The sequence below is a fragment of the Leopardus geoffroyi genome, chromosome A2 (assembly GCF_018350155.1).
Source record: "Leopardus geoffroyi isolate Oge1 chromosome A2, O.geoffroyi_Oge1_pat1.0, whole genome shotgun sequence".
Lineage (NCBI taxonomy): Eukaryota > Metazoa > Chordata > Mammalia > Carnivora > Felidae > Leopardus > Leopardus geoffroyi.
This window is the reverse complement of record NC_059331.1, coordinates 6,142,608-6,207,756: the sequence shown is the minus strand read 5'-3', so window position 1 is coordinate 6,207,756 and position 65,149 is coordinate 6,142,608. Positions and strand designations below refer to the sequence as shown.

Below are 65,149 nucleotides of genomic sequence, written 5' to 3'. Positions count from 1 at the left end.
GAGCCACCCAGGTGTTCCAATGGTCTGACTTTTTAAATAAGAAGCTCAGGGCTGCCTGAGTGGCTCGGTTGGTTAAGTGTCCGACTTTAGCTCAGGTCATGATCTCATGGTTTGTGAGTTCGAGCCCCATGTCGGGCTCTGGGCTGACAGCTCAGAGCCTGGAGCCCGCTTCATATTCTGTGTCTCCCTCTGTCTGCCCCTCTGCTGCTTGCACTGTTTTGTTTTGTCTTGAGATTTAAGTAGCCTCTACACTCAACATCCGGCTCGAACTCACATCCCCGAGATTAAGAGTCGCACGCTCCCTCCCCTCCCCCGTTCCCCTGACTGAGTCAGCCAGGCACCCCTTAACTTTTCTATAAAGGGCCAGTCTTCGTTGCTCCGTTCTGCTCTCGTAACTCAAAAGCAGTCAGACAACATGTAAGTCAGTGGGCATGGCTGTGCTCCAGTAGAACTTTATTTATGGACACATGGAGTTTTGAATTGCATATAATTTTCAGGAATTGTCAAATATTCTTCTTTTGATTTTTAAAAATCAATTAAAAGTTTATTGATTTTGAGAGAGAGAGAGAGAGAGAGAAAGAGAAAGAGACAGTGTGAAAGAGGGGGGGGTGGGCAGAAGGAGAGGAGAGAGAATCCCAAGCAGGCTCCACACTGTCAGCACAGAGCCCAGTGTGGGGCTCGGTCTCACAACCTGTGAGATCATGACCTGAGTCAAAATCAAGAGTCGGTCGCTTAATGGACTGAGCCACCCAGGCACCCCGGATTTTAAAAATTATGTTAAAATGTCGGGGGGCGCCTGGGTGGCTCAGTCGGTGAAGCGTCCGACTTCAGCCCAGGTCATGATCTCGTGGTTCGTGAGTTCCAGCCCCACGTGGGGCTCTCTGCTGTCAACACGGAGCCTGCTTCAGATCCTCTGTCCCCTTCTCTCTCTGCCACTCCCCTGCTCGCATGCGCACTCTCTCCCTCTCTCAAAAATAAACATAAAAAATAATTTAAAAAATAAAAATGATTTTAAAATGTCAAAACCATTCTTAGCTTGCAAGCCATGCAAAAAAAAGCATTGAGTCGTACTTTACCACCCCTGTTTTAGATATTTCCTATGTACTAAAGATGTTACACCCATTGTCAGTTACGTTGCAAATATTTTCATTTTCATTTATTATTTTAATAAATATTTTAGTAATGATAATAAATTATTTTTAATTTTTAATGTTTATTTTTAAGAGAGAGAAAGAGCATGAGCAGGTGAGGGGCAGAGAGAGAGAGAGGGAGACACAGAATCTGAAGCAGGCTCCAGGCTCTGAGCTGTCAGCACAGAGCCTGACGAGGGGCTCGAACTCATGGACCACGAGATCATGACCTGAGCCAAAGTCAGATGCTTAACTAACTGAGACTCCCAGGCGCCCTTATTTTGAGTTACTTTTTATATATGGTGTGAGGTAAGGATCTAGGTTTATTTATTTATATATATTTGCATATAGATGCATCGTTGTTTCCATACCATTTGTCAAAAAGACTGTCCTTTTCTCATTGAGTTACCTTGACAGCTTTATCAAAATCAATTGATTATATATGTGTGGGTCTATATTTTATGGGCTCTTTATTCCATTGATAGATATGTTTACCTTATACCTGTAACTTTATATCTTGATACCAGGTAACTTAAGTCCTACAATTTCATTCTTTTTCTTTTTTTTTTTTTTATTTTTTAAAAGTTTATTGGGGCGCCTGGGTGGCGCAGTCGGTTAAGCGTCCGACTTCAGCCAGGTCACGATCTTGCGGTCCGTGAGTTCGAGCCCCGCGTCGGGCTCTGGGCTGATGGCTCAGAGCCTGGAGCCTGTTTCCGATTCTGTGTCTCCCTCTCTCTCTGCCCCTCCCCCGTTCATGCTCTGTCTCTCTCTGTCCCAAAAATAAATAAACGTTGAAAAAAAAATTAAAAAAAAAAGTTTATTTATTTATTTTGAAAGAGAGAGAGAAAGAGAGAGAGCAGGGGAGGGGCAGAGAGAGAGAGAGAGAGGAAGAGAGAATCCTAAGCAGGCTCTGACTGTCAATGCAGAGCCCTAGTGGGGCTTGAACCCACAAACATGAGATCATGACCTGAGCTGAAGTCAACAGTCTGATGCTTAACCTAGGCGCCCCCTCATTTTTTTTCAAATTGCTTAGGCTGTTCTAGGTCTTTCACAATTCTGTAATTTTAGAATGAGCTCAGTAACCTCTACAAAAAACAAAAACAAAAACAAAACCTTACTGAAATTTTGATTGGGATTGCATTGAAACTATGGATTATTTTAGGAAGAAATAACACATTACCAGCGCTGAATTTTCTAATCCATGAATGTAGTGTATTTCTATGTTTATTTTGGCTTTCTTTGATTTCTCTGAATAATGCTTTCTAGTTTTCAACATAAAGGTCTATGTTAAATTTATCCCTAAGTATTTCATATTTAAAATTTTTTTAATGTTTATTTTTGAGAGAGAGAGAGAGAGAGAGAGAGCATGAGCAAGGGAGGGGCAGAGAGAGAGAGGGAGACACAGAATCGGAAGCAGGCTCCAAGCTGTAAGCACAGAGCCCAATGAGGGACTCAAACTCCCAAACTGTGAGATCATGACCTAAGCTGAAGTCAGATGCTTCACTGACTGAGCCACCCAAATGCCACTAAGTATTTCATGTTTTTGATGCTATTGAAAATAGTACTGATTTTTCAAATTTTCATCTTATTATCTATTTTAGTTTGTAGAGATGGAATTCATTTTTATATATTGACCTTGTATCCTATAACTTTGCTAAACTCACAGTAGGTCTATTCTTTATGATTTTGTCCATTCTTTATGATTTTCTATGTAGATCATTGTATTTTACTTGTTTTCTTTCTTTCTGTTTATGTAGATTATCACATTTAACTTTTCTTCCCAATCTGTGCTTTGTTATTTCTTTTCTTGTCTTATTACACTGGCTATGACCTCCAACACAATGTTGAATAGAAGCCATAAAAGATGACACCTTTGCCTTGTTTCCAGTCTTGGGGCAAATCACTATTAAATATATTGTTTTGGCTACAAGTTTTCATAGGTGCTTTTTAGCCCATAGAGGAAATCTCCTTTTATTCCTGGTTTGCTGAGAGGCATTTTCAATAGCAGGAATCCGTTTTGATTTTTGTCAAATAAGTTTTCTACATCTGTTAAGATGATGATTCTCATCTGATTTTTTCTTTTCTGATCTCTTGGTATGGCAAATTAGATTGATTTGATTTTCAAATGCTGAATCAACCTTCCATGCCTTAAATAAGCCACCATGTGATCATGATGTGTTTTCCTTTTTATAAGTTGCTGGACTCTATTTGCTAATATTTTGTTAAGGATTGTTTGTGTCAATAGTCATGAAAGATATTGGTCTGTGGTTTTCTTTTATTTTCTTTCTTTCTTTCTTTTTTCTAAGTAGGCTCCCCACCCAATGTGGAGCCCAATGAAGGGCTTGCGCTCACTACACTGAGATCAAGACCTGAGTTGAGGTCAGGAGTCAGATACTTAACTGACTGAGCCACTAGGCACCCCATTTTGTTGCTTTCTTTTCTTGTAATATCCTTATCTGGTTATGGTGCCAAGATAATACTACCCTTCTAGAATGAATTGGGAAATGCACCTTCCTATTTTCTGGAAGAACTTGTGTAGAATCAGTATTATGTCTTTTTTATATTTTTGTAGGATTCACCAATGAAGACATCTGGGCATGGAGTTTTCTTTGTGGGAAGGCTGGTTTTTTTTAAAGTTTATTTTGAGAGAGAGAGAGAAAGAACGTGAGCAGGGGAGGGGCAGAGAGAGGGAGAGAATTCCAACCAGGCTCTGCACCCTCAGTGAGGAGCCCGATGTAGGGCTTGATCTCACAAACCATGAGATCGTGACCTGAGCCGAAATCAAGAGCCAAATGCTTCACTGACTGAGCCACCCAGGCACCCCTTCTTTGTAGGAAGGTTTTTAATCATAAATTGTATTTATTTATTTATTTATTTACTTACTTAAAAATCACTCTTCTGACCATCTTTATTATTTTTATATTTAAAAATTTTTTTTGACATTTTAATTTATTTTTGAGAGACAGAGAGAGACAGAACATGAGCAGGGGAGGGGCAAAGAGAGAGGGAGACACAGAATCCGAAGCAGGCTCCAGTCTCCGAGCTGTCAGCACAGAGCCCAACATGGAGCTCGAACCCACAAACTGTAAGATCATGACCTGAGCCAAAGTCAGATGCTCAACCGACTGAGCCACCCAGGCGCCCCCCATCTTTATTATTTTTTAATTTTTATGTATTTATTTTTATGGGGAAGGGGCAGAGAGAGAGGGAGATAGAGAATCCCAAGCTCTGCACTGTCAGCGCAGAGCCCCAAGCAGGGCTGGAACTCAAGAACCATGAGATCACGAGCTGAGCCGGAACCAAGAGTTGGACGCTTAACCAAGTGAGCCGCCCAGGTGCCCTCCGAATTCCATTTTTAAACAGAGGACTATTTAGGTCATCCATTCCTTCCTAAGTAAGCATCTGCATTTCCAGGAATTTGTCTATGCCATGTAAGTTCTCTGATTTGTTGACATAAAATTGTTCATAAATTTCCCTCACTATCCTTGTAAATGTCCGAGGACCTATAGCAATCTCCCGTCTTTTATTCCACTATGTAAGTACTTTTCAAGCCTCTGTTTCTGTCACCTATCCTATCGTCCATTGGCCAAAATAAGTCACAGGGCTAAGCCCTGACTCAGTGTGGATGGGGATCCCCTGAATGGGTGGAGACAAGCAGATGTGAACAAATTGGGAGCCATAACTTCAACAGTCTGCCATATACAAACCTCCTTGCAGAAGGTTTCTGCCCCTAAGGAACAGATCTGTTCTTATGACTTGCTTGGCAACTTCGTGTGGCGAGTTTCATGCCCGCACGTTCAACAAGAGTGTTGAACATTCATTAAGACCACCTTGTCGTATGGTCTCCCTGTCTATAATCCAGGCTACGTCTCTCTCTCCCAGAGCGCTCACCACAACTGTAATTAAATAATTGTGTCTTTGGCTGTTCTGTGTCTTGTGTTCCCACAGGAACATAAGCTCCATGAGGACAGAGACGGCGTCTGTCTTCATCCAGGATGAATCCCCAGCTCCTGGCACATAGGAGATGGCTGTATTAATCCATGTATTTGAAATGGAAACCTATCATCTGCAAGTTACCCCGCACATTGGCAATTAGCTTCGTGTCTGGGATATGTCATTTGCTAGGGAGGTTAAGAAATGAGTCGGGGGGACAGTGACACAGACTCCACAAACAGGAGCTGAGGACCTACTGCGTGCATGATTCTCCCGGAAGAATAGATCTGGAGCCTCTAGTGCTGGAAGGGGCTGTTTTTCTCAGTAGCGAGCTCCCTTCCCACAGAAAGAATCAAAGCTAGGCTGCGGCAAAGGCACGCAAAGGGAGGCCTCCTGGAGGTGGAAGGATGGGGTTGTGGAGAAGAATAGCTCTGGGGAGCAGGTGGAGGGTGGTTGGAGACACAGAGGGGTTGCAGAGGGAAGATTTTAGACGAAGTTTCCACTGCCTCTCATCTTCCTTGACTCCCTCCCTTGTACCTCCCACACACATACCCTTGAATCTGCTTTCCTCAAGGTCGTTGCCGGACTCTCTGTTCCTGTATCTACTGTGAACCCCCCAGCAGGCCCCAAACACCGGGGAGCACTCCCACCTTCCAGAAACCCCCACCCTCTGTGTTTCCTCTCCCAGATTCTGTCCTCAGCCTGGGTCTTGTTTTCCACGGTGGTTCAATTTCTGCCTTCCACGCGGACATCCCAGGTCCTGGCCACGATGACTCTTGAGAGCTCCCGAGCCAAAGGGTCTTGGCAGACGGCGGCATCATGGGACCCCAAGTTTATACGTGACTTGTTTTTTCCCCAGTGTGTCCTTTTGCTGTGCCCTCAGGGTTGGCAAGGGCCGGTGGGGCGCAGCAACGAGTTAGGGGGTGCTACGCAAGCTTCATCCGCGTTGAGTCCTCACAGGCTTCACCAATGTCAGAGAAGCAGCCAGAGCCCCCCTTCTCCCAGAGCCACTTCTCCCTCTACCCTCCATCCCCTGCAATCACGTAGGTCTTCATGCTCTATACGTGCAAAGTGATGGCCTCGCTCTGCCCAAAGACCGTCTCCTACCAGAGGGAGGAAGAACAGAGACGAAGCGGACAGAAAATTTCTTCCCACCAACGATGTGCAAAACATAGAAGGCGTTCTAGAGATAATCTGTCTCCCTTGACCTACATCAATACAGACTGTGTGTGTGTGTGTGTGTGTGTGTGTGTGTGTATTATAGACGATTTTAAAAAACAGTTTTGGGGGGAGGGGGGCACCTGGGTGGCTCCGTCGATTAAGCGATCAACTCTTGATTTCGGCTCAGGTCACGATCTCATGGTTTGTGAGGTTGAACCCCGCATCAGGCTCCTTGCACTGACAGCGTGGAGCCTGCTCAGGACTCTCTCTCTCTCCCTCGCTCTCTGCCCCTCCCCCACTCGTGCTGTCTCTGTCTCTCCCTAACTAAAGAAATAAACATAAATGAATAAATGAATAAAGAAATAAATAAAAATTAAAATCATGTTTAAAAAAAAAACACACAGCTTGAAGTTCATGGCAAAATCGAGCAGAAAATATAGAGTTCCCAGAGAGCCCCTGCCATCACAGAAGCACAGCGTCTCCCACTATCGACATGAGCCTGCACTGAGGTACCGTCATCACCCAGCGTTCATAGTTTATGTCAGGGATCCCTCTTGGTGTCATACATTCTGTGGGTTTTGACAGATGTGTAATGACAGGTGATCACAATTATAGTCTCCTAGGGAGTATTTTCATTGCCCCGAAACTCCTCTGTGCTCCGGCTTTTCATCCCTCCCGCCCCCACCAACCCCTTGGCAATCACTGATTCACCTTTCCCAGAATGCCCTAGAGTTGGGATCAGACCCTCTGGAGCCTTCTCAGATCGGCTTCTTTCACTTAGAACCAAGCATGTAAGACTCTCCCATGGCTTTTTGTGGTGTGAAAGCGCATTCTTTTCAAGAGCTGAATGCTATTCCAGTGTCCCACTCGAGCGCAGTTTATGTATCCATGTACCCGCTGCGGGACATCTCGGAGCCTCCCAAGTCCCACTGCGTTTTTGTGCGAGAGGAGACGGGCGGGGAAGGAGCGCAGAAGTTCGTGAGCCTGTACACATCATGATGAGTGAGGCCCCATGTGCCTAACCAAATGCACAGTGTTCCCCGAGGGGCCACGTCAGAAAAGCAGCCAACGTGATGGTTGCAGGGGATGCAGGTGACGAGAGAGGTGGAGGGAGAAGGGGGCTCTGCTCCTCTGGCCTCGCCCCTCGGGGAGCACTGCGCATGGGATTAGGCCCGTGGGGCGTCCCTCATCACGATGTGTACCAGCCCGTGAACTTCCGCTCTCCTCCATGGCCCTCCGGGACCCGAAACTCCACCTGTCCAAGGCGAAACTCCTCACCCTCCCCTCCCTCGCCCAGCCTGGCCCCTCATCTCACGTTCCCATCTCAGCACATGACACCGCCATCTACCCAGTTGCGAAAGGCGACAGCAATCTGTGCATCTACCCCAAGCCCCTCCCTTCCCCTCTTCGCTTCCTGCCCCCATCGATCGGCAAGTCCCGTCACCTCTCTCTCCCAAACACATTCTGAATCTTTCCGTTCTCTCGGGGCCCAGAGCCACACCCTAGGATGGGCCTTCCGAACGAAGCTGCCACAAACCAGCCGGCATCAGCAGGGTTGTTTTGGAGATACCAGGCCCTTCATGGCAGACCTGGAACTCCCAAACACGCACGGGGCTTCCTGGACCACGTTTCCTGATTTGACTTGGTTGCCTGCGTACGTGCGTGCACGTGCGTGGTTTTCGATGGGAAAGTGATTTGACCTGCTGGGGCAATGTCTGGAGACATTGTTGCTTGTCACGGTGGGAGGGGGCTGCAAGTGACATCCAGTTGTGTAGAGGTCAGGGATGCTGCTGAACACCCTGCAATACACAGGCACCCCCCCCCCCGCCCCCCGCCAAGAATAATCTGTCCCCAAAGGTCAACAGCGGTGAGGGTGAGGAACCCTTGTCTAGAACCACTCAAAACCTGCCACAGACCAGGGCCGGTCCCGAGCTGCTGACCACCGTCCAGATGAGAAAGTATACAAAACAGCGAGTGTAGAGAAGCTTTATGGTAACTCGATCGAGTGATTTTGACCATTGGGCTCATGCTTTGCCTGTCTTTTAAATGTTTTAAAATCAGGCTTCAGAACAGGTTTAAGCAAAATTAAGAAAATAGCACAGTTTCCATAGACGCCCTTCTCCCAGAGCACGTGAGCGCGCACGCACGCGCACACACACGGTTTCCCTTTTTAGTAACATCTTAGACTAGTATGCGACACTTGTTACAATTAGTGAACGCATTTTGATACATTAGTATCAACTAAAGCACATGCTTTATCCAGATTTCTCCAGCCTTACCAGAATGTCCTTTTTGGGGGGTCCAGGATCCCACACGAGATTGAGTTGGCTCGCTTCCTTAGGCTCTTCCTGGCCGGGATGGTCTCTTGAGCTCTCCTCGTCTTTGACGACCTTGACAATCTTGAGGGGTATTGGTCAGGGATCCCAAAGGGTGCCTCTCTGTTGGAACTTTTCCGATCTTTTCCTCACGGTTAGGCTAGGGTTATGGGTTTGGAGAGGGAAGATCACAGAGGCAAAGTGCCATTTTCATTGCATTTTATCACGAGAGGACGTACTGTCCGCCTAATTATGACTGTTGATGGTGGCCTTGATCACCCAGCCAGCAGGTGACGTGGGTGTTTGTCACGAGGCTTCTCCACTGAAAACTTACTCTTTTCTCCTCTCTTTCCACAACATCCTTCTTGGAAAGACATCACGCTGTGCAGCTGGACCTCTTTTGGGGGGCGCAGCATGTTCATGAACAATTTGGGATTCTGCACATCAAGTTTGCCTCTTGTCCCTCAACCGTTAACGTATTTGATCATTTCTTTGCATCGGTGCGAACTCATGGATAATTTACTTTATTCTTGGGGTTATAAGCCAATGTTACATTAATTTCGTTACTCAGATCGCTCCAGCTGTGGCCACTAGGGGCTCTTTCTTTCAGTGGGGCTCCTACGGCCTCTGACATACCCAATCCTTCCAGGTTGTTCCTTGCTTTCTGGCACTATGCATGTGTTTTTCAACGTCATTTTTCTAGAAATTAATTTTCATTGCATTTTATGGATGGGGGGGGAGGCGACTCGTTCCTCACTGGAGAGAATTTGAGAAGCACTTCAAAGAAGCTTTCTCTGCACGTCCCCTGCGGTGACCTTCCCTGAGGAGGCCAGGCTTGCACCTGCCCCAGGGCTCTCGCATTTCTCTGAGCCTGGAATGCTTTTCCTACAACTGTTCCTTTTTTTTTTTTTTTTTTTTTTTTTTACTGTTTATTTATTTTTGAGGGTGGGGGAGGAGCAGAGAAAAAGGGAGACAGAGAATCCAAAGCAGGCTCTGCACTGACGGCAGAGAGCCTGATGCGAGGCTAGAACCCGGATCGGACGCTTAACAGACTAAGCCGCCCACCCACCACAACTCTTCCTTTTCATTCTTCCTGTCTCTGTCCATCTGTCCCACCCACAGAGTCGCCTCCCCCTCCCAAGCTGAGGCAGCCCTCACCCCAGCTGCCTTCAGCACTCGCACTCTTGCTTTGTTTTATTATCGTCCCAATATTTTTTCCCCTGCTGACGTCATCTCTTTGGCGTACTAACAATTGCTTCTAAATGCATGTGTCAGGGGGAGCCTGGGTGGCTCAGTCGACTTCGGTTCGGGTCATGATCTCAGTTTGTGAGTTCGAGCCCCGCGTCGGGCTCTGTGCTGACAGCTCAGAGCCTGGAGCCTGTTTCGGATTCTGTGTCTCCCTCTCTCTCTGCCCCCTCCCCTGCTTGCATTCTGCCCCTCTCTCTCTCTCTTAAAAATAAATAAACTTAGAAAATAATAAAATAAAATGTTTATTTATTTATTTATCTTGAGAGAGAGAGAGAGGAGAGAGAACATGAGTTGGGAAGGTGCAGAGAGAGAGGGAGAAAGAGAATTCCAAGCAGGCTACACTGTTAGCACAGAGCTTGACATGACTCTCAATCTAATGAACCTCAAGATCATGACCTGAGCCGAAATTAAGAGTCAGTCGCTCAACTGACTGAGCCACCCAGGCACCCCTGTATTTAAAAAAATTTTTTTTTCGACGTTTATTTATTTTTGGGACAGAGAGGGACAGAGCATGAACGGGGGAGGGGCAGAGAGAGAGGGAGACACAGAACCGGAAACAGGCTCCAGGCTCTGAGCCATCAGCCCAGAGCCCGACGCGGGGCTCGAACTCACGGACCGCGAGATCGTGACCTGGCTGAAGTCAGACGCTTAACCGACTGCGCCACCCAGGCGCCCCCCAAAAAATTTTTTTTAATCTTTATTTTTGAGAGAGAGAGAGAGACAGAGTGTGAGTGGGGGAGGGGCTCAGAGAGAGGGAGACACAGAATCCGAAACAGGCTCCAGGCTCTGAGCCGTCAGCCCAGAGCCCGACGCAGGGCTCGAACTCATCAGCCGTGAGATCATGACCTGAGCTGAAGTCAGACTCAACCGACTGAGCCCCCCAGGCGACCCTGGTTTTTTTTTTGTTTTTGTTTGTTTGTTTTTTAATGTTATTTCGAAAGACTTCAGAATTGTCTCCCTGAGATCCCTGGATGGGGGGAGTCCGAGAATACTCTCCCTCTACTGAGGCCAAACTTCAGAAAGGCCGCCACGGGACACTGTTGGGGGCGGGTAGACAAAATCAGTGGCCACACTTGAATCCCCATCACTATAGTTCACCGTGGACGAGAGGTGCTGACGGGAGATCCCAACCTTCCTCTGCTCGGAGGCCCCCCGGCCTCGGGCTTCATCCAACCCCATTTGAGGGTGACGAACGATTAGGGAAGGTGGGCCAGCCTCAGAACGGAAAGGCAGCATGGTGGTTCAGTGGGTGAATCCAGGTGCCTTAGGCTCAAAGCCTCCTTCATTCTCGTAGCTGTGTCATTTCGGGGCCCTCGGCCTCAATTTTTCTGTCGGCAAAATGGGTCTAATACTCGTTACGCTCGGGATGTTGTAAGAATTAAATGAGATCGTGCTGGGTATAAAATAGCCTCAAAAACTGTTACCTGTGGATACGATCCCCAAAGTGTACACATATCCAGAATTTTGCGGGTGAGTTTTGGGGGCTCCATGCACTTCCCCAAAACCTAGTTCTGGATTCCGACCTATGAACCTTCTAAGTCGTCCCCGCCTCCAGCTTCATAACCAGAGCCTGTCTGATGAGTTAGGAGGTGTGAGAACCAAAGGAAGCCCCAGGTGAGGGAGGAGGTGGCAGGCAAGGGCTTGGGGAGGGCCGGAGGGGGGTCTGAGGGGAGGAGGCCACCCGCTCACAGGGGAGCCAGTGTGTCTGGAGCTGCGTGGGCCCCAGGAACTGGCCCTCAGGGGCAGGTGGGACCTCGGTTCCAGCCGGCTGTGTGTGGGTGGGGCAGTCTAGCCCAGCCAGGAGTTCCAGTTGGCCCAGTGTGGGGGCTGGGCCTGAGGAGGCCCCTGGCGCCCAAGGGGGGGGGGCACCGTGCCCAGTTCCTACTCTGACACCAGCAGACTCCCCCAGGCCCTCCAGTCCAGGACAGGCGAGGGCCTGCGGGTTCCCTCCCGGGGCGGGAGCCTTGTGCATGTGTGTTTACAGAGCATCCCCAGGAGTGTGTCCCAGCTCGTGTTTGTCCTTAGGGTCCGCAGAGGTCATGAGAACCTTCCCAGAAAAGCAAACACGCATGTGAGCCAGCGGGACGTGCCACGCTCATGGGAGTGGCAGCCCGTGACGGTGTGCCCTTCCCTTCCCGGGCACCTCCCGATGCCAGGAGCCCCGGACCCCCCCGGCAGTGCCACCGATGGGGAGACCAAGGCCCGGTGGGGAAAGGACATGTCCAGGTCATTCAGGGGGCTTGGGACAGGAGCTGAGACACGTGCATCACGCGTATCAACACCTGCACGAAAACACGCGCACACTGGCCCCTTTGTGCGCCCACGCCCACTCCTGCACGGGCACATCCAGACAGGAGGGCCGACGCCTCAGCTCCCCTCCCTTGGGCACACCCACCCCCTCTCCAGTCACACGCTCTGGACCATGAGACCCATGCCTCAAACACACCTGTGCAATGTATGTTAAGGGGCCCCAGGAATTTCTACAAAGAATAGGCTTTGGGGACCATCTGAGCCTGAGAGGGGGGCTGTCTCAGGAAACTGACTCGCTATTGTGCTTTTTACAGAGTCAAGAGCCCCCCGATTGCTGTGTGTGTGTATAGGTGTGGGTGTTGAATGAAACTCCCTCTACAGTTGTGAATGCAGAAACTCACATTTACATTCCCTTACATGGGATTCACCCACCCAGCCTCACTTACATATGGCACTCAATTGCATCTAGGTACACACACATACCCTTCCACACTCACAGAGCCGTTCAAAACCCAACTTCTTGGGGCACCTGGGTGGCTCAGTCGGTTGAGCGTCTGACTTCAGCTCAGGTCACGATCTCGCGGTTCGTGGGTTCGAGCCCCGCGTCGGGCTCTGTGCTGACGGCTCGGAGCCTGGAGCCCGCTTCGGATTCTGTGTCTCTCCCTCTCTCTGCCCCTCCCACGCTCATGCTCTCTCAATAATAAATTTTAAAAAATGTGAAAAACCTAACTTATTGGGTGCGCATACCTACACGCACACTACAGTCTTCGATTTGCCACCAGGCGCACACGTACCTGCACGCCAAGAGGGAAGCTCAGATACTCAATTTACATTCAGAAAAGAGATACCCATGGACACTCTGGCACACTCATGCTTCCACACAGATCTGTGCAAACGTCCCAAACTTCAAATGTAAATACCAGCTTCACACAAAAACACGCAGAAAGTCATACATGTCGACACTCCTGTGAAAAGATAACATACAAACCCAGATACGTATGTGCACTTACTATACACACGTGATCACACCCGGTTATACACACCGCGGATATACAGGTCTGCAAAGACTTAACACACGATTCTATGTTCACAATTAGACACAGCTGAGAGGCACGTGGCAGTTGTGTTGACACAAAAACACAATGGGATACACGGCAATTTAAAAAATTGTTAAATATTTATTTATTTTTGAGAGAGAGAGAGAGAGAGAGAGCACGAGCAGGGGAGGGGCAGAGAGAGAAGGAGACACAGAATCCCAAGCAGGCTCCAGGCTCCGAGCTGTCGGCACAGAGCCCGACTCGGGGCTTGAACTCACAGACTGCGAGATCATGACCTGAGCCGAAGTCAGAGCTTAACCAACTGAGCCACCCAGGCGCCCTGACACAAGCAAATATTAAACAAATATCCACAAAAAGGGCCCAGACATTTGCAAGTGTCCCCAGTAACTGCCATTAGCCCCATTCATAGATATAAGTAAACACACTCCTGCATAAATGCACCTGCTCTCAAACAATTTCTCTCGCGTGCTCCTTCGTTGACACCGATCACATCCTTATACAAAACATCCTTAGATGCTCACAAACACGTACACTCGCAAATCCACTGACAAAACACAAATGCACACGCACACTCACCACCACTATACCCTGTGGACACCGACACCGACACCATACGATCCTTGCCCACACATGAAAGACACGGACGCCCACGCATACACACACAGGTGCTGTCACACGCCCACCCAGAGAGCACACGCAGACACCCTCAAATTCGCGCGTTCACCACCCGAATGCGTTCGGAGACGCACACACGGCTACAAACACACACGCTCTCTACGCTCCCAACTCGCCCTCGGACACAGGTGCAGCCACGCACCGACGCTCACGTTCACATCCAAGCGTACACGCTCGGGCCAGCACACACATCCGCAAACAGAGGGTCCCTCGTCCTCCCCAGCGCACGCGCGCACACGCACACGCACACGCACTCCTCCGCAGCCTCCCGCCAACACCGCAGTCCGGGCCCGCCCCACCCGCTGCAGGCGGCCAGGCGAAGCCGGAGTGGGGCGGGGAGGACCGGGTCGGGGTCTGGGCCGGGGGCGGGGCGCACCTGGGCTCCGCCCCGGGGCGGGGCCGACGCTGCGTCGCGAGCGCGAGCGGCCGCACCTGGCTCGGCGGCGGCGGCGGCGGCGGCGGCGGCGGCGGCGGCGGCGGCGGGCCCGGCCCGGGTGCGAGCGCGGCGCAGCCCAGCCCGAGCGAGCGCGGAGCCGGCTCCCGCAGCCCCGGCGCCGCCATGGTGGAGGCGGCGCCCCCCGGGCCCGGGCCGCTGAGGAGGACCTTCCTGGTGCCCGAGATCAAGTCGCTGGACCAGTACGATTTCTCGCGGGCCAAGGCGGCGGCCAGCCTGGCGTGGGTGCTGCGGGCCGCGTTCGGGGGCGCAGGTACCGGGCCGGGGGCGGCAGGGGCGGCAGGTGCGGGGGGCGGGGCGCCGGGCCGCGGAGGCCGGGGCCGTGGGAACAATAGCGCCGGCCGCCGGGTGTGTGGGGGGTGGGGGGGCCCGGGCTCGGGCCCCGCCGCGCCGGGCCTCCGGGCTTCCTGCTCGGCCGGGGCGGTGGACTTTGCCCGCCCGGCTGCGGGAGCGCGGTGGGGGTGGGGCCGGCGGCCCAGATCCGCGCCGGGACCCCGGCGTCCGGGAGCCCAGGTGAGCGGGGCGGGGTCTCCCGGGCGGGCCTTGCACGCCCTACCCCCCCCCCTTTACACATTCACATCACGCGCCCCCGAGGACCCCCCCCACCCCTACCGCCCCGCAGCCGAACCCACACCCCGCGTCAGCCCTCCCTGCGCTGCGGGCGGCGAGGGCAGCTCTGGGAGCCTCTTCTTTCGCCTCCATGGCCCCGGCCAGCGGCTGGCAGCTGTGACTTATTACCCCATTTTGCCTGGGAGCCCAGAAGGGAATTGGCTTGTCCGAGCTCGGCGGGGGTGGGGGCGCAGGTGTAAGGCCTTCTCCCACCCGGGGCAGAGCCCCCAGCCCTCCCCTAGGGCCACGTGTGTGGGGAAGTCAGGCCAACCCAAGGGGGAGGGTGCGGGTGGGTCCCCGGGATTCAAGGGCGCGTGTGGGCAAAGTCAGGGCCCTAGGGCAACCCCATCACCCAGGCCAGAGCTGGGAGCCAGGGCCTGCTGTGGGGCAGGCGGGGTTAATTAAGGTCTGGGCCTTCCCAGGCGTCCTAAGGGGGACGCCTGCTCTCCCACCCGCCTGGCCACTGGTCTTGGCACCTGCTGAGCACAGCCCATCCCCCCACCCCTTCAGTGGCCTTCCCAGATCAACCTGTTCTGGGTGTGGGGCTCGGGGACAGCTGCCCATCTCCTGGGTCCGCCCAAGCCTGTGTCTTTCTCCCAACACCCTCCCATGCAGGGTCCACTCTGGGGCCTGCCTTTCCCTGAGGATCTGCTTGAGGAAGAAAGGGGGCTGGTAGGCAGAGATCTGGGTCTGCCCCAGCCTCTCCCGTCCCGGGTTATGTGGCCTTGGTTAGAAGGCTCGACTTTGGGAATCAGAGTTGGGCTTAAGTCCCAGCTCCACCGGGTTATGGACAAATTATGTCAATTCTCTAAGCGGCTGTTTCCCCTGTGTGTAAGAAGGCATTTATGTTCACTCATTTATCCGTTTCGCAAATGTCTGTGGGGCACCCACTAAGTGCCAGGGCAGTGCTCGGGCGGCTGGGATCCCGGCACCTTCCTCACAAGGTTGCTGGACAGCAGACCTCAGATTGGTTCTGGCGCACAGTGCCTGGTAAACAGCTACTCGCTGTCACTGCTGCTGTGACCCGTTGTGGCACTGTTATTAATAACATTAATATTATCATGGAGCAGAAAATGCCGTCCCATTTCATAGAAAGGAAAGGGAGGTCTCCCGAGGAGATGCCCCGACTCACCCAGTCCTGTTCTCCCTGACCCAGCTCCCTGCACTGTGCGATCTCCTCCCCGAGGGTGAGGGTCAGGGTGAGGGTCACGTTCAGTCGGCCTCGTACCCACCTTTTCTAAGCAGAGGGGGCTGAGGAAGGTGGGACGCCTGGCCCAGAGGGGGAAGTGGGCCACAGAGCTCTGCTTGATTCACGAACTCTGGGACTTTTTACCGATGCCTGTTGGGTGCCAGGCTGGTGCCGGGACAGAGCGATGGGGGTGGAGTTGGGAAAATGGGGGATGGGACACGAAACCAGATCTCGGCTGCTTAGGGTGATAAGGTCTGTGTTGTAGAGGCGTGCAGTGGGGCTGGGGGAGGAAAGCCCCGAACTCTGCCGAGGAGGGGAGGGGAGGGAAGGGAAAGTTTGAACCTTGAGGGACGCATAGGAGTTTGCCAGGGGGAGGCCACGTGTGAAAAGGCCTGGGGGTTGGCCCATCAGGGAGTTCTCAGAGAAAAATGTGCGGGGCCCAGTGGTGGGGTGGGGGCCCAGGGAGGGGGGAGATGAGACAGGCTGGCGGGACAGGGGGCGTCTTGAACTGTGGCCGGGAGGTGGGGGGATGTGAGGGCGCTGGGGAGCTATGGACTGGGTTTGGGGACTGACAAAATGAGATCAGCTATGCAGTTGCCCCCTGGGGAATGGTGACTGGGTAGGGGGGGAGGTGGTTCTGGCAGCCTGGGGGCACAGGTGTAAGGAGGCTGGGCACGAGTGCCGGCAGGTGGCCTCTGTGGGACCGAAGCTCAGAGAGAAGAAAGGGTGCCATCTCTACCCAGTTTGGGAGACACCACCTAAGTCCCTTACGCCTGAACGTCACTCTGACCCATAGGGCAACTGGGTTCACGTCAGCTCGGATGTTTATTAGCGGTGTGATCCTGGGCGAGTTAGCTCTCTGGGCCTTGGTTTTCTCGTCTGTACAGTGGGGAGAAGAGTAGGCGTCGTGAGGATTACACGCGCGAACGCATACGAGGTGGCCGTGTATGTCAGAGGCGCCGTAGAGCTGTGTGGTCCGGTCTGGTGGCCGGTGTTCATCGTGATGTGCTATGAATGTAAACAACACGTAGTGGCTTCTGAAGACTTGATATAAAAAAAAGTGAAATAAGAATGTTTTTGTTTTTATGTCGATTGCTGAAATGATAGTATCAGATATATATTGTGTTCAATATATACTAAGGTAATTCTCCATTTCTTTTTTTTTTTTAGTTTATTTCTTTTTGAGAGAGAGAAAGTACGAGTTGGGGAGGGGCAGAGGGAGAGGGAGAGAATCCCAAGCAGGCCGTGTGCTGTTAGCACAGAGCCCGATGCAGGGCTCTTATCCACGAACTGTGAGATCATGATGACCTGAGCCGAAGTCGATCGCTTCATCGACGGAGCCACCCAGGTGCCCCCCGTTTCTACCTTTTTAATGTGGCTCCTAGAAAGTTTAAAACTACATGTGTGGGGTGGGGCGCCTGGGTGGCTCCGTCGGTTGAGCGTCTGACTTGGGCTCAGGTCATGATCTCGTGGCTCATGAGTTTGAGCATGAGTTTGAGTTGCTGACAGCTCGGAGCCCGGAGCCTGCTTCGGATTCTGTATCTCCCTCTCTCTCCGCCCCTCCCCTGCTCGTGCTCTGTTTCTCTCTCTCTCTTAAAAATGAATAAACATTAGAAAATAATTTGAAGCTACATATGCGGGTCAAATTGTATTTCTGTCGGCCAGCACTATCCGATGGTAAATGATCAATAAACATTTTTAGTAGAGAGCGGTGGCTCTGAACCCCGGGGGTGGTTTTGCCTTCCAGGAGACCTTTGATAGTATCTAGAGACCTTTTTGGTTGTCACTGCTTGGGAAGGAGGGTGTTACTGGCGTTCTGTGACTAGAGACCAGGGACTCTGCTGACCATCCTGAAGCACCGGACAGCTTACCCCGCCCCCTGTGAGACACAAAGAATTATCCACCCCCAAGTGCCGGCCGTGTTGCGGTATAGAGGTATAGAGGAAGCGCTTGATAAACATGAGCTGTTGGGTAGCCCTAGCTCACGTGTTTTCATCTCGAAGGCCCTGACAAGTCCTGCACGAAAGAAACTTGTTTAATTTTGCCAGTGGGAGCAGGAAATGAGCAGGGGCCCGGGAGACGGGGAACAGGGTGTGGGTTGGGGAGATGCCAGGAGAATGAAAGCAGAGGACCTTAGGTGTTGGAGGGGAAGGAGGGGGGAGGAGGGATGTTGACTTCTTACCTCCATTTCTCTCCGAGAGAGAAGGAGCAGGTTTGGAGCAAGGTCCCGAGCATCATGGGAGACGCCCAGAGGGCAGTGGGACACACGGCCTGGGCTGCAGCAGGTGGCAGTGCTCAGATGGCCACGGAAGCTATCACTGGGCGGGCGGGCTGGCAGGCAGGGGTGGGGGGGTGCACGTATCCACTTACAGGGCTGTTCCGACCGAGCTGTCAGGAACCTGGCATTGAAGGGGCATGAGGGGAAGAGGCCTGGCTTGAGTGGTGGGACAGAGAAAAAGATGGAAAGCGGGGAGATGCCGGGGGAGGAAGGTTTCCGGAACAAGGAGGTGCTGGGCAGAGCGCCCAGGCGAGATACAGTACAGCCCACAACCGTGCGTTGGAGGGCCGCTGCTGGCCTTGGGGAGGCTGGGAGCTGGGAGGGCAGGTTGGGGCGGGGGTCGGGTGGAAGGAGAGGTCTGTTCAGAGAGTGCACACAGCTATCCACAGGGGTGGAGCATTACGTGGGAAGGTCAAGTGTGACTTCAGGGGGCGGGGTGGAGTGAAGGCAAGGAAGCCTGGGTCCTTAGAGGTGAGGGCAGGGGGTCTCCGGGGAGCCTGGCTGTGAAGACAGGCGCGTGAGAAAGGCCTGGTGTGTTATGTGCCGATGTTTTTAAGCGGTAGAAATCTGCCCCCTCCCGTTATTTCAGACACGTAGAACCCCAGTAGACAAAGCAGCTGTTCTGGTTGGAATAAGAGTTAGGGCCTCCCTGAAAGACCCCCACGAGGGCAGGTCCCCTAGGCTGGCCTCAGTCACCTCCTCCTGGACCCTCCCAGAGAATCGTCCTGGTGACTTATTCTGGTCTTTCTGTTCCCCACCCATGGATCCTGCTTGGGGTTCCGTGCCCCCCCCACCCCCCCACATGGGGCTTCCTCAAGCCTCTCCCTGCCCTGCCCGTCTCATTCAACGTCTTCAGGGGGTTTGTGGCCGCCTCTGCAAGGTGATCTCACCTCTCTCCAGAGCCCCGGCCCCTCACGTTCCGCTTTTGCTTCCTCACCGCCTGTACCCCCACCTTCCCACTCACCTGATGGGCCCCTGGACGCCTCCTTGTCCCTCCCCTGCCTCCTCCCTTCAGTCGCCAGGTTCCGACCGTTCACCCCCCTCAGAAGGTCTGCAGTCAGGCCAGCTTTCCGGTTCCCTGGCCGGCCTGCCAGACCCCCGACTCCACAGTTCATCCCACCCCCGCTTCCAAGCTGATGGAGGGTGCGGGGGGGGGTGGGGGGGGGCTGCTAAAGGCCTGAGTTTGAATCCCAGTGCCGGCACTGGCCAGCTGTGTGGCCTTAGGCAGGTTGCTTTCGTTCTCTGTGCCTCAGTTTCTGGAGTTACCACTTGTGCCCTGGCTGCTGCTTCCTAGGCCTGCGGGGCACCCGGGGAGTTAGGTGGATTAAGGGATCTTGTCGTTGTTGTTCTCCTCGGAGGGCCTGCAAGACCACCACCCTCCCAACAAGCCCCTGCGCGGGTGGCCTCTCCCCTTCCAGAACTGCCCTTCCCCCACCCCCCAGGCACGGCCTGTCCCACCTCCTGGCCTTTGCCCCTCTGCCTGGAGCCCCTTCCTGTGGCGAGCTCCCGCACACCCGCGCCCGGGTCCCCCAGCCTCCCCGTCCCGTGCCGTCCTCCGACGCATGCCTGGGCCCTGACCCGCCGTCACCCCCCTCGCCCCGCAGAGCATGTGCCCTCGGAGCTGTGGGAGCCCTTCTACACCGACCAGTACGCACAGGAGCACGTGAAGCCCCCGGTGACACGGCTGCTGCTCTCGGCCGAGCTCTACTGCCGGGCCTGGCGCCAGGTGCTGCCGCAGCTCGAGACCCCCCCCAGTCCCTCCGCGCTGCTGGCCCTGCTGGCGCGGAGGGGCACGGTGCCCGCGCTGCCCGAGCGTCCCGTGCAGGAGGCCGACTTGAGGCACCAGCCTATCCTCATGGTAGGCCCCGCCCCGGTCCGTCAGGCCCCGCCCACCAGACGCGGCTCCTCCCCCAGGCTCCTCCCACCAGGCCTGGCTCCGCCCCAGAGACGCCACCCTGGTCCTTGAGGACGCGCTTGAGGACAGGGCCCACCAGGAGTGGTTCTTCCCGGACCCCTGTCCTGGCTCCTTCCCCGACGCCCCACCCACTAACCCTGGCTCATCCCCAAAGCCCCTCCTACTTCAGGCCCCTCCCCACACACCTCGAGGTTCTTCCTCTGGTTCTCCCTCAGAGGCGGCCAGGGGAACCCCCACCCCTCGCTGTGGTCTCACTCTTGAGCCCTTCCCTGCACAGGGAGCCCACCTAGCTGTCATTGACGCCCTCATGGTTGCCTTCGCCTTCGAGTGGACAAAGACACTGCCCGGTCCCTTGGCCCTGGCCAGCTTGGAGCACAAGCTCCTTTTCTGGGTGGACACGGTAGGTGGGGTCAGGCAGGCACGGGCTGGGGGCTGGCATTGCCCAGGGAGCACAGTGCTGACCTCTCCCTGCTCCCCAGACCATCCGGCGGTTGCAGGAGAAGACTGAGCAGGAAGCTGCCCAGAGAGCCTCTCCCGCGGCCCCTGCAGACGGGGTGGCCCCCGCACAGCCCTCGGTGAGACTAGGGCGACGGACGAATGGACGGACACGAGGACGGTCGGAGGGAGGGCTGGGTGGGAGGGGAAGGGCTGCACTGGGGGGGGCTGGAGGTGACTCTGTCTCTCTTTCTGCCGTCTCCCCTGTGCCTCTCCCGCTGCTCTCCCCTCTGCCTCTCTGGCATCAGTGCCCCACACGCTGGTACTGGAAGCTGGTTCCTGTAAGTGGGGCTGTTCCTCCGCCCCGTCTGCCTGCCTCGCTTGTCGCTTGGTCTGTCTTGTCTGTTCTGCCTGCCTGTCTGCTCCCTCTCCTACCTCCTCCTCCCAGCTGTGAGCAGAGGATATGGGACCCTGGCCCTAGGGGACAGAGGGAACCTCTCCGTAGACCAAGAGAAGAGAAGTGTGTTAAATGAGAAGGCAGATCACTCCCCAGTTACCTGACCGGGGAGGCGGGGGTGGGGGTGGGGGGGATGGGAGGGAATGAGCCTCTCCTCCCAGTAATCAAGAGGGCAGAGCTTCTGGGCTCGTTCATCTTTGCTGAGGCGGGAGACTTCCGGCACCCCTGAAGGGGGTCCCTAGCCCATCAGGCACGTGGATCCTGACCCCTTAGCCAAGAGGAAGGGCCCCAGACCCAGAAGAAGGTAGAAGAACCTTCCTAAGACTCCAGTTTCCCTGCGGACAAGCCCGGCTTGGGTGGGAGGGAGCGTCCATCCCTGAAACACAAAGGGCGAGTGGCCACTGCCAGTGGGGGCTTCGGGTGGACGGAGTCCCGCCTCTGCTCACTCTGGAGCCTCCCTCCTCCCACTCTGTGGCCTGGGTTGGGGGCTCCTCTCCTTCTGCCTCCCCCGCTTCCTCCGCAACCCCTCCCCGAGCTGGGGCCTGGGTCTTTTGTGGGGGGGGGGGGGAATGATTCCCTGCATGGGAGGCTGGCTGTGTGGGGTCCCTCCAGGCTGGGAGGAGCTGGGGTCCCCAAAGCCGGCCAGAGCGCAGTCAGGGAGCTGGACGGCCAGGGCTCGTGACAGGAGTCAGGGCTCTCTCTCCCCTCCCCTGGAGGTGTGCTTGGGGGCCCAGCAAGTCAGCGCCCCTCCCGCCCAGCTGACGGCTGCTCCTCTCCCCCCAGCACGCAATTGCCTTCTGTTTGAAGGAGTCGGGGAGCAAACCCCCCATGGTAATGTATCCCCCGCCCCGGGGTCCCAGGAGTCCTGCCCCAGCCCTCGCTGCTGGCCTGGCTGCTCGCAGACAGTTCCTTTGCCTCTTGCTGCTGCCCTTCCCCTGCTCCAGGCTGGCCCCACTCTGGCTCCGGGACCCCCAGCTTCACGCCCCCTCACGGCGGAAACCCCAGGCCTCCCCACCCAGCCTGCATGACCGCTGCCCCGGGGGCCGGCCTGACCTCTGACCTAACCCGGCTCCCACCCACAGATCCGATACCGCAAGGACCGAGCTGTGGCCCGACGCGCCCCCTGCTTTCCAACCGTGACCACCCTCCAGGATCTGGCGAGTGGGGCCGCGCTGGCCGCCACGATCCACTGCTATTGTCCCCAGCTCTTGCGACTCGAGGGTGAGTGAGTGGGCCTGGGCCGCACCTGTCCGTGGGAGCTCGACACCCAGGCATCTGCCCCAGAGTGCTGCGGTGATGAGGAGTGCAGCGTTCAGAACTGGCGGACCTGCGTTTGAACATTGCTTCCCCTCGTTAGCGGTGTGACCTTGCGCAAGTGTCTAAGCTTCTCTGTGCCTCATAGAATTCACGCCTGCCGCAGATATTTATAGAATGCAAGCTGTGTGCCAGACCCCGTTTTAGGTGCCGGAGACCCAGGGTGCACGATACGGTCATGCTCCTGACCTCAGGCAGCTCGCATCCTGGTTGGGAGAGAAAGACAATAACTTCATCCAGAAAAACATTCTGGACTAACGTTAGGTGCCCTGAGGGAGGGCGAGGCAGTTAGGAGAAGCTTTCTGACTTGAGTTCCTGGGGAACGAGTTCTCCCGGCAGCTGGGAATAGTTGCAGAGGCCGGGGCTATCCGCTTTGTAAAGGGCACCTGGCCTGAGGCCCGGCCCGTAGGAGAGCCTCTGTGCGTGTAGCCTGCTGGGCCCTCGCTTCCCCAGGGCCCCGTCCTCCTCCGCATAGAGCTGGGGACCCAGGTATCCTGTCCCCACAGAGGTGTGCCTCAAGGACCCCATGTCTGTGGCGGACAGCCTCTACAACCTCCAGCTGGTACAGGATTTCTGTGCCTCCCGCCTTCCTCGTGGCTGCCCACTGTCCCTCGAGGACCTGCTGTATGTCCCGCCGCCCCTCAAGGTAAGGCCGTCTCGAGGCCTCGTGGGCCGAGGCTGGCGTCCGGGGCCGTGGGTCCCAGTGGCTGACCCCGCCTTCTGCCTCCAGATCAACCTGGTGGTGCTGCTCGCCGAGATGTTCATGTGCTTTGAGGTGCTGAAACCTGATTTCGTGCAGGCTAAGGACCTTCCTGATGGTCATGGTGAGGCCTGGCCCGGGGTGTGGGGCGGGGTAGGGAGGCCAGGCCCTGTCTGACCCTCCTCTCTCTGCTGCAGCGGCCTCCCCCCGGGCCACGGAGGCCTCTTCCGCCCAGAACAGCAGTGGCTGCAGGTATGGTTTCCCCATCGGGTGAGTCTCCGTGGCCGTGGCCCTGTGACAGGGCTGGGGGATGCTCTCTGTTCTCGGCTCCTGGGAGAGGTGAGCAGGGGCGGGGCAGGGAGGGGCCCTTGGCTGACGTGCATCTCTTGGCAGTTCTCCTGTCTTCAATTTCCGCCACCCACTCCTGTCACCCGGCGGCTCCCAGTCCCCACTCCGTGGATCCACAGGTGAGGGCAGGGGTACAGCTTGTCACTGGAGACCCCTACGCAGCCACTACCCCCGGCTGACTTTGTCTCTCCTCCTGATCCTTCCACTGGGTCCCTCAGGCGCCTGAATGACCCGGTGGTGACACTCACCCCCACAGTGGCCCCCAGCTATCTGTCCACATAATGCCCATCAGTGACACCCCCCCGGCGGACCCCACCCAGGGTGCCCAGCGCCGTAGTGGCCACTGAATGACCGCTTACTACCCCTCCGCAGGCTCACTGAAGTCCTCCCCGTCTATGTCCCACATGGAGGCCCTCGGCAAGGCCTGGAACCGTCAGCTCAGGTGAGTGCGTCTCAGGGGCCTGGCCGGTGGAGCAGGCTGGGCAGGGGTGGGGCCGGGGCTTGTCCCAGGGGCTGACCCCTCCCTCCTGCCGCCCAGCCGTCCCCTCTCCCAGGCAGTGTCGTTCAGCACCCCCTTTGGCCTGGACAGCGACGTGGATGTCGTCATGGGAGACCCCGTCCTACTCCGCTCGGTCAGCTCAGACAGCCTGGGCCCCCCGCGCCCTGTGCCAGCCCGGACCCCCGTGCAGCCAGCCCCGGAGCCTGGCGACCTGCCTACCATCGAGGAGGCCCTGCAGATCATCCACAGTGCCGAGCCCCGGCTGCTCCCAGATGGGGCTGCCGACGGCAGCTTCTACCTCCACTCCCCCGAGGGGCCCTCCAAACTGCCGCTGGCTTCCTCCTACCCACTCGAGGGGGCCTCCAAAGCACCCGCCTACGTGCCCCACCCCGAGGCCCCCTTGAAACCGTCTCCCTGCACGGTGGCGGAGATGTCGAAACCGTCGGCCCTATCCGAGGGCTCCCCGAAGGCGGCGGCTTCGTCCCCAGCGGCCAACAACTCCGAAGTGAAGATGACCAGCTTTGCTGAACGCAAGAAGCAGCTGGTGAGGGCTGAGGCCGAGGCAGGGTCCCCGACGGCCACCCCCGCGGCACCAGAGGCCCTGAGCTCTGAGATGAGCGAGCTGGGAGCCCGGCTGGAGGAGAAACGGCGGGCCATAGAGGCTCAGAAGCGACGGATCGAGGCCATCTTTGCCAAGCACCGCCAGCGACTGGGCAAGAGCGCTTTCCTGCAGGTGCAGCCTCGGGAGGCCGGAGGGGAAGCGGAGGCAGAGGCGGAGCCAGGCCCAGTCCCCGGTGGGGAGCGGCCGGCGGGTGAGGGCCAGGGCGAGCCATCCCCGCGGCCCAAGGCAGTGACCTTCTCACCCGAACTGGGCCCAGTGCCCCCCGAGGGGCTGGGGGACTATAACCGGGCGGTCAGCAAGTTAAGCGCCGCGCTGAGCTCGCTGCAGCGGGACATGCAGAGGCTCACGGACCAGCAGCAGCGGCTCCTGGCTCCGCCCGAGGCCCCTGGGCCTGCCCCGCCGCCCGCCGCGTGGGTCATCCCTGGTCCCACGGTGGGTCCCAAAGCCGCATCTCCCAGCCCTGCTCGGCGCGCCCCGGCTGCCCGGCGCAGCCCCGGGCCCGGCCCCAGCCCGACACCCCGAAGCCCGAAACACGCACGGCCGGCGGAGCTGCGGCTGGCTCCCCTGACGAGAGTGCTCACGCCTCCCCATGATGTAGACAGCCTCCCCCACCTGCGCAAGTTCTCGCCAAGCCAGGTGCCCGTGCAGACCCGTTCCTCTATCCTCCTGGCGGAGGGGTCGCCTCCAGAGGAGCCCGCGGCCCGGCCTGGCCTCATCGAGATCCCACTGGGCAGCCTGGAAGAGCCCACGGCCGAGGACGAGGGAGATGGGAGCCCCCCTGGTGCTGAGGATTCCTTAGAGGAGGAGGCGTCTTCGGAGGGAGAGCCCCGGGCCGGGCTGGGATTCTTCTACAAGGTGAGTCGCCGAAGCAGGTTGGGGAAGGGGCGGGGTGGGTGGGCACAGGCGTGGAGGCGGAGAGCCAGGTGGGAGTGGGCAAGGACAAGGTGGGCGTGGCCAGATGGACAGATGGGTGGGTGGGTGGATAGACAGATGGACGGGGTGGGCGTGGGTGGACAGACGGGTGGGTGACAGACGGACAGGGGCGGGTGGATAAGCAGGGCTGGGGTCTTCCGTTTCCTTCTGTCTCATGCTCTCCTTCACGCTCTGCCCATCTCGGCCCTGCCGGTTCCCCTCGCCGCTCTCCCATGTCTGGTCCCTGTTCCCCATCCTCACGGCACCCCCAGCCTGGCCCGGTGCTCTCACCTGGACACCTGCACCCGCATCTTGAACAGCCTCTGCTGTCCACCCCACCCCTCCATCCCTGGCCATCTTCAACTGAGCAGCCAGAGAGATTTTTTTTTTTTTTTTTACTATGAACTGGACCTTGTCAATCCCCTGTTTAAACCCTTCGGTAGCTCCCCTTGCTCTCAGAATAAAAGTCCTTCCATGGCCTTAGGCTCTGCCCACCTCTGACCCTCCCAGGCCACCCGCCCCCCATCCCAGCCACACCGGCCTCCCCATTCCAGGCCTGCTAGGCTTGTTCTAGCCTCAGGGCTTTTGCATTTGCTGTTCCCTCTTGTCTGGGATACTCTCTTTACCTCTCGTCTCCTTGTCATTCTCTCTCCCTGGTCACCTTCTCCAAGAAGCCTTGCTTAGTGCCCCCAGGCTGGGATAGATCCCTCCCCGCCCTGTAGACTGGTAGCTATTTTGTCTTAATATTTTTTAAGTTTTTATTTATTTTGAGAGAGAGAAGGGAGAGTGAGGGAGGGGCAGAGAGAGAGAGGAGAGAGAGAGAGAGAGAGAGAGAGAGAGAGAATGAATCCCAAGCAGGCTCCCCACTGTCAGTGCAAAGCCTGATGCGGGGCTCAAACTCATGAACTGTGAGATCATGACCTGAGCCAGAACCAAGAATCAGATGCTTAACCCACTGAGCCTCCCAGGTGCCCCAGACTGGTAGCTGCTTCTGATGTATCAGGTCGTCTCCCGCCCTGGGTTAAGTGCTCTGTGTGAACAGCACCCGGGTCCACTCTGGTCCCTGGGCCGCACGTAGAACTCTGCACGAAGCAGGAGCCAAGGGGACGCCCTCAGCCCAATTACAAAATCGGAAGGGTGGGTGAGTGGTTGCCAGGCTGGGTTGATGGACGTACCAGGGGAGGGACGGCCAGCCGGACTCCGAGCCTGCCCCCAGGATGAAGACAAGCCCGAGGACGAGATGGCCCAAAAGCGGGCCAGCCTGCTGGAACGGCAGCAGCGGCGGGCGGAGGAGGCTCGGCGGCGGAAGCAGTGGCAGGAGGCCGAGAAGGAGCAGCGGAGGGAAGAGGCTGCCCGGTGAGCGGAGTGCTGCCCGGGCCCCCGGCCCCCCGCGAACCCGCGGCCTGTCTGACCGCTTGATAACTCTCGGTCTGCAGGCTGGCCCAGGAGGAGGCGGCCCCGGGCCCCCCAGCCCCCCCAGCCCCTGCAGCGACCCCGGCCCCTGCCGCCAGGGCCCCCGTCGAGGAGGAGGTGGGCCCCAGGAGGGGGGAGTTCACCCGGCTTGAGTATGAACGCCGGGCCCAGCTGAAGCTGATGGACGACCTTGACAAAGTGCTACGGCCACGGGCTGCGGGGACCGGGGGGCCGGGCCGGGGCGGGCGGAGGGGCCCCCGGCCACGCTCCGGTTGCTGTGACGACTCGGCCTTGGCACGAAGCCCTGCCCGTGGCCTGCTGGGTAAGGAGCCCGTAGGGAGGGGTGGGGCGCAGGGATGGTGCCTGCTCAGTGCCCTTTTCCAGGGCTGTGGAGACCGCGCCCCCCCACCCCCGAGTATGTGGGAGAGGGGAAGACTGTGCGTGGGGTGACGGGGGCCTTGCCCCTGCCCTTTAGACTTCCAGAGGGATGTGGGGGCTACAGTGGGGGTAAGGCGTGTTGGGCAGAGCTGGCCCAGAGTTGTCTCCGGGGTTTCGTGGATGAGGCCCCCTCGGGTACGTTCAGGGGCGACAGCTTTCTAGGGGGGGTTTCCCCACAGCCTGCTGGGCACAGCTCCTGCCCCCGTGGGTAGGGGGAGGTCTCAGTTGGAAGGCACAGGGTGAGGGTCTTGGGAAGGGCTGACCCCACGTGCCCTCCACAGCCTACTAGGTAAGGTCCTCCCCCCAGGCATTGGGGGACACCAGGGGCTCTGGGTGGGGATGACTCCGTGCCATCTTCTCCCAGGCTCCCGGCTCAGCAAAGTCTACTCTCAGTCCACCCTGTCACTGTCGACCGTGGCCAACGAGGCCCCCAATAATCTTGGCGTGAAGAGGCCGACGTCTCGGTGAGTTTGGCCGGGGTGGGCAGGTGCCCCGAGTCTGTGTGTTCTCTTCCGCCGAAGGGATCAGAGGACACATTCGAGGCCGAGTGGGGCTCTGTCCCCTGCACTTGAGCAGGGCTCTGGCAGGTGTACCTGCCTCCCGTTGTGCGGCGTTCTGGGCTCGGCCCTTCCCCGGTCCCTCTGTGCATGGGAAGGCTTCGCCCACTACCGAGTGCATCCCCATCCCTTCCTGTCCCCCTACAGGGCTCCATCCCCATCCGGCCTCATGTCCCCAAGCCGCCTGCCTGGTAGCCGGGAACGCGACTGGGAGAACGGTAGCAACGCCTCGTCCCCGGCGTCGGTGCCCGAGTACACAGGTAAGTGGGGCTGGGGATCGCGAGCACCCCGCCAGGCCCTGCCCGCCCCGTCACCCCCGCTGACCACCCTGACCCCCCCCCCCCCAGGTCCGCGGCTGTACAAGGAGCCCAGCGCCAAGTCCAACAAGTTCATCATCCACAACGCCCTGTCGCACTGCTGCCTCGCGGGCAAGGTGAACGAACCGCAGAAGAACCGCATTCTGGAGGTGAGCCCAGGGCTGGCAGTGGGGGCGGGCGGGCGGGCTGGGGCCAGGGCCCTGCCGCCCACCCCCCCACCCCCGGTGAACCGCTTCCCCCACCCGACCAGGAAATCGAGAAGAGCAAGGCCAATCACTTCCTGATCCTCTTCCGCGACTCGAGCTGCCAGTTCCGGGCCCTCTACACGCTGTCCGGGGAGACAGAGGAGCTGACGAGGCTGGCCGGCTACGGCCCCCGCACAGTCACGCCCGCCATGGTCGAGGGCATCTACAAGTACAACTCGGACCGCAAGCGCTTTACCCAGATCCCTGCCAAGACCATGTCCATGAGTGTAGACGCCTTCACCATCCAGGGCCACCTCTGGCAGAGCAAGAAGCCCACCACCCCCAAGAAGGGCAGCAGCACCCCCAAGTAGCCTCGTCCCGGTGGTTCCCAGGGCAGAGGACAGCCTGGAGGACAATCAGGTGGCATTCCTGGGTCTCGTCTGTCCCCAACCTTGTCTGGGTAGGGCTGGAGTCCCTACCCCCTAACTTCTGTCCTGTCCTGCTGTGGGGGCTGAGCTGGGAGGTTCAGGGACTCAGGGCTCAGCTCAGTCCCCTGTCTGTCCTCCCCACCTTCTTGAATAAAATAATTTAGAAAGAGCTCGAGTGCTGGCATCTCCCTGAGGCTGGCTGGGGCGTCCAGTGACCTCTCTGAGGGGGTTTTCCAGCCTCGCCTGCCATGTCCCGCCGCCTCAAGAGCCCGGATGCGGCTCATGCCAAGGCCCCTCGTGGCTGCCCCTTGGCTGCCTCTGGACCAGCCTCTCCCCGTGGCCTCCCCACCCGCCGCTCACTGCACGTCCCTCCTCCGTGCGGATGTTGCTGGCCTCTCCTGGCACTTGGTCTGCAGCCAGCTGCTAAGTTTGACCTTCTCTCCTCCAGCCGCCTGCCCCCATCTCGGCCTCTGGAAAGGATTCCCGTGTTTCTCTCCTACGAGCCCCACACCCAAGGGTCCAGGTGTGCCCTTGGCATCGCTGGGGACAGCTCAGATGTAGGCCCTAGGCCGTAACTCGAGCCTGCCTGAGCTGCTGCTCTCCGTGGCCCAGACACAGGACCGGCTTCCCCAACCCCCCCCCGACACTGCACAGTTCACCTAATGGCCGCTTCTGTCTCGCTAGCCTCTCTCCATCCCCATAACTGGCCCCCAGTCCAGGACACCAACCCGGGCCTCCCCCCGTCACCTCCCGCCACCAACCAATCCCCCACAGCCCACATGGCCTGTTCAGAGCACAAATCTGATTATGTCTCTTGATGCTTAAAATCCCTTAATAGTCCAGAGCCCACTAATGGCTTCCCAGAGCTTAGGCCTAAGGACCACGCCCTGACCCAGGGCTGAGGTCTGGCTCCTGGCTGCCATCCAGGGTGAGAAGTACCTTGACAGGCTCTCAGACCAGTCTTCTGAGGGGAGGTCAGCGCCCCGGCCCCGAATGAAACAATCTGGAGAGGGAAGGCTGTGTATCTCTACCTAATGTGGGAATGGGCTGGGAAGGCCCTCAAGGAGGCCTCAGGCGGCAGAGACGGGCCTCTGAGAACTGGCTCTGCAGGGGGAGGGTGGGGCATGTGCCCTGGCTGGAAGCCCAGCTGCCCCACCTCCCGCATCAGCCAATCTGGGGGTGGGGGGGGGGGTGCCGGGCCCAAGGCCAGGGCACTACCCAGCTGGCAGTCCCCATAGGCACCTGGGCAGTGGGAAGGGTGGGCAGGAAAGAGGCTCAGACCGTGTGTACAAACATAGAATCTATTGGGGGAGGAGGAATGGGGGAGGAGGGATGAGGGGTGCAGGGCTGGGGTCAGTCGTCCTTCAGGCTCCCGAACACGGCAGCCGGCACACTCTGCTGCTCCAACCGCACCTCTGGGAAAGGAGAGAGGCCACGGTCATTCCGGGAGGGGGGGCCCCACCCGTGCCTCCGCCAAAACGTCCTGCCCACCTGGCTGGCCCCCTACCGTTGGGTTCCAGATCCATCTCGTCCTCGTCCTCGTCCCCCCCTAGCTCGATCTCCTCCGGGTTGGCTTGCTGGGCCAGCTCGGCCAGCTCCTCCCGGGATGCGTCGCTCCTGGGGGTGGGCAGGGGTGAGGGAGGGGGCAGGCAGGGGTGAGGGAGGGAGGGAGGGACGGGGCAGGCAGGGGGCAGGGAGGGAAGGGCCAGGCAGGGGTGAGGGAGGGAAGGAGGGACAGGGCAGGCGGGGAGGGAGGGAGGGGGACGCGTGCCGCTCAGCCTCCCCGCCACCCCTGCCCCCGCACCTCACAAACAGGATCTTGCTCTGGGCCCGCGGGGGCTGGTCCCGCTCGGCCTCGGCCGCCAGCTGCTCTGCCCGCTGTTCTAGCAGCTTCATGTCGTCCATGCCACTCTGCCCGGGGGCGAGGTCGGACACTGGTGGGGGAACGTGGGGGTCACACACCAGTCTGCCCAGGCCACACCCGCGCTGGCCCCCGCCACAGCCCACAGGCCGCTCTGCTCCTTACCAGGCACCCCACCCCCATCCGTCCGAGGACCCAGCCCTCAAGGAGTTCCCAGGTTCGGCAGGGGGTGGGGAGGTGGGGAGGTGGACGCTCAACGCTCTCAGACCAGGAGGTCAAGGGCGGGCAGAGAGCAGGGGCCGGGCCCTTGCTGCGGGTGCCCACAGCTGCTCACCGGTGCCCGTGGCGCTGCCCGACACCTTGAGCATCTGCGAGGCCATGAAGTTGACCTGCGTGTTGTACGTGGCCTGCACGCTGCGGCGGATCCGCAGCATCTCCCGGATGGTGTCCTCGTTGCCGTGCCGGACCTCGAAGTCCTTCCACGTCTGCCAGAAAGCCCCGGTGGTCTGTGCGGGGTGGGACGCATGGCGTGAGCGGCTGGCTCGGCTGCAGCCTCCGTCACCGCCGCCCGCCCGCCTGCCCGGGCCCACGCCCTACCCGGGGGTCACAGATCTGGGAGCAGAAGCTGTAGATGGCCCGCGCCCGGTCGATCTCGCCGAGCTTGCACTCCATGTCCGCGAACCGCAGGCACATCTCCCGGGCGTGTTCGTCCGACAGCACCTGGGTGGCAGTGGCCAGGAGGGGGCAGGGCGTGAGCGGGCTCCCTGTACCCTGGGCCCTCCGGAAGGCTCCCGGAGGTCCCATGCGTGGGGGCACGCTCAGAGCCTCTGGCCACCCCCGTTCCCCGCCCCGCCCCACAGGGCACCTCGATGGCCTTCTGGTAGATGCCGCGGGTGTGGGTGACCCCGTAGATCTCGGCCGCACGCTTGATGTAGATGTTGAACATGTCGTACTGCTGGGCGGGCTCCACGGCCCGGGTGGCGCGCTCGTACACTGCCATGGCGTGCCGGGCCAGGCCCCACTCTTCCTCCAGCTGGGCATACAGCAGGTACAGTGCTGAGACACGAGACCGGGGGGGGGGGGGGGGGGGGGGCAGTCAGAGGCTGGTGCCCGGCCCCAGAAAACCCCTCCCCGGCCCGGCCGCCCGCCTGCCTCACTCTTCGCGTATTTGGGAGGGCAGCCGTCCAGCGCCTGTTCGAAGAGGTCCCGCGCCCGCTCCAGCTTGCGGCCCCCGTAGCGGGCAATGAATTTGGTCAGGTAGGTGCTCCAGATGTCAGACACGTTGGGCCACTTGAACAGCGAGATGCCACGCTCGTACGCCTGCCCCGAGAGAGGGTGTCGTGTGTGGGAACCCAGGGCAAGAACATGTGGCGTCCAGCCTGCCGGGAGAGTCCCCACGTCTCCCTCGGGCTGGTCATGGCGGCCCCTTTCCCGTCCACCCTGCCCCACGATCACGGCGCAGTCAAGGGGGCCTGTATGTCTCCCTCAACGGACCAGGACTAGGACCTACCAAGCCACCGGTAGGTAACCTTATGGGCGGGGGAGTCGGGGGGGTCCTCAGTTCTGTGGACACTGGAGCCCGCGGCCTTGGGAAGAGGCTCCCACGCCCAGGCCAGGGGCAGGGCCGGTGTCACTCAGGCGGGGGGGAGTGGGGGGTGGCACACGTGTATGTCATCTGGATACGTGCGGTCTCCGCCTAGAACCGAAACCTCTCAACAGAGAGGCAGGGCCTCCCAACACGTGCACGTGCAGGACCTCACGTACCTACAAGCTGTCACACGAGCAGAGCAGGGACAGCCCGCACACACCCGCCGCCCAGAAACAAGACTCGGTGCCTGTTAAGAGGTGAACTGTGTCCCCCAAATTCCTGTAGAAGCCACAACCCCAGGACCTCAGAATGCAACTGGACTTAGAAACCAGGCCTTTAAAGAGGAAATGAAGGGGAGTCGTTACAGTGGGCCCTAACCCGAGATGACTGGAGTCCCTGTGGGATTAAGACACATACACACACCGGTGGGAAGACAGCCGCCCGCTAGCCAAGGACAGAGGCCTCGGGAGAGACCAGCCCCGCCAGCACCACAGTCTGAGACTTCCAGCCCCCAGGACGAGGACGGTACGTCTCTGCTGTCTGAGTGCCCTGTGCTGCGACACCTCGTTAGGGCCACCGGAGCACACGGACACAGCGGCCGGGGCCCCGGGACAGGAGACCCCGCTGTCCGGGACCTCCAGATCAGCCCCCCTCACCTTGAAGCTCTCCTCGAAGTACTTGTGCTCCTCCAAGAACATGGCGTAGTTGATGACAATCTGGGGCGTGGCGATACGCAGATCCAGGATGCGGTCGTAGACGGCCTTGGTGGACTGCGGGGCAGCAGCAGGTCAGGGCACGTCCGGGGCAGAGACTGCGGCCCTGCCCCCGGGCCACGCTCCACGGGCCCTCGGCCCCCCGACTCACCTGGAAGGTGCCGAGGCTCTCCTCCAGGTCGGCGAGCATCGACCACACCTTCAGGGACTTGTACACGCGGTTCTGCACGGGCTCCGAGCCGTCGAAGTACTCGGCTCGGCGGGCAGGCAGCGCGGTGGCCTTCTGGAGGGAGCAGGCAGCAGGGCGGGGGCTTGGGGACAGCCGGACACGGCCACACAGCACACCACGCCCCCGCCCTAACATGGGCTTGCGTTTACCCGCAGCAGCCGCAAAGCCTGGTCGTAGTTCTCGTGCCGGAGCTCCAGCTCGCCACACTCACACCACACGCTGGCCAGGTCGTCCACCTGCTTGAAGCTCACCTTGGTGGCCTTCTCCAGGATGATGCGGGCCTGCAGGGGTGGGAGAGGGCAGGTTGGGACCCTGCCTCTCTGGCCCCCGCCCGCCCCCGCGAGAGTGCACGTGTCTGTGCCTCCTGGGTCCTCTGGCCAAGCACACGCCTCTACTCACACACGCGCAAACCCACACACGCAGGGCACTCACATCGTCCAGCTGCCCATTGTCCTCGTAAAACTTGGCAAACGCGACCCACAGCGTGTGGGGCTTGCCTGTAGCCTTGAAAGGGTCCACCGTCTGCACGGCCTCCGTGTACGTGTTGATGATCTGGGTGGGAAGGACAGAGTCAGGCTGGACGGTCGGGGCCCGGCAGGCAGGGGAAGGGGGGCGGGGCGGGGCCGTCACACACCTCCCGGGGGCGGCCCTGGTGCAGGGCCACGCGCTTGTGCCACTCGTGCACGTGGTGTGGGTTCTGGCGCAGCAAGACGCTGTTGAGGAGCAGGGGCCGCCGGCCAATGAGCTGCTCGAAGCGGGCCAGGCGCAGCTCCAGGTCCACGTCATCTGCGCTCCAGATGGGGGCGGGGCCTCAGCACAGCGGCCCCGACCCCACCTCTGCACCACCAGGGCCCCGAGTGTCCGGGGCCTGGCAGACTCACTCCACTGGCCACTCCGGCCAGAGATGCAGCGCTAGTCCCGGCTACTCACCAAAGTTCCACCCACGCCGGCCTCCCTCTGTCGTGCAGACGCACCTCCCCCGTCACTGTCCCCTGGGGCTCTCAGAGCCCTGGCCTGCCGGCCCAGCCCTCTCCCCTCGCCGGCCCAGCCCTCTCCCCTCACCGGCCCAGGCCTGCCTCACCTTCCTCCTCCCGCCCCAGTTCTGAGGCCGTCTCCATCTTGGCTGCGATCATGCTCTCCTCAAACTGCGCGTAGCTGTCGAACACCTGGGTGAAGTCGCGCACGGTCATCACAGTCCGGATGGCCTCCTCGTACACGTCTCGAGCCTGTGGGTACGGGCGGGGTAAAAGGAAAGTGCCGGCTGGGGGGACGCGAGGGCCTGCCCGCGTGGACGCAGGGGACCTGGCCGCACCACCCGGAGCACCGACACCCAGCAGAGCCACAGCCGCCCCCTGCCCTCCCAGAGTGCAGGGCCCCAGCTCCTCCCCAGTAAACAGTGATGGTCCCCGTGCAGAGTGACTATGAAGCTCGAGGGAGACACGTGTGAGGTGGCCGATGCCTGGTTAAGACTCGAGAGGTGACCGACCCTGACGCCCCCACAGGTCCCTGCTGCAGGGACCCCGGACTTGGCCATGGAGGGCCCGACCCCACTTCTGAAGCTCATGTTCTCCCGGTCACTCCCACCCCTAAACTTGGGCCCCATCCCTCTACCCCTGTTCCTGGCCAGTCATGCTCCACTGTCCGCCCCACCCCGGCCGCTGGCTCCGCCCGCCTCCTGACCAGTCCCCTGCCGCCAGCCTCAGCCTGTGGTGGCCTGAAGGGTTTCTGTGAAGCGCGCAGCCGGTCCTGCCTCCGTCCTACTCACGCCTGGCTGGCGGCGCCCCTCAGCAGGGCACGGCCGGCCCCTCAGCCCGCAGGACGCTCCCTCCCCTAGCCCGTCAGCGGCCCCTTCTCTGCTCCAGCTCCTCTCGCCTCCTCTTCCATGAGGCCCTGACGACGCCAGCCAGCAACCCTGGGGACCCATCCGCCCCACGCACCGCCCTGTTCCACTGCCTGACGACGAGCAAGCTAACGTGGACACTGACGAGAACACTGACACCTCGGGAGCGACCGCTGTGTCAGGCACCTGCGTGGCACCCGCCCCCTCTCCCCTCGTCGCCTCCCGTGCCTGCGCACCTTCTCGAAGTGGCCGCTGCGGATGTAGTAGTCAGCCAGCGAGCACCAGAGCTTGCCCAGCTGGTCGGTGAAGCGGGTGAGGCCCCCGCGGATGATGGCGTCCACATTGAGTGACTGCACCTTGTCTGGGTTCTGGGAGATGAGGTCACAGAGCTCGTGCCACAGCTGCGGACCCAGGAGGAGGAGTCTCAGCCCTGTGCCCCACGGGGTGGGGGGGGGGGGAGGGCAAGCCTTCCTGCCCAACCCCATCCCCCCACAAGCCCACCTGGTAGTTGGACTTGCCAGCCTTGGACACAAAGCGCTCGTCGTTCACCACAGTGGCCAGGCGCTGCGCGGCTTCATCCAGCCGGTCACTGGACTTGAGGTACTCGATGTACTCCTCTGCACTCTCGGGGCTCAGCTGGGCAGCGGGCGGCCCCACCAGCAGTCAGCGGGGCCGCAGAGCCACCCCGCCGTCCCCTCCGCTCCCACTCGGCAGCTCCGGGTCAGCCACGCACCGCTGCCCTGACCCGGCGCCAGCCCTGCCGACCCAGCCTTAGCCACACGTGTCCCACCCGGACCCTACCAGTCCGGCCTCAGCCCCACGGGGGCAGCCTTGACCGGTGGTCCAGCCGAGGCCCCGCCAATCCGGTCTCGGCCCCTCTGGTGCAGCCCCAGCCCTGACCGGTCTGGCTTAGACAACAAAGGCACAGCCGGCACGGTCCGGGCCCGGCCTTTAACCCAAGTCCCCCAGCCAGACAGCGCCATGCCGAGTTTCACAACGTACGACAGCTGTTAGAAGCGCGAGGGGGCGGCACCCCCCCATGCTATTTCCGCCTGGAAACATTCCCACAGCCGTTCGTCTCCCGCTCCCTTGTGACCAGGAGGGGCGCCTGAGTGGCTCAGTCGGTTGAGCGTCCGACTTCAGCTCAGAGTCTGAGTTCGAGCCCCACGTCGGGCTCTGTGCTGACAGCTCAGAGCCTGGAGCCTGCTTCGGATTCTGTGGCTCCCCCTCTCTCTGCCCCTCCCCTGCTCATGCTCTGTCTCTTTCTGTCTCAAAAATAAATAAAAAGCCATTAAAAGAAATTTTGGGCGCCTGGGTGGCTCAGTCGGTTGAGCATCCAACTTCAGCCTAGGTCATGATCTTGCAATTTGTGAGTTCGAGCCCCACGTTGGAGCCTGGAGCCTGCTTCGGACTCTGTGTCTCCCTCTCTCTTTGCCCTTCCCCTGCTCATGCTGTGCCTCTGTCTCAAAAATAAATAAAAACATTAAAAAAAATTAAAAACAATAAAGAAGCAGAAGGGGGGGATGCTTGGGTGGCTCAGTCAGTTGAGCATCCGACTTCCACTCAGGTCACGATCTCACGGTTCAGTTCGTGAGTTCGAGCCTCATGTCGGGCTCCGGGCTCACAGCTCGGAGCCCGGAGCCCGCTTTGGGTCCCGTGTCCCCCTCTGTCTGCCCCTCTGCTGTTTGTGCTCTGTCTCTTGCATTGTCTCAGAAATAAACGTGAAAAAAAAAATTTTTAAAGATGGGACCAGGAGACGTGGTCAGCTCGTGGGCACCTGTCTATCCAGTTAGATCGAAAGCTCCGTGCCGGCAGGGACTGTCTTTGTCACACGCTGTCCCAGCACTTGTCTCAATGCGAGACGTGCAGCAGGGGCCGGCAAATTATTTGGAGGGAAAACAAATCGCCAAGGGGAGCCTTCCCCGCCTCCCGTCTGTCGGGTGACACGCCTCGAGGGGCTAGTGTCCCAGTAAGCCGGCGCCGGGAACCTCGTGAAGCGGCCTCTCGCCGCTCGGTCCCGCCCCGCCCCCACAGGCGTACCTTGAGGAAGCGCCGGTAGCCCCGCACGGCCGTCTCAGGTAGCGGGTGTGAGCGCAGGAAGCGCAGGTACAGGGGCCAGATGCGAGAGTGCTGCGTGATGGGCAGTGCCCGGAGAGCGCGGTCGAAAGTGCGGCGGGTGTGTGTGATTCGGCCCTGGTCCATCAGGAACTGGCAATAGTCCAGCCACAGCCGTGGCATCTGGAGGCGTGGGGGACGGGCAGAGTCTGAACCGCTGGCGCCACGGCTCGACCACAGAGACGGCACGTGTCCTGGGGCCAAAAATGCAGCAAGACCCGGGACCCCGTCCTCTAGGGCTAATCCAGCTCCACCTCGGGCACACCGAGGCAACAGGACTCCAATCCCCCGGTCCCCGTCCACTTGCACCTCCCCCTCAGCCCTCGCCCAGCCTCTGCCCCCCCCCCCGCTCCCACCTTGTGCATGAACACAAAGGCCCTCTCGTGGCAGTTGTTGACATCTTCGTAGGCCGGGTCGGTCACGCAGCGATGCTTCACCTGTGCCCGGCGCGCCTTCAGGTATCGGTACCAGAGTTTGTAGCTGGGGAACACGGGAGGGGCAGACAACGACCGGTCAGCCTCACAGACCCCTGGAACCCTCTGCCCTGCGCCGGGAAGTGACTGCAGGGCAAAGGGGCCTGGGGAAGGACGGCAAGTCTCAGCACTGGGGGGCACGGGCCAGGACACCAGGGAAGGTGTGCTGAGCTGTCAGGGGACGTACACTTAGTGCCCGAACGACAGCCATCACCTGGGACCTACTGGCCAGTTCCGTTACAGCTAGATTAGGTGGGGGGGGGGGGGCGGGCGGGCAGGGCAGCTGGGACCGTTCCCACCTGCAGGGCAGCAGCTTCAGGGCCCGCTCGTACAGCTGATTGAGCCTCGGCTTCGGGGCACCCTGCTTGAACTCAATGTAGCGGAGCCAGCATTTGACGGAGAACTGGTTCCGCATGATTTCCTCCTCGTAGGGGAGGTCCTCTTCCTCCTGCGGGAGCCAGGGAACGGGGAAAAGAGAGACCTGAGCTCAGAGCCAGGGCACCAGACAGCCACATACCAGGACTCAGGTTTGGATTTCACTCCTCGAAATCTTACTGCCCACAGTCTGACCCGGGTCATCAGACTCCTCAACCACAGGGTTCTGGGCCAGACTTGAGACTGTCATCCAGACACCACTCTTTTGGCCCTCCCAGTCAAGCCACCTACTCTCTGGCCCAGGTCACCAGATTTCTCAGACTCCCCGTCCACTGCCAGGTCTCTCTGGACCTGGACGCCAAGCTTAAACTCCACACAACACGCCTCTTCCTAAACACCAGGCCTTCGGCATCTCAGGCTCCCACTATCCAGAACTACTCAGCTGTCCCAGAGCTCGGAAAGTGAACACGGAAACCTTATTTGACATGAAGTCAGGAAGCCCTGAAGGGGGCACTCCCGTGCCTACCATGTCTTTGTCAACTGCAGACCCCCCCCCCCCCCGCAGGAAGAAGGGCACCTTGCGTTCCCAACAGAAAGAAGCTTACCCCAGCAAGATTTTCTCCTTGCCCGGCAACAGCCCAGCCAATGAGAAACTGCCACAACTCAGCCAATGAGAAGCCATCACCACCCTGAACTATCACTTTCACCTAACAGATTTTCCTTCAAACCGGCCCCTCCTAGTTTACTCCTTTTTCTCTATAAAGTGACGTTACTTGGGCACCCAGGTGACTCCGTTAAGCGTCCAACTTCGGCTCAGGTCATGATCTCACGGTTTGTAAGCTGGAATGCTGCATCAGGCTCCGTGCTGACAGCAAAGAGCCTGCTTGGGATTCTTTTCCTCACTTTGCCCCTTCGGCACGTGCACGTGCTCTCTCAAAATAAACAAACAAGTTTTAAAATAAAATAAAGTGATGCTCCTCTCCTTTGTTCTCCAGACTTGCCTTCGGTTTTGCCATAGCTTGCATATCCTGAATTAAAATTCCTCTGCCGTTCCTAAATAAACCCACTCTGCTGATAAAATCACTGGCAGTTTTATTTTCCAAGTCGACAGAAGCTAGACCTTTACATCAGAAGGAGCGGTATGGACCAAACCCCAAGCCTCCCCAATACGAAACACCAAACACCTGTGAAGATGCTAGGCCTCTACAGACACACCTCACACATACTGCTGGTTCAGCCCCAGGCCACCACAATACACATCACAATACAGCAAGTCAAATGAATTTTCTGGTTTCCCGACACACATAAAAGTTATGTTTACACTGCAGTCTATTAAATTTGCATTAGCATATGTCTAAAAAGTGTTATAACTTGATTAAAAGATACTTCCTTGCAAAAAAAAAAAAAGTGCTAACCACTACTTGAGGTTTCAATGAGTTGTAATCTTTTTTGCTGGTGGAGGGTCTTGCCTCAAGGGTGATGGCTGCTGACTGATCAGGGTGGTGGCTGCTGAAGGTCAGGGTGGCTGTGGCAATTTCTTAAAATAAAACAAAATAAAGGCTGCCACATCAACTGAATCCTGCCGCCACGAACAACTTCTCTGTAGTATCTGACTCGGTTTTTGACAGCACTTGAAAAAAAATTTTTTTATGTTTATTTCTGAGAGTGAGAGAGCACAAGCAGGGGAGGGGCAGAGGGAGAGGGAGACACAGAATCCGAAGCAGGCTCCAGGCTCCGAGCTGTCAGCACAGAACCCGACGCGGGGCTCGAACTCAGAACTGAACTGCAAGATCACGACCTGAGCCGAGGTCGGGCGCCCAACGGAACCACCCAGGTGCCCCATCAGTTTGACAACATTTTACCCACAGCAGGCCTTCTTTCCAAATTGGAATCCTCTCCAGCCCTGCTGCTGCTTTGTCAACTAAGCGTATGTCATATTCCCTCTCTGTCTTCTCCGCACTGGGAGCAGCTCTCTGGCCACAGCCCCTCATCCTCTGAAAATGTCCGCCTGTGCAAAGTTCGTCTCCGCCCCCTCCTTGGTCAGGAGCACCTGTCAGCTGTTGAGCCGATCACTGTCTGCAGTGGCATTAAAACCCCCAGAGACACTGACAGATGAGAGCCTCAGCAGCTGGGCAGCCCCGCGTCCCCTGACCTCACTTATTCCTAGCCGCAGTTTCCAAACCAGTGTTGCCTCAAGGGACATCGACACAGCAGCCAAGTTCATTGGGACTAGGGCTGCCACAGTTGGGGTGGCTGGCTCTGGGGCTGGAATTGGGACTGTGTCTGGGAGCCTCATCACTGGTTATGCCAGGAAGCCCTCTCTGAAGCAACAGCTCTTCTCCTCCACCATTCTGGGCTTTGCCCTCCCAGAAGCCACGAGGCTCTTCTGCCTGATGGCGGCCTTTTGTATCCTCATTGCCATGTGAAGGAGCCATCTCCACCTCCCATAAGTTTTTCTCCCGTGTTTCGTCTGCCCTGTGTGTTCCTTTTCCTATACTTCCCCAGGCAGCCTGGGGAAAGTGGTTGGCTCAGGGTTTGACAGAGGAAAAAGAAATAAATACTGTACTAACAAGAACAAAATCGTTTATGTCACATTCTAGAAGCTCTGTTACCATTTCAACAATCTTCACAGCATCATAACCAGTAGATTCCATCTTGAGAAACCCCTTTTTTTTGCTCATCCATAAGAAGCAACTCCTGGCTGGGATGCCTGGGTGGCTCAGTCCGTTGGGCGTCTGACTTCGGCTCAGGTCATGATTTCGCAGTCTGTGAGTTCAAGCCCCGCGTTGGGCTCTGTGCCGACAGCTCAGAGCCTGGAGCCTGTTTCGGATTCTGCGTCTCCCTCTCTCTCTGCCCCTCCCCTGCTCACACACTGTTTTTCTCTGTCTCTCAAAAATAAATAAACATTAAGAAAAAAAAAAACTCCTCATCCTCATTTTATAATGAGATTGCAGCAATTCGGTCCTATTTTCAGATTCCACTTCTAATTTTGGTTCTCTTGCTGTTTCCATGTTTCCACCACATCTGTAGTTACTTCCTCCAGTGAAGTCTTGAACCCCTCAAAGTCATACAGGAGAGTTGGAATCAACTTCTTCCAAGATCTTGTTAATGCTGTTATCCTTACCTCTTCTCATGAATCAGAATGTTCTTTTTTTTTTTTTTTTTAATTTTTTTTTCAATGTTTATTTATTTTTGGGACAGAGAGAGACAGAGCATGAACGGGGTAGGGGCAGAGAGAGAGGGAGACACAGAATCGGAAACAGGCTCCAGGCTCTGAGCCATCAGCCCAGAGCCTGACGCGGGGCTCGAACTCCCGGACCGCGAGATCATGACCATGAATCAGAATGTTCTTAACGGCATTTAGAGTGGTGAATCTTTTCCAGGAGGTTTTTAATTTGCTTTTCCCAGATCTATCAGAGTAATTACTATCTAGAACTGTAACCTTATGAAACGTATTTCTTGAAGTGCCTGGGTGGCTCAGTCGGTTGAGCGTCCAACTTCGGCTCAGGTCATGATCTCAGTTTGTGGGCTTGAGCCCCGCATCGGTCTCTGTGCTGACAGCTCAGAACCTGGAGCCTGCTTCGGATTCTGTGTCTCCCTCTCTCTCTGCCCCTAACCCACTCACATTCTGTCTCTCTCTCAAAAATAAATACACGTTAAAAAAATTTTTTTTTTAATGAAACTTTTTTTTTTTACGTTTTTAAAAAATTTATTTATTATTGAGAGACAGAGACACACAGAGCATGAGCAGGGGAGGGGCAGAGAGAGGGGGAGACACAGCATCCGAAGCAGACTCCAGGCTCTGAGCTGTCAGCACAGAGCCCAACGTGGGGCTTGAACTCACAAGCTGTGAGATCATGACCGAGCTGAAGTCGGATGCTTAACCGACTGAGCCACCCAGGCGCCCCGAAACGTATTTCTTAATAAGACTTGAAACGGTAGGGGCACCTGGATGACTCAGTGGGTTAAGCGTCTGATTTCAACCCGGGTCATGATCTTACAGCTCATGGGTTTGAGCTCCGCGTCGGGCTCTGTGCTGAAAGCTCAAGAGCCTGGAGCCTGCTTCGGATTCTGTGTTTCCCTCTCTCTCTGCCCCTCCCCTGCTCATGCTATCTGCCTCTCAAAAATACATAAACATTAGGCAAAAATTGTTTTTAAAAATTTGAAATTACCCTCTGATACATAGGCTACAGAAAGGATGTTATGTTAGCAGGCATGAAAACATTAATCTCATTGTACATCTCCATCAGAGCTCTTGGGTGACCAGGTGCATCATCATGGAGCAGCAACATTTTGAAAGAAATCTTTTTTATGAGCAATAGGCCTCAACACTGGATTTAAAATATCTAGTAAATAGTGTTCTAAACAGACATACCATCATCCAAGCTTTGTTGTTCCACTTACATAGCATGAAGTGGATTTAGCTGAATTCTTTTCAATTTTTTTTAACGTTTATTTATTACTGAGAGACAGAGAGACACAGAGCATGAGCAGGGGAGGGGCAGAGAGAGGGGGAGACACAGAATCCGAAGCAGGCTCCAGGCTCTGAGTTGTCAGCACAGAGCCCGATGCAGGGCTCGAACTCATGAACTGTGAGATCATGACCTGAGCCGAAGCTGGTCGCCTAACCAACTGAGCCACCCAGGCGCCCCTGATTTAGCTTAATTCTTAAGGGCCCTAGGCTTTTCAGAATGGTAGAGGAGCACTGGCTTCCACCTGGAGCCACCAGCTGCATTAGCCAGACAACAGAGTCAGCCTGTGCTTTGAAACGCTGAAGCCAGGCAGTGACTCCTCCTCTCCAGCAATGAAAGTCCTGGAAGGTCTCTTCTCCCAACAGAAGGCTTTCCCATCTCTATTAAAAGTCTGTTCGGGGGCGCCTGGGTGGCGCAGTCGGTTAAGCGTCCGACTTCAGCCAGGTCACGATCTCGCGGTCCGTGAGTTCGAGCCCCGTGTCGGGCTCTGAGCTGATGGCTCAGAGCCTGGAGCCTGTTTCCGATTCTGTGTCTCCCTCTCTCTCTGCCCCTCCCCCGTTCATGCTCTGTCTCTCTCTGTCCCAAAAATGAATAAACGTTGAAAAAAAAAAATTAAAAAAAAAAAAAAAAGTCTGTTCGGTCTGTGCAGTCACTTCATTAACTACCTTAATGAGATCTTGCGATCGACTTGCCACAGATGGCTACATCAGCACTCACTCCTTCATTTGCACTTTTGTGATGGAGACGGCTTCTTTCCAAAAACCTCAAGAGCCGACCTCTGTTAGCTTCCAAGTTGTGTTCTTCAGCTTCCTTACTTCTCTCAGCCTTCGCAGAACCGAAGGGTTAGGCTTTGGCTGAATGAGACTTTGGCTTAAGGGGATGCTGTGGCTGGTGTGATCGTCTATCCAGACCACTGAAACTTTCTTTGTAACAGCAAAGGGCTGTTTCGCTTTTTTTTTTTTTTTAATCATTCATGTGTCCGTCACTTCTAATCTTCTCCAAGAACTTTTCGTTTGCATTCACAATTTGGCTATTGGTGCCAAAGGCCTAGTAGCTTTCAGCCCCTCTCAGCTTGCAACGTGCCTTCCTCGTTAAGCTTAATCATTTCTAGCTTCTGATTTCAGGTGAGACGGGTGACTCTTCCGTTCACTTAAACACTTAGAGGCCACTGTAAGCTTAGTAATTTCAAAGTGGTTATGTCTGAGGGAGTAGGGCGGCCCAAGGAATAGCCTATGAAGCCATCCCAACACACACAACAATTATTAACTTCCCGGTTTTACATGGGTGTGGCTCTTGACGCCCCAAAAGTCATGAAAAAGTATGAAATACTGTGAGATTACCAAAACGTGACACAGAGACATGAAGTGAGCAAATGCTGTCGGAAAATGGTGCCAACACACTTACTTCATGTAGTGTTGCCACAAACCTTCAATTTGTGTTTAAGAAAGAAAGAAAAGAAGAAAAAAACCCCACAATAGCTACAAAGTGCAATGAAAGGTCGTATGTCTGTGCTCCAGATACCAAGTCTCGGGACTTTTCAGAATCCCAATGGCCACTGCCTGACCACAGTTGACTCCACAGTTCTCCTAATCCAGACAACAAACCTTCGTTCCACAAACTACAACGCTCAGGACTTGACCTAGGCCGTTACTCAGAGCACCAAGGCTTTACCACAGAAACCAGAACCCCGGCCTGATCACTATGCCTTAACTCCAGACTTCTACAAGATTTCGCTATGCGATTCCCCTCCCGCCCCCCCCGCGCGCTCCTATTTCCACCAAAGGTCCAGTCGCCAGGCCCTGAACCTCGACTGCAACTCTTAACTCAGACCACTTGGACTCCACTGCCAGACTTTTGCTCCTGGACACCCTGGTCCGTAGGTCCTGCCCTCGGGCGGACAGAGCTTTGGCCCAGACACCCCAGGCGGCCAGGTCCCGAACCCCTGAAGTATCCAAGCCCAGGTTCTCCCACGCGGGCCACCCCCGGCCCCGCCGCGGACTCACGAAAACAAGGTCCGGCCGCTCCGGCCGGGAAAGACGCGCCATCACCACCATTTTCCTGGCTCTCCAGACACGGGCAGAAGTCGCGTTATAATGACGTCTCCCGCTGAAGGCCCGCCCTCCAGGGCCAGACCTATTTCCTACTGGTTGAACCTTTCCCGACCGCGCGGACGACGTTTGTTGACTTTCGCGTGGAAGACTCCAGGGACCGGAAGCAGAGAAGAGGCTCCCGAAGATGACGTCATCTTGAAAGCACCTCGACCAATCAGCTTCAGTAGTGGAGCCCGCGAACGCCCAATGAGCTGCTGTCTTGCTGGAGGGTTGACCTTGGGCGGAAGCGGCTTTGTAGCCTAGGAGAAGCGAGATGGGGGTGAAGCTGGAGGTGTTTCGGGTCAGTGATCTTTGGAGCGGATGGGCGGCTGGGTTCTTCCCGGATCTGACGAGGAGGCTCAGAAAAGCGGGGATTCCAAGAGAGAGGGAAATCTGAGGAGACAGCTTCTGAGTTTTGAGAGGGGTCTTTAGGGTCGGAAGCCTAGAGGAGGGGGCGCCGGGTTAGGGGGCTCTGGGAGGGTTGGTGGGAGGAAGGACCTCTGAGAGGAGTGATCTGAGGAAGAGGTTCCAAGAAGGAAGGCTCCAGACGCTTGGGGAGCTCGTGGGGCTCTGGGTGGCATGTGTGTTTCTGATAGGGAGACGCCTATGTTTAGAGAAATAGACTAAATGTAAATAGTGAGGCCTCCTGGGTTTGGAGGTGTTTCAGAGATCCGACGAACGGGTGGGTAATGAGGCCTCGGGCAGATGCTTTTGATTGTAGTACGAACTTTTGTATTCTGAGTCGGGTGCGTGTGCGTGTATGTGTCTTTCTCTGAGAAGGAGTCTAACCCTAACCCTAACCCAGACTCGGAGGAGGCTTTGAGGTCTCTTAAATTATTACTATTATTATTATTATTAGGGGCCTAGGCTTTTAGGTGTGAGGCTTCTGTACCCTTGGTGGGAGTTCAGGGGTCCTTGGGGGTCCCGAGGAGGTCCCTGGCTCTGCGGGAGGATGGTCCTCCAGGCTCTGAGCAGCCTGTGCACACTGCGGAAGGGGTTTAATCCCTGGCTCTGCTCATTTACCCCCTGCCCTTCTAGATGACACTCTACCTCACCTTCCCTGTGGCTATGTTCTGGATTGCCAATCAGGCCGAGTGGTTTGAGGATTATGTCATACAGCGCAAGGTGGGCATAGACGAGAATATTCAGGGGCTCATTCCAGGGGTGGGGGAGAGCGTGGGGCACCAGCCTGCTGGGGAGCAATGTTTGCCTTCTACAAACCGACCCTGCCCTGGGTGGGGGGTCTCCGGAAGCTCCTGGCTCCTGCTTCCAGCTGTTACTTTGTCCCCACAGAGGGAGCTGTGGCCACCTGAGAAGGAGGACCAGGTAAGTAACATACTCTTCTGCCTCCTGAAGGGATGGGGGTGCCTGGGTCCCTGTGACCATAATGGGTTTGAGTGAAAATTTTACCCCCAGTCATGAAGAAGGAGAATTGAGAGCAGAGGGGCGTATGGTTTCCTTAGTGCCCTCTTCCTGAAGGATGAAACCGATCCCACTTAGACCTTGGTTGTAGTTGGCACAGGGCTTCCAGTGTAGATGATGAACTCTGAAGCTGTGGCCTAGGGGAGTAGGGGGCAGGCCGGGTGGTGGGATCGGGGTCCAGGCCCCTGAGGTGTGTGCCCTCTTCCCCCTTCCTTCCCGTTCCACCCCCAGCGCCGAGAGCTAGAAGAATTCAAAGAGAGGATACGGAAGCAGCGGGAGGAGAGACTCCTTCGTGCCGCCCAGCAGAGCTCCTGAGTCCTAGCCCCTCCACCCACCAAATAACACACACGCGGTTCCTTGTTTCTCGTGGAAGTGTTTTATTGTCTGCTTTTAGGGGCCAAGTAGGGCCCAGGACGTGTCAGGCCCTCAGGGGGCTTGGGTCTGGGGCTGGGGGCTGCTGTTCCGACGGAAGCTGAGAGCAGTCGGATCTTGAGGGGTGAGGAGGGGTTGGGGGCTGAGCGTCCCGGCTCGTTTCTGCATTCCGTCCTGCGGATGAAGAGGGGTCAGCGAGAGGGAGGAACTTTTCAAGTTTACTTACTTATTTTTACCGGAAAGACAGACAGTGCAAGTTGGGGAGGGCAGAGAAGAGGGGTCAGGGAGAGAGAGAATCCCAAGCAGGTTCCACACTGTCTGCGCAGAGGCCGATTCGGGGCACGAACCCATGAACCGCAAGATGATGACCGGAGCCAAAATCAAGAGTCAGACGCCTAACCGACTGAGCTGCCTAGTCGCCCCTTTTTTTAACTTTAAAAAAAAGTGTACATGTGTGCATGCCAGCGGGGGCGGGGGGTGGGGGCAGAGGGAGAGGGAGAATCTTAAGCAGGCTCCCATGCCCAGTGCAGAGCCCAACGGGCTCGATCTCATCACTGTGAGATCATGACCTGAGCTGAAATCAAGAGTCGGGGGCTTACGGAGGCTCTGGAAAGGGGGGCTCCCAAGAGCGAGGGAAATGACCGGCTAAGCATCTGACCTTGGCTCGGGTCATCATCTCACAGTTCGTGAGTCACAGCCCCACACCGGGCTCTGTGCCAACAGCTCAGAGTCTGGAGCCTGCTTGGGATTCTGTGTCTCCCTCTCTCTCTGCCCCTCCCTCGCTCGTGTTCTGTCTCTCTCCAAAATAAATAAACATTAAAAAAAATAGTCGAGGACTTAAACGACTGAACCACCCAGGCACCCCCATCTCCCAGCCTCTAGGCACCTTAGTTACTCAACACTTAGGGTGGTATTTGGGGTTTTGATCAGAACCCAGGCTGCTGTGATTTTGTGTGTCATAGACACGCAGGAGTGTATGGATGCGTGTGTCCTTGGTATGAGCGCCTGTGCCCTCTTCCTTGGCGGGAACTTCCCCAGGGAGGGGGGCTGTTCATTGTCCTCTCGGACACCCTGAGACATGGAGGCAGGAGTCACGAGTTCCAGCCATGGCTCTGACAGTAACGTGCCCCCGGCCTGACCTTGGGCCCCTCCCAGCCCCATCGGGGAGAGCCTTTGTCATCCCACCTGAAGCTGGGTATTGGATAGACCAGGGTCCTGTGACTGGCAGGGACACAGGGTGGCACTCTTACCAGGCACTCATCCCTAGGGGGCAGGTCATGGGTAGGTGAGGGTGAGGCCCCATTTCCTCCTGGCTGGGGGGTGGGAGGCAGGGTCTCGGCTTAGCCCCAGCAGGAGGTCACCTACCTTGGGGCCTATGGGCTGGAAGCCAGGCAGGGTGCTGACTGTCACACGCTGGTCATCCATACGGCGGCCCTGGGTACTGGCCAGCATGTCCATGAGACTGTCCATCTCGGGTGCAGGGCCACTCTCTGTGTTAAGCAGAGGCATGTGGGGATGCACGTATGCACAGACTGCAGGGGATGCGGCCCAGCTGCAGCCCCCAACCTGCCTCTTCACCCCCACTCGTGCTCTCTAGGAAACACGCTCGTCTCTCCCCCCCCCCCCCCCGCCCCGTCCCTTGCCCTGGGTTCCGAGGTGCTGTCGCAGATTCTTGCCCACGGGCCCCCCGGACGGCCACTTCCCCGTACCCCTACGGCCTGCCCTGTTCGTGCCCCCCCCAGACATCACACCGCTCCCATGCACCCCCTGCCCGCTCTCACGGCTCTCGGAGGCCGGGTCCGGCCCCGCCTGCAGTGAGCACCGCTGCTCCTCCATCCGGTCGCCCTGCACGTGGGTCAGCAGGTTGAAGAAGCCCTCCTGGTCTGGAGAGCCAGCCTGGGGGACAGACACGCTCAGTCCAGCCGGCCTCTCAGCTGGGAACCCCTCCCCTCCCCTCCCCGGCTCTCACCATGGTCCCGCCGACGTGCTGCTCTGCAGAGCTGCTCAGAATGAGACCTGAGCCTCCTTCCCGAGCCCGGCCCCCGCCCCAGGGGCCCGGCCAGCGGGGCCACTTCACGTGGTGCCGCCTCAAGGGAGAGGCTGCGGGTGCCGGCATCCTGACGTCCTAAATCGGGGCCTGACGGCAGGGGAGCCTGGGGGCTGGGATGCGGGCCAGGGAAACACACGAGGGGCTGCCCCCAAATCTGCATCTCCCACCTCACAGGGGTCGGCACTGAGAGCCCCGACCCCTGCCCTGGGGCTGGACTAGGCACGTGGACCCTCGTGCCCACCAGCACTTCCTCGGGCCGTGGCAACTGGGTCAGGGGTCCCAGGAGACCTGCCTGCTAATTAGGTGCCCTACAAACTAATTAGTCTTGTCATTCACAGGCCCTTGAGTTGGGGGGGTGTGGGGGTGTGCTTACCTTGACACAAGGGCCCGAGCTCCCGTCCACTTTCTCTTCCTGGTCCATCATGGTCCCCGCTCCCCTCCCCTGGGTCTCCCTCTCTGCTGGCCTCTAACCCGGCCCTGTGCCGGAGAAGGCTTTTTAAAAGATTGTGACGTGGGGAGAGTGGATACCCAGCCCCAAATCCCCAGCTCACGCCCCATCTGCTCCCACCCAGGCTTAAGCCCCATAAAGATGATCCAGATCATTGTTTTTGCAAAAGGATGCCAGTGCTGCTGTGGGGGTAGGAGGCAGGGGGACCCGGGTTTGGACTTCGCCCAGCAGGATTCACTGGGCCGCAGGGACTCTCAGGTGGGGCTCAACAGCAAGCCAGAGCAGTGTCCCCATGGTGGGGAGCGGGGGCTGGCTGGCCCCATCGGGAGAGCACGGGCCACCAGGGCGGCTCGGGCAGGATGTGGAGCCCCCAGTGGGAAGCAGTGCAGGATGGCATCAGCCTGCTGGAGGGGCAGTTGTCATCTGCAGGTGCTGGGGGAAGAAGCTGGACCCCAGGACCACTGAGGTGCTGCCAGGCAGACTGGCTCCTTCTGTGTCTCCAGGCCACGCCTCCTGGTCACTGGCCCTGGGTCCGGCTGCCCACTACAGGCCCCGAGACAAGAAGGTCTGGGATTTCCTGTCCTGCTGCCAGTGTCAGGTTGAGCTGTCTCCTGTGATCTGTCATCTCAGTGCCTGGGGACCGGAGGCAAGGAGGAAAGTCCCTGCCCCCTCCCCCAAGCAGCTATGGCTTTCTTTCAGTGCCCTGGGAGAGGATGCCACTGGGAGGGTGTCACTGGCACCCCATCCCCTCCCCAAGATGCCTTTCTGGAAACCAGTTAAGATTTCTTCTTGGAATAAATGGGCCACACTGTCCCCACACGTCCCTAAGCGCGCAGCTTGGTCCTCCTCCCCCAGGCAGCCCCCCCACCCACCCAGGGCCCACGTCTACACCCCCTCCACAGCCCCAAGTCCTGGATGCCAACAGGATGCTCTTCTCCTCCGCGGATGTACTGGTCTCCTGGAGCCGCCCTGACAAAGTCACAAACTGGGTGGCCGAGAGCAACAGACATTGTCGTACAGCCTGAAGTTGAGGTGTGGCAGCACCATGCTCTGGAACCTGTGTGTGTGTGTGTGTGTGTGTGTGTGTGTGTGTGTGTGTGTGTCCTTCCTTTCCTCTCCCCGGGTTCTGGTGGTTGCAGGCAGCCCTTGGTGTTCCCGGGCTGGGAGCTGCAGGACTTCAAAGTCTGCCTCTGTCATCACACGACATTCCTCTGTGTCCTTGTCTGCACAAGGCCGTCATAAGACAGGACACCAGTCACATTGCATAAAGGCCCACCCCTACTGCAGTGTGACCTCCTCTTAACTAATTGCATGCGCAACGACTCCATTTCCAAATAAGGTCACAATCTGAGGAACTAGAGGTTAGGGCTTCAACCTTTTTTGGTGGCGGAGGGTGGACAGGATATCATGCAGCCCATAAACAGCCGAGCACCCTGGTCACTCTCACAGTGTAGAGTAGGGGGTGGTAGGCCCTACAGACTTTCACCCCCAGGGGAAAGGCTGAGAGGCTGGGGTGGGGGGTCTCCCGGTCTCCCAACAACTCCCTTTGCCCCTGCAATCCATCCTTCCCCTCCGGAGCTGCAGGGACCCCCTCCTTCCCCTGCTCAGAACTCAACCTTGGCCTCCATTGTCCTCAGGAGACAACTCAAACACCTCCGAGTAATGGAATGTTCTAAAATCGGGGGTGGGTGCGCATCTCTGCATCTGCTACAAGGCATTGAATTGTCCAGTCTCAGTGACTGACGTGTGTGGTAGGTGAATGATTGCTCAATAAAGCTTTGAAAGAAAGAAAAAGAGAACAGGGAAGGGAGGAACAGAGGGAGGAAAAAATGAAAGAAAGCCCCAAAGCCCCACGTAGAGTAACCAGCCATCCCGGTTTGCCCGAGACCGTCCCAGTTTTAGGGCTGGAAGTCCTGTGTCCGGGGAACCTCTCAATCCCAGGCAAATCGGACTGGCTTAGTCCTATCTTGTCCCACGACAAGTGACAAGTCGAGCCCTCTGCAGTCCCTCCAAGCTCACCTCCCTCCCTCTGCCCCTCAAGACACACCCCCTGCTTCTCTCTGCCTGGACCGCTGCAGAGCTGCTTCGTGATGTCGTTCAGGTTAAATCTAGAGGCCACCCTGTCCGGGTACCCCTCTGGTGGAGAGAGTTATTGTCTCTCCCCCTTCCATTCAACTTTAAGCGCCACCTGGCAGACCGGAGAGTCATTCACTGCCACCTTTCCCGTGTAAGTGGCAAAGGGCCAGGCGCCAGACCAAGCCTCGAGAAACACGGCCAAATGAAGGACCCGGTTCTGGACTCTGCGTTCACACACGTGCATCACGCTTGACGCCCGGGACCTCTTTTGCACGGGTGCTGCTGCCTGTGCCCTCTGTGTGACAAGGTGGCCGCCCTTCGCTGGCGCACAGCAGGAGCAGGCCGCGAAATTTCAGGTCACACGTGAATCGCGTGTGTGTGTCAGCGTGCAAGGGGTTGAGCGTGCCTCCAAACCCACGAAGTCATCAGCCGATGAACGCGATGAGCAGCCTATCAGGGTGTGTGTGAGTGCCCCTGGTGAGGACCAGGCTATGTGACAGGCAGTCCTCCCGGGACAGAGTCCTGGGGTTCAGATCCCAGCGGGCCTGTTCGTCACGTGGCCTTGGACAAGGGCCCTGCTGAGCCGCGGCTTCGCCGTCTATACCGCACTCCCGCCCCCCCCCCCCCGTCAGGGTTTCTGAGGGGACTGGGTGAGACTCTGGCACGGGCCCTTGGCACACAGTAGGTGCTGGCTTAGCCTCAAGCCTCCCTCCAGGCCTCCTCCTGAGTTTATCAAATGCTGTCCAGCCGGCTGCTGCACCCTGGGGGACGGAAGGCAAGTGGGTCACAGGCGTATGGCCCCCGCGGCGCCGGCTGGGCACACAGCCTCCGTCAACCACGGAGAAACTTCTGGCAGGGTGGTGGCTGTGTCTCGGGAAGATTAAAGCGTTGCTCCCCGGCGATCCCGCGCTCTCGCCGCACACGAGCAGGGAAGGTGCGTCTGAGCTCACGTCGGTGCGCGTCGTCGGGGTGTGCCCCTCGAGGGACTTCACACGCGTCTGCGGGGGACACACCGGCCGGCTCGGCGAGGCACACACCTTCCTCCCCGAGGACCGAGGGGGGGCGGGGCCGGCCCAGCAGGGCGGGGTCCACGTGGGTGACGCGCGGGGCCACGCCCCCACCTTGGGACAGACCCGGAAGCGGCCGTGGCGCCCCTGGGGGAAGATGGCGCCCTCGGGGCTGAAGGCGGTGGTGGGGGAAAGTGAGTGCGTCTCCCGGGGGGCGGGGGCCAGGGGCGCACGAACCCTGGGACTCGGGCGGCGGGGACCTGGCGGCCGGGCTGGGCGTCGAGCACCTGATCCTCGAGGGGGCGGGCGGGACCTTGGTCCTGCGGGGCGTCCCCGCTCTCCGGTGCCGGAGCGGAACAAAGTTGGGAGGCTGGGCTCCGGGGGCTCAAGGGGACCGGGCTAGGGGTGGCCGTAGACAGGCACCAGGGCTCGCACTCCTGGACCCCCTAGGGTGCCGGCAGGGAGAGGGCACAACTGGACGTCCAGACTGCCGCGTCTCTGAGCCTGGCAAAGTCCGGGGGGGCTGGACTCTTGGGCTGGGGCCGGGCTGGGTGCGCTGGTCGACGACCCCAGGTGGTGTGAGAGCTCAGGGGACGTGGTCAGGCCGATGCCCAGGCCCAGGGGTGAGGGACCCCGGGTCCCCCACGATCCTCATGCGGCGTGGGGACTCGGGCGACTGGGCCGCGTGGGTCTGGGATCTTGGGAGAGGGGTGGAGGTCGTCCCCTCCCCCACCTCGGGTAGTTCCGGCCTCAGCACCTCCTTCCTGCTCCTTCCGCCCTGTCGGTCCTGATAACAGTGGACGTGACCCTGTGGGCAGGCGCGGCCGCCCTGTCCCTTCTCCCTCCTCCCCCCGCTAGGCAGGGCCGACTGTGGCTCAAACCCCAGCACCCCAAGCAACAATCGGAGCCTTCTGCACAGGGGTAATGCGGAGAGGGGAAACCATTGGTTCCATTTTACAGATGAGGGAACTGAGGCTGGAGGTCGGGCGATGGGGTGACCGCAGCTAGGCCCGTCTCAGAGCAGGGAGCCAGGGGTTCTTCAGGGAAACCGATGGAGGTGGGGCGGGGGTCTGGCTGCAACGTCCCCACCCAGAGAACGCGAGGTTGTCCGATGGGGAGGCGAGATCCGGCTCTGGAGGGAGGTGGACCGTATGTGAGCGCTGGCTTCTCAGTTATTTGTTCATCTGACGCGTATTTATTGAGTGGCCACTTAGCCACTTGGGGCTGCGGGTGCTTAGACTAGTCACTTGTTCTCTCAACGTGTTTCCCTGCCTGTAAACCGGGGGTGACACCAGGGGTGACCTCACAAGACTGAGGACAGAAGTAAACAGGAGTGGAGGTGGAGGCCCAGCCCCGACGCCCAGAAGGCTCGGGGGCTTGTCGGGGCCAGAGAACCCAGCATCCTGAGCCCACCCTACTTCCCCTGCAGAAATTCTGAGCGGAGTCATCCGGAGTGTCAAAAAGGATGGCGAGTGGAAGGTGCGGGGTTGGCAGAATGCCTTGTCCAGGCCCCTGTGGGGGGCCCTGACTGTGGGACCCACAAGAACTCTGGGAGGAGGCTGCTGGTCCCTGGGGTGGGGGTGGGTGGGGGGTCCTGGGTCCTCCCATCCAGCCAGCTCGTGCAGCCGCCGGCCCTGCTCACACTACCCCAGCCCCACCGCAGCCTCTCCTGCCCGCTCCTCTGTCCATCAGTCCGTCTGTCCATCCGTCCGGACAGGTACTCATCATGGACCACCCGAGCATGCGTATCCTGTCTTCTTGCTGCAAGATGTCAGACATCCTGGCTGAGGGCATTACTAGTGAGTGGACACCCCCACCCCAATGCTGCCCAGATGGGACCTAAAGTATTGGATCCCCTAAAATTGTTCAGAACTCCCAAGTGTGCAGCACCCTGCATAGACAGCCCTTCCCCCTCCTCGGTATGGGAGCCTGTGGCAGGCGGACCTCCCGTGCAGGACTCCCCAGCTGCGACTCCTAAGGGGTCAGCCTCCCTGACTCTGCACCCCCTGTGTGTGGAACCCCGTGTAGGACCCCAGGGTGAACTCAGTGTGAGCCTCTCGGAGCGTGTAACTTTCTGTGGGGGATCCCTGGGAGCCTGGCCGTGAACTGAGACGTGCAGAACCCTGCCCAGTAACTCTTAGCTGTGTGACCCACGGGCAGGTACCTCCCCTTTAGGTGCCGAGGGAGTACAGCATCCCCTGCCCTAGCATCCAGCCCTCTTGCCCATGTGTCCAACTCTCCCGAGTCTGAGAAGCTCTGTGAACCCTGGCCCCAATGCCAATGTCCCTTTCTCTGTTCTACTAGTTGTCGAAGACATTAACAAACGGCGAGAACCTGTCCCCAGTTTGGAGGCCATCTATTTGCTCAGCCCCACAGAGAAGGTGCCTATGCGAGCTAGTGTGTGTGTGTGTGTGTGTGTGTGTACACATGCCTCTATGCGTGTGTGCGCATGTGTTGGGGGACAGGCAGTGGCTGGGGGGCCGGGGCAGGGGTCCGGAGGCGGGGCAGGGCCAGGCTTGGACAATGTCCTGCCTTCCCCAGTCAGTGCAGGCCCTGATAGCAGACTTCCGGGGGACCCCGACCTTCACCTACAAAGCAGCACACGTCTTCTTCACTGACAGTGAGTGCCGCGGGCTGGGGGCCGGGGGGGTGTCGGGGCGTAGAGGCCGCTCTGGCCTGATGCCCCCGCTCGCTCACCCCAGCCTGCCCGGAGCCCCTGTTCAGTGAGCTGGGCCGCTCCCGCCTAGCAAAGGTGGTGAAGACACTGAAGGAGATCGACCTGGCCTTCCTCCCCTACGAGGCCCAGGTACAGCCCAAGCTAGTCCAGTGCTGGGGGTGTGGGGAGGGGGGTAGTCCTTGATCAAACGTCCTGGGTCCCCTCAGAAACGGACACTGAAACAAGGAAAGGGGACATCAGGTCACAAAGGAAAGCAACGGAGTTCCTACCACCATGGGCGCCTGGAGTTCTGTCCCTAGGGGCAGCATAGAGCACACCTCCGAGGGGTCCTGCCCATGGGGGAGGGGGCTGGGTATATCTCCGCCTCCTGTTGGTTGGAAGCCGCCCCAGGCCTGTCCCCCGCCCCCCGCACCCCCACCAGGGCAGAGCAGAGCAGGGAGAGCAGGGAAGCCGCAGGGGGCGGCGGGTGCTGGAGGCTGCGAGCTGGCCAGGTGTGTGCCCACAGCGGCGGCCCTGGCACCTGTGCCCTCGTAGGTGTTCTCCCTGGACGCCCCCCACAGCACCTACAACCTCTACTGCCCCTTCCGCGCGGGGGAGCGGGCGCGGCAGATCGAGGCCCTGGCCCAGCAGATCGCCACACTGTGTGCCACGCTGCAGGAGTACCCGGCCATCCGCTACCGCAAGTGGGGACCCCAGCCCAAGGCCACCCCCGGCCCTGACCCCATCCCACGCGCAGCCTGGAACCTCACTTTTGACCCCCGTCCTGGTCCTCACCCGCACCCGACTCCCATCCCTAATCCCATCCTTGACCTCCAGCACGTGCCCGGCCCTCCCCAAGCCTGAGCCCCCTTGTCTGCCCACCCCACCCCCAGGGGCCCAGAGGACACAGCTCAGCTGGCCCACGCCGTCCTGGCCAAGCTGAATGCCTTCAAGGCGGACACTCCCAGTCTGGGCGAGGTGAGGGGGCGTGCTGGGGAGGTGGGGGTGAAGCCCCAGCCAAGGGTGATGGGGTCAGTGTCCTCACCCCTGCCAACCCCCCTTCCCAGGGCCCTGAAAAAACCCGCTCACAGCTACTAATTGTGGACCGGGCGGCGGACCCTGTGTCCCCTCTGCTGCATGAGCTGACGTTCCAGGCCATGGCCTATGACCTGCTGGACATCCAACAGGACACGTACAGGTGGGCGGACCCCAGAAACACCGTCCGCCCATCACCACCTGGGTCCCTGGCCCTCAGCGAGCCGCCCTGACCCTCTGTGTCCCGCAGGTACGAGACCACAGGGCTGAGTGAGGCCCGCGAGAAAGCCGTGCTGCTGGACGAGGACGATGACCTGTGGGTAGAGCTTCGGCACATGCACATCGCCGACGTGTCCAAGTGCGTGCACGCGGCGGCGGGCGCCGAGGGTGCGGGCCGCTCTGTCCTGTGCTCCCCGCCCATGTCCCCACTCCCATCCCCTCCTCCCCGTCGTGGGCCAGGTGCGTAGCCTTTGGCTCTGGGAGAGCCCCCCCCACCACGAGCCACTGCTCTCAACCGGGCTCCTCAACGTGGGCTGGCACATGGCCTGGTACAGGGACGCGTGTCCCTTGGCTCCCATCCCCCCGGGCTGTGTGACCCCCCCCCTCCCCCAACTGCCGTCAAACCACAGCCTTGGCGCCAGCCCTCAACCTCATCCCTGCCCGCTGTCACCGCCAGGAGGGTCACGGAGCTCCTGAAGACGTTCTGTGAGAGCAAGAGGCTGACCACCGACAAGGTAGGGGCAGGCCTGCGTCGGGATGGGCAGGACAGTGCCCTGCCCCCACAGAGAGGGGCGGGGCCCCAATCTGTTTGCGGCGTCTGGAGTGGGATCTGGGGTGGGCAGGGCGGGGCCTCACGGCCTCCCTGTCCCCAGGCCAACATCAAAGACCTGTCCCACATCCTGAAAAAGATGCCTCAATACCAGAAGGAGCTGAACAAGGTGAGCGCGGGGGCGGGAGAAACCGGCCCCTCCCCCTCTGGCGCCAGACTCCTGGCTGGGTCTCAGTGCCTGTTACCCCCAACTCCCACATCCCCACCCTCCACCCCGCAGTATTCTACGCACCTGCATTTGGCCGACGACTGCATGAAGCACTTCAAGGGTTCGGTGGAGAAGCTGTGCGCTGTGGAGCAGGTGGGCGTGGGCCTGGGGCAGGGGGCGGGGCCTCGGGGAGGCGGGCCTGTCGTGTGGGGGCCGGGTCTGCAGGGGAGGAGCCTTGTAGGGGTGTGGCCTGCGAGAGGGGTGGATCCCGTGCAGAGGCCGGCCTGGCACTTGGGTGTGACCCTGTGGGCAGGTGCATAGAGAGGTAGGACCCGGGGTTGGGGCCTGTGGAGAGGTGGGGCCTTGTGAGGGGCGGGACCTGTTGACGGACAGGGATGAAATCTTCGGAGACCCGGTAGTAGGATGAAGCGGGTCCCCAGGGTGCTGCCGAGAACCCTGCGGGTGTCCCAGCCCTGGCCCCGCCCCCGGCCCGCAGGACTTGGCCATGGGCTCAGATGCAGAGGGTGAGAAGATCAAGGACGCCATGAAGCTCATCGTGCCCGTGCTGCTGGACGCGGCGGTGCCAGCCTATGACAAGATCCGGGCCCTGTTGCTCTACATCCTTCTGCGGAACGGTGGGCTGGGGGAGGGCCCCCGGACACCCCCGTCCACTGGGGTCTGTAATGATCCTGGGATTGTCTCTACCCCATAATTTCCTTGACCTTGGGCCGCCTCCACTCCCCAAGCACACTGGACCCCGCAGATACCCCTCTCGACCCTGGGAACCCCCCTCCGTTAACCTAGGGGAACTTTGATTGACACGAGGGCTCCACTGACACAGGGACCCCCACATCTATGACTCCTCCGAACTTAGCCCCCTCAACTAATTCCAGAGGTTCCCCCATCTGGCCTCTCTGGGATCTCCATCCAGAATTCTGGGATCCTCCTAGCACCTGCCCCAGAGGCTCCCTCGGTCCTGAGGACCACCCCCCCACCCCACCCCAAATGCAGGATGCCCCCATCACAGTCTGGGGACCTCCTTCCGCCACCACCCAGGAGCCCCATGGCCACCTCTGTCCCCCCCCGCCCTCCCCAAGCCGGCCCCCCTCATGAGAATCCCATCTACAGGGGCCCCTCCCTCCCCCGTCCTCTTCCTCCAGGTGTGAGTGAGGAGAATCTGGCCAAGCTGATCCAGCATGCCAACGTGCAGGCACACAGCAGCCTCATCCGGAACCTAGAGCTGCTGGGGGGCACGGTCACCAACCCCGGGGTATGCCGGGAGCAGGCTGTGGGTCAGAGACTGGGCAGGAAGCAAATGTGGGTGTGGGGAGGGGGGGTGCCCGTGAGAGTCAGAACCTGGGTCCCGGGGGGCGGAGGGCACATCATCGGGGCCAGGGCACAGGGTTTGGTGTGGCTCTTAGAGAGGTCTGTGCAGAATCAGGTCTGGGACCGGCGGGCCCCACAGCTGTCATCAGTCTTGGGTCACATGATAAGCAGGGCGGCGAGGTGTAGTCAGAACCTTGGCCCCGGTGATGGAGTGGGGTGGGGTGTGTGGCCTGAGGCCCTGGTGGGCAGACAGCAGGGTCTCGAGCATTGGGATCAGGGCACACAGTTGACCCCGGTCTCTTGGAGGTCTTGGACGACCTCCCACCCAAAACACACACTCAGCAGCCTCCTGCGCCCAGCTGCCTGCCCAGCCGCTCCTGTCTCCCTCTGGCCTTATGTGTCCCTACCTCCCTGACCCTGCCTCCACTGCCGGGGAGGCTCTCGTGTCCCCCTCGCCTGTCCCTCATCCCCCTCCCAGCCCCTGTCTGTCGCCCTGTGCCCACTTCCTGGCTCCCGTTTTCTCATCCCCACCTCCTCTCCTTGTCTTTCTCTCTGCCCCATCGCTTGGTCTCATTTCATCCGTATTTCTCTCTCTCTCTCTCTCTCTCTCATTTTCTCTCCTCTCCCTCCCTCCCTTTTCCTTCCCTCTTTCTCCCTCTCCCTGTCCCTTTCTCCTTCTCTCTCTTTCTTCCCTGTCTCTCTGCTCCTCTGTTCCATTTCTCCATCTTTTTCTCCAGCCCTTCCCCCAAGCCAGACAAGCCCCAGCCCCATGTGTGACCCGCCTCCTTCTCCCCCATCCTCCCACTGTCCCACCACTCCCCCCTCCATCCCACCACCACCTGTAGGGCTCTGGGACCTCAAGTCGGCTAGAACGGAGGGAGCGCCTGGAGCCCACCTATCAGTTATCCCGCTGGACCCCAGTCATCAAGGACGTGATGGAGGTACCACTGGTGGGGCCTGACCTCCCCCTGTGCCCCCCCACCCCCGCCAAGTCCTGCCCTTGACCAGGTGGGGGCTCAGTCCTCTTCATGTCATGGTGCTAAGCCTCAGGGCTTAAGGGAATATCCCTCATTATGGGCATCCCTCTGGCATCCGATCTGCTCTGCCAGGGGAGTGTCCCAAGCTGGCATCCAAGTAATTGGGACCAGATGGGCACCTCGTGGGGGAGCTCCATTTCCTATCCAACCGCTGGCTCCTTCTTGTGTCCCCCTCTATTCTCTTCCCCTGCTGTCCCCACCAAAAGTCCCCTTGCTCCCCCTTAACCCTCCCCACCACCTGGCCCTGCCCATCCTGGGGGCGCAAAACAGCAACAACAAAAAGGACCAGGCCAAGGGGCCTGCCTCCTGCCTGCTGTTCCTCTGGAACCTGGTACCTCTCCCCACTCAGGGGCCCAGCAGGCCTCCCCCTCCCACCCCTATGGACTCTGGAGCCTGGACTCCTGGGTCCCCAAGGAACTGCAGATACAGACTTCTGGGTCCCCAAAGGCTAGAGATACAGATGGGGGCTCCTGTCTGCCAGGATCTTGGCCCTTGAACAAACCCGGGGGAGGGGGGCTCCAGACCCCAGGCCCCATCACCTGAGGCTCCCTCTGTGGCCCCCAGGATGCCCTGGAGGACCGGCTGGACAGAAAGCTGTGGCCCTTTGTGTCCGACCCCGCCCCCACCTCCAGCTCCCAGGCTGCAGTCAGGTGAGGGCCCCAGGGGACACCCCCCCACCCCCGCCCATGTTGGCTGAGGGTTGTGAGGGCGGGCGGAGAGTCTCCTGCCCGGAGACTGACCTCTGCCCTCCTCCCCCTGCACAGTGCCCGCTTCGGCCACTGGCACAAGAACAAGGCCGGTTTGGAGGCACGGGCGGGGCCCCGGCTCATCATCTATGTCATGGGCGGCGTGGCCATGTCAGAGATGAGGGCCGCCTATGAGGTGACCAGGGCCACCGATGGCAAGTGGGAGGTGCTCATTGGTGAGCAGCCGGGACTGGGGTCCCTGGGTGCTGGGGCTGGACTCCTAGGTGCCTTGGAGGAAGGTGGGGGGCTGACAGCTGGACTCCCAGCTGCGTCCCCAAAGCCTGGAGCCCACGCAGGGCTTCAACCTGCCTGTATCCTGAGCTTCCCGGGGGCTGGCGCCGGGGCTGGGCCTCCCAGGGAGGGGGTCACCTGCAGGCCAGACCCCTGTGTTTCTAAGGACCCCTGTGTCCTCAGAATCAGAGGCTGCTTTCCCAAGGACCTCAGCTGGGGGTCCTGAGACAGTGCGTCCCCCCCACCCCAACCCTCCCTTACTGTCCAGGCTCCTCACACATCCTCACTCCAACCCGCTTCCTGGATGACCTCAAGACGCTGGACCAGAAGCTGGAGGACGTTGCCCTGCCCTGACCCGCTCCCCCTCCCCCTCCCCTTCCAGAGAAATAAAATCCTCCCTTCTCTCTGCCAGCCAGTGCCCACCTCGCCTTCTTTCCGAGGGAGCCGTATTGGGCCAGCCTCCCGTGGGCCCGCCTCCCCGACCTGTGTCTCAGGACCCAGGACCCAGGACTCATCCCGCCAGATGGCATCTTAAGCCGGGGCCAAGGTTAAGGATTGGGCTCGGTTTGAACACTGGCTCCTTGGCCGACCTGCTGGCTTCTCCGTGCATCCAAACATCGGGGCCAGTGACGGCAGCAGCTTTGCAGAGGAGATAAGGGACGGGGCCAGAAAGCTGATAGCAAAACAGTGTGGCAGCTGCTGTTCCTCCACTTGGCGGCTCTGATGGGACTCTTAGTGTTATTAAGCAGAACGGACCCTGCATCCTGCCCCCCCACCCCCCGCCCCCCCCGGGAACTGTCTTCCTGAGACCTGGAGCCGTACGAGGCTTGGGGGCTTCTCTGGCTCCTGGGATCAGAGTCGTCTTCGGTGGGAGGACAGGCACACAGCAAACCGTGCCCGCTTCCCACCCCGGAGTTAGAACTCTGCTCATCGTCCTCCCCCCCCCGCCCGGGGTGTTCAGAGGGTACACGAGTGTGACAGGGCCACCATAGCCAAGTACCACATTCTGGGTGACTTAAACACCAGAAATGTATTCTCTCGCGGTTCTGGAGGCTGGAAGTCCGAGGTCAAGGTGTCGGCTGAGGCCTCGCACCTTGACAAGTAGATCCCTAGATGCCATCTTTTCCCTGTGTCCTCACATGGTTATTCACCTGCTTGTCTGTGTCCTAATCTCCTCTTATAAGGACACCAGTCATATTGGGTTAAGGCCCACCCTAATGACCTCATTTTAACCTAATTATCCCGTAAAAGACTCTGTCTCCAAATGCAGTCACATTCTGAGGTCCTGGGGGCTAGGACTTCAACATGAATTTTGGGCGGATACAATTCAGCCCGTAACACTCAGCCGAAAGGAGAAACGGGTCTCACAGCGTGAATAGGACACGTGGTGACCGTTCTCTCTGGGGCACAGATGCAGAGCCAGGTGGACAGCAAGCAGAGGGGGCTGTGGGAGCCCAGAGGATACCCTAATCCACCCAGTCTGGGGGCAGTCAAGAAGGGCTTCCTGGAGGAAGGGGAAGTCTGAGTTGAGAATGGAAGGAGGAGTCAGGAGCACCTGGGTGGCTCAGTCAGTACAGCGTCTGACTTCGGCTCAGGTTGTGATCTCGCGGGTCGTGGGCTTGAGCCCCGCGTCGGGCTCTCTGCTGTCAGTGCGGAGCCCGCTTTGGATCCTCTGTCCAGCAACACCCCCTCCCTTGCCCCTCCCCTACTCACACTCTCAAAAGTAAACATAAAAATAAAAAAAAAAAAGGAGTCAGGGAAGGGAGGGAGGGAGGGCGCCCGGACACAAAGGCAAGAGATTGAGACGGAGCAAAAGAGATATTAAGGGGTAATAAAATCTGAGAGCCACACGGGGCCTCTGGGGGCCCAGGGTGAGGATTTGGCCTCTGCTGGTGCAGTGGGAAACCACAGAAGGGATGTGAGCCAGGACAGGTGGGGACCGCATCTAATGCTGGTGAAGAGGTTCCGCTGGGAGGGGTGCCAGGGGAGGGCGTGTGGGTGGGTGGGTACAGCGCCCCCCAGTGGAGCGTTGCTTATTCCCATTCTATCACCTGGGGATGTGGCCCGTCCAAGGCTGGGACCGGGAAGGCATGGGCAGAGGCAGAACGCACAGGCCGCTTCCTCACCAGCCCTGGAGGACGTGGCCCTGATTTTAACCACCCCCCCCATCCTTTTGAGAATTCGGGGAAATCTAAGGACACTTTTTCCCCCAGAAAAAATCGCACACGCAGTTTTGCAGGTGGGGCCTTGGAGAAGCGCTGAACACTCTGACCCCGCAATTCTAGGATTTACGCGAAACTCCCACCAGGGCGGGAAGATGCACAGGGTCCGTCGAGGGCGTGGGGTGCGGGGTGGCGGTGAGACGCCCGCCCTGGAGGCGCGGCTCTCCGCCAGGCCTCGGCAGGGAAGCCTTTTAACTGGCCGAGCCGGAACGGGAGGGAGATAGTTTCACAGTTTAATATTTAAACTCGCTTTCCGGGGTGGGGTGGGGGGGGAGTCGCTTAAGCAGGTGAGCGCTGCGAGCACCAGGGGGCGCTGTGGCCCAATTTTTCGGTTTCTTCGCACTTTCCAGTCTGCGCCTGGAGTTTGGGTGGCCCTGGCTGGAAACGACAAGAAGTAAGCCAGCGGTGACTCCGTGCTTCCCCCGCAGCAACAAAACTGTTGCTTACACCGGCCTCTGCCCCTTATCTGTACCTGGGAGATGTTGTAACGTCTCCCACTTAAGGACATTTTGATTCAAACAAATATTCACAGACCCCTCTGGGCCACAGCAGCCAGCAGTGTCAGGCCCTGACCGTGTCGCAGGCATCATGCCAAGCCCTCTGCAGGCATTGCTCAGACTTCTCAAAACCTTCCTATGGGAATACTATCCAACCTCCCTCTCTCTGCTTTAACAAGGTCCCTCCGTGACTCCACTGGCTCCCTCAGCCACAGCAAGGCTGGATGTGCTGCTGTCTCTCAAACACACCACGCTCTTCCAGCCACAGGGCCTTTGCACCTGCTGTTCTCTTTGCCTACAATGCTCTTTCCCCCAATTTCCATATCCCTCCCTCCTTCTCGTTTTAGCTCAAATGTCACGGTGCCTTATCTCCTCAGGACATTTATCCCAACTAGGACATTTTGGGGTTGTCTTCCTGTCCTGGGGAATGGCCCCCACTCTGGATTTGGCTGGCTGCTTCTTCGTGACCCTACGCAACTTGTTCCTTAGCGTCTGTCCCCACCATCCCCACCGTGCGGTTTCCTCGGTCAACAGGTGGTTAGCACGATAGCCTAGATCAGCTTAAGCTGTAGGTGAGAATCCTCTCTCCCTGGTGGAGCTGGATACTTGTACCTCCTCAGGGGATCCATAATGTCATGATGCTTCAATTGGTCTGTGGGTTGGGGGGAGTGGGGCGAATGCCCCCTTGTCCCCACCAGTTCTCCCCATAAAGGTGTTAGCTGCTATGAAGTCTCAGCGCCTGGACCCATGATCTCTTGAGGCTTATTTCCAACCTTATTAATCCTTCCACTGGAATTAGCTGGGATCCTTCTCAAATGACTGCAACTAGTTGGACATAGAAAGCCACAGAAAGTAACAACCTGATACATTGTCTTCGGTATTCTCCCCAGGATCCCCAGGAGGCAGCAGGATCTGAGTTTATCAGGGAGGTCTGGGGTGGAGACAGACCTCAGGGTGATGGACGGTCACATTGTAAGCAACTAGGAAGAATCCAGGAAACTCTGGCTGCAGTCATGATGATCATCATCATAATACATTATTGATACAATATTATTATTATTTAACACTCTAATGGGGACCAGCCCTGGGCAGGCTAAGAAGGAGGGCCCCACAGGGGCGCCTGGGTGGCGCAGTCGGTTAAGCGTCCGACTTCAGCCAGGTCACGATCTCGCGGTCCGGGAGTTCGAGCCCCGCGTCGGGCTCTGGGCTGATGGCTCAGAGCCTGGAGCCTGTTTCCGATTCTGTGTCTCCCTCTCTCTCTGCCCCTCCCCCGTTCATGCTCTGTCTCTCTCTGTCCCAAAAATAAATAAACGTTAAAAAAAAAAAAAAAAAAGAAAGAAAGAAAAGAAGGAGGGCCCCACAAAGGGAGCAAAAAAGGATTTCTCAGGCTAACATCAGCGCTTTGGAGGGTCCGAGGGCCCGCCCCAGACGAAGTGAGGACTAAGGTTCTCAGCATCAGGAATGCACCGAGTGGGAGTTCTCCACCCTTGCCGTGCCGGGGGGCCTCTTCTAGAATAATACCTCATCCAAGTCATACAAGGAAGGGAAAGGTTTGTGGTCTCAAACTTGCTCAATTTACAGCAAACGTGAGGCTCCAGGGCTCGCTGGAGCTGCCAGCTGGGCAGGAGGGGTGGTGGCCCCATGGGGACAGGCAGGACCCCCGCAGAGGAAGGGGCAGAGGAAGGAGTGCCCCACGCCTTCGCCTTCCTTGGTAGGAAGGGGCTCCATGGCCCCAGCGCAGGAACGGGAAGTGAGTGTGACTCAGTGAGCCAAGGAAACCTCCAGGCAGGGAGGCACGTCAAAGGAGGATATCTGTTCCACGGGAGCCCAGACAGCGAGGAGGCGAGGCGAGCTTCCCTTTTCTGTTGTTCTAAAGTTACTCAAAATCTTAAAACGCAAGTTAACCAACAGCTGCCAAGAATATTGTGAAAAAGGCATCTGGAGTGAAGAAATTGTCTTGTGAGTGGGAAGTTTCTGCTCCAGCGGGGGCCAGAGACGGACGGAGTCATCAGGGCTGGGGTGCCGGTGGGGACAGGACAGGACGGGGAGGTCCCGGCTGGGGTTCTGCCCCACCCCCTGCCTCTAGTGACCACAGTGCTTTTTGAGACCACTCAGAGCCTCAATCCCTGTCGGCGGCTGGGGATATTCTGGGAAAATAATGGAATAATGGTAAGGAAAGGCAACACGTACGAGGCAGTCACTCTGTGTGGTGCCCCATTCTGGATGGTTCCGCAGATCCATGTGAAGCCCCGCTTGGCGAGTCAGAAGGATCAAGACAAAACTGTATGGTTTCCCTCATGTGTGGACTCTCTCTCCCTCCAACTTTACTGAAATGTAATTGACATATAACACTGTATAAATGTAAGGTGTACAAGGTAGTGATTTGTGATGTATCGCAAAATGACTTCTGTAATAGGTTAGTTAACACATCCAACCCCACACATAGTAACC

The 65,149-nt window shown here is 58.5% G+C and overlaps 6 protein-coding genes and 1 long non-coding RNA gene across 15 annotated transcripts; 4 read left to right on the top strand and 3 right to left on the bottom strand.

Annotated features, from left to right (window-relative positions):
- The first annotated feature begins 14,223 nt into the window (after positions 1–14,223).
- CAMSAP3 (calmodulin regulated spectrin associated protein family member 3) lies at positions 14,224–29,009 on the top strand. 5 transcript variants are annotated; one of them, XM_045496481.1, is made up of 19 exons: positions 14,224–14,477; positions 19,905–20,158; positions 20,493–20,615; positions 20,695–20,790; positions 20,959–20,991; positions 21,891–21,938; positions 22,190–22,328; positions 22,928–23,067; positions 23,152–23,245; positions 23,319–23,373; positions 23,515–23,588; positions 23,842–23,911; positions 24,059–25,445; positions 26,719–26,858; positions 26,939–27,237; positions 27,718–27,817; positions 28,058–28,170; positions 28,258–28,376; positions 28,478–29,009. In XM_045496481.1, the coding sequence occupies exons 1-19, from the start codon at positions 14,330–14,332 to the stop codon at positions 28,781–28,783; spliced, it is 3,738 nt and encodes a 1,245-aa protein (XP_045352437.1). In that variant the 5' UTR covers positions 14,224–14,329; the 3' UTR covers positions 28,784–29,009. The 5 variants fall into 5 exon arrangements, with proteins under 5 accessions (XP_045352437.1, XP_045352433.1, XP_045352434.1 ...); XM_045496477.1 differs by having other exon boundaries at positions 14,225–14,477; positions 24,008–25,445; XM_045496478.1 differs by lacking the exon at positions 20,959–20,991 and having other exon boundaries at positions 14,225–14,477; positions 24,008–25,445.
- LOC123607341 lies at positions 22,725–26,818 on the bottom strand. The gene is made up of 4 exons (XR_006716716.1): positions 26,702–26,818; positions 26,120–26,122; positions 22,926–22,935; positions 22,725–22,736 (listed from the first exon to the last, which is right to left on the bottom strand). It is a non-coding gene; the product is annotated as an uncharacterized LOC123607341 (long non-coding RNA).
- Positions 29,010–30,127: 1,118 nt separating the features above from the next.
- On the bottom strand, positions 30,128–44,639 carry XAB2 (XPA binding protein 2). Its single transcript, XM_045496483.1, has 19 exons — positions 44,510–44,639; positions 37,959–38,107; positions 37,543–37,666; positions 37,112–37,309; positions 35,573–35,707; positions 35,308–35,472; positions 34,313–34,457; positions 33,866–34,017; positions 33,664–33,783; positions 33,381–33,512; positions 33,154–33,285; positions 32,946–33,059; positions 31,859–32,021; positions 31,567–31,757; positions 31,299–31,421; positions 31,036–31,207; positions 30,645–30,774; positions 30,348–30,457; positions 30,128–30,255 (listed from the first exon to the last, which is right to left on the bottom strand). Exons 1-19 carry the CDS (start codon positions 44,558–44,560, stop codon positions 30,194–30,196), a joined length of 2,568 nt encoding a protein of 855 aa, XP_045352439.1. The 5' UTR covers positions 44,561–44,639; the 3' UTR covers positions 30,128–30,193.
- On the top strand, positions 39,982–40,460 carry LOC123607340 (ATP synthase F(0) complex subunit C2, mitochondrial-like). The gene has a single exon (XM_045496484.1). The coding sequence runs from the start codon at positions 40,035–40,037 to the stop codon at positions 40,458–40,460; it is 426 nt and encodes a 141-aa protein (XP_045352440.1). The 5' UTR covers positions 39,982–40,034.
- Positions 44,640–44,773: 134 nt separating the features above from the next.
- On the top strand, positions 44,774–46,380 carry LOC123607337 (protein PET100 homolog, mitochondrial). Its single transcript, XM_045496476.1, has 4 exons — positions 44,774–44,897; positions 45,635–45,721; positions 45,890–45,922; positions 46,250–46,380. Exons 1-4 carry the CDS (start codon positions 44,871–44,873, stop codon positions 46,331–46,333), a joined length of 231 nt encoding a protein of 76 aa, XP_045352432.1. The 5' UTR covers positions 44,774–44,870; the 3' UTR covers positions 46,334–46,380.
- Positions 46,372–50,135, bottom strand: PCP2 (Purkinje cell protein 2). 3 transcript variants are annotated; one of them, XM_045496473.1, is made up of 6 exons: positions 49,840–50,135; positions 48,814–48,917; positions 48,360–48,382; positions 48,172–48,286; positions 47,756–47,880; positions 46,372–46,564 (listed from the first exon to the last, which is right to left on the bottom strand). In XM_045496473.1, exons 1-6 carry the CDS (start codon positions 49,896–49,898, stop codon positions 46,445–46,447), a joined length of 546 nt encoding a protein of 181 aa, XP_045352429.1. In that variant the 5' UTR covers positions 49,899–50,135; the 3' UTR covers positions 46,372–46,444. The 3 variants fall into 3 exon arrangements, with proteins under 3 accessions (XP_045352429.1, XP_045352430.1, XP_045352431.1); XM_045496474.1 differs by lacking the exon at positions 48,360–48,382; XM_045496475.1 differs by lacking the exon at positions 48,360–48,382 and having other exon boundaries at positions 48,172–48,235; positions 49,840–50,129.
- Positions 50,136–52,074: 1,939 nt separating this feature from the next.
- STXBP2 (syntaxin binding protein 2) lies at positions 52,075–60,390 on the top strand. Of its 3 annotated transcripts, none has more exons than XM_045496470.1 (19): positions 52,077–52,165; positions 53,401–53,450; positions 53,689–53,770; positions 54,276–54,352; positions 54,513–54,591; positions 54,674–54,777; positions 55,183–55,331; positions 55,521–55,605; positions 55,695–55,825; positions 55,913–56,020; positions 56,339–56,396; positions 56,535–56,600; positions 56,712–56,792; positions 57,136–57,274; positions 57,800–57,909; positions 58,811–58,906; positions 59,567–59,652; positions 59,767–59,924; positions 60,248–60,390. In XM_045496470.1, exons 1-19 carry the CDS (start codon positions 52,129–52,131, stop codon positions 60,331–60,333), a joined length of 1,782 nt encoding a protein of 593 aa, XP_045352426.1. In that variant the 5' UTR covers positions 52,077–52,128; the 3' UTR covers positions 60,334–60,390. The 3 variants fall into 3 exon arrangements, with proteins under 3 accessions (XP_045352428.1, XP_045352426.1, XP_045352427.1); XM_045496471.1 differs by having other exon boundaries at positions 52,078–52,165; positions 53,664–53,770; XM_045496472.1 differs by lacking the exon at positions 59,767–59,924 and having other exon boundaries at positions 52,075–52,165.
- The last annotated feature ends 4,759 nt before the right edge of the window (positions 60,391–65,149 follow it).

What these genes read in the sequence shown, in the direction of transcription:
- LOC123607337 (XM_045496476.1), top strand. Translation starts at nt 44,871, where the DNA reads ATGGGGGTGAAGCTGGAGGTGTTTCGG. An exon ending in TGAAGCTGGAGGTGTTTCGG is followed by an intron (nt 44,898 to 45,634) that starts GTCAGTGATCTT and finishes CTGCCCTTCTAG; the next exon opens with ATGACACTCTACCTCACCTT. An exon ending in CACCTGAGAAGGAGGACCAG is followed by an intron (nt 45,923 to 46,249) that starts GTAAGTAACATA and finishes TTCCACCCCCAG; the next exon opens with CGCCGAGAGCTAGAAGAATT.
- XAB2 (XM_045496483.1), bottom strand. Translation starts at nt 44,560, where the DNA reads ATGGTGGTGATGGCGCGTCTTTCCCGGCCGGAGCGGCCGGACCTTGTT. An exon ending in GCAGCGGCCACTTCGAGAAG is followed by an intron (nt 34,458 to 35,307) that starts GTGCGCAGGCAC and finishes CCGTACCCACAG; the next exon opens with GCTCGAGACGTGTACGAGGA. An exon ending in TCTACCAGAAGGCCATCGAG is followed by an intron (nt 31,422 to 31,566) that starts GTGCCCTGTGGG and finishes ACTGCCACCCAG; the next exon opens with GTGCTGTCGGACGAACACGC.
- CAMSAP3 (XM_045496477.1), top strand. Translation starts at nt 14,330, where the DNA reads ATGGTGGAGGCGGCGCCCCCCGGGCCCGGGCCGCTGAGGAGGACCTTC. An exon ending in GGCACCAGCCTATCCTCATG is followed by an intron (nt 20,159 to 20,492) that starts GTAGGCCCCGCC and finishes TTCCCTGCACAG; the next exon opens with GGAGCCCACCTAGCTGTCAT. An exon ending in GTCGGTGCCCGAGTACACAG is followed by an intron (nt 28,171 to 28,257) that starts GTAAGTGGGGCT and finishes CCCCCCCCCCAG; the next exon opens with GTCCGCGGCTGTACAAGGAG.
- STXBP2 (XM_045496470.1), top strand. Translation starts at nt 52,129, where the DNA reads ATGGCGCCCTCGGGGCTGAAGGCGGTGGTGGGGGAAA. An exon ending in AGCTGTGCGCTGTGGAGCAG is followed by an intron (nt 56,793 to 57,135) that starts GTGGGCGTGGGC and finishes CCCGGCCCGCAG; the next exon opens with GACTTGGCCATGGGCTCAGA. An exon ending in CAAGTGGGAGGTGCTCATTG is followed by an intron (nt 59,925 to 60,247) that starts GTGAGCAGCCGG and finishes CTTACTGTCCAG; the next exon opens with GCTCCTCACACATCCTCACT.
- LOC123607340 (XM_045496484.1), top strand. Translation starts at nt 40,035, where the DNA reads ATGTCCGCCTGTGCAAAGTTCGTCTCCGCCCCCTCCTTGGTCAGGAGC.
- PCP2 (XM_045496473.1), bottom strand. Translation starts at nt 49,898, where the DNA reads ATGTCTGTTGCTCTCGGCCACCCAGTTTGTGACTTTGTCAGGGCGGCT. An exon ending in AGGGCGGCTCCAGGAGACCA is followed by an intron (nt 48,918 to 49,839) that starts GTACATCCGCGG and finishes TCTCCGGCACAG; the next exon opens with GGCCGGGTTAGAGGCCAGCA. An exon ending in AGCACGTCGGCGGGACCATG is followed by an intron (nt 48,287 to 48,359) that starts GTGAGAGCCGGG and finishes TCTGTCCCCCAG; the next exon opens with GCTGGCTCTCCAGACCAGGA.